General features: G+C 34.7%; 4 protein-coding genes and 1 pseudogene across 4 annotated transcripts; all 5 read right to left on the minus strand.

The window, feature by feature from the left end:
• Positions 1-2,422: 2,422 nt before the first annotated feature.
• On the minus strand, positions 2,423-3,377 carry LOC132311988 (uncharacterized). Its single transcript, XM_059810186.1, has one exon. The coding sequence runs from the start codon at positions 3,276-3,278 to the stop codon at positions 2,694-2,696; it is 585 nt and encodes a 194-aa protein (XP_059666169.1). The 5' UTR covers positions 3,279-3,377; the 3' UTR covers positions 2,423-2,693.
• A 5,956-nt stretch (positions 3,378-9,333) lies between these two features.
• Positions 9,334-12,708, minus strand: LOC132311990 (ABC transporter G family member 6-like). Its single transcript, XM_059810188.1, has one exon. It carries the CDS (start codon positions 12,701-12,703, stop codon positions 10,457-10,459), a length of 2,247 nt encoding a protein of 748 aa, XP_059666171.1. The 5' UTR covers positions 12,704-12,708; the 3' UTR covers positions 9,334-10,456.
• An 8,195-nt stretch (positions 12,709-20,903) lies between these two features.
• LOC132311989 (probable receptor-like protein kinase At5g59700) lies at positions 20,904-24,030 on the minus strand. Its single transcript, XM_059810187.1, has one exon. It carries the CDS (start codon positions 23,623-23,625, stop codon positions 21,148-21,150), a length of 2,478 nt encoding a protein of 825 aa, XP_059666170.1. The 5' UTR covers positions 23,626-24,030; the 3' UTR covers positions 20,904-21,147.
• Positions 24,031-28,121: 4,091 nt separating this feature from the next.
• Positions 28,122-32,386, minus strand: LOC132314315 (chalcone--flavanone isomerase-like; annotated as a pseudogene).
• Positions 32,387-56,927: 24,541 nt separating this feature from the next.
• Positions 56,928-60,302, minus strand: LOC132311991 (chalcone--flavanone isomerase-like). The gene is made up of 4 exons (XM_059810189.1): positions 60,138-60,302; positions 59,898-60,056; positions 57,867-58,090; positions 56,928-57,433 (listed from the first exon to the last, which is right to left on the minus strand). Exons 1-4 carry the CDS (start codon positions 60,244-60,246, stop codon positions 57,185-57,187), a joined length of 741 nt encoding a protein of 246 aa, XP_059666172.1. The 5' UTR covers positions 60,247-60,302; the 3' UTR covers positions 56,928-57,184.
• Between the last annotated feature and the right edge of the window lie 11,787 nt (positions 60,303-72,089).

The raw sequence follows: 72,089 nt of genomic DNA on the forward strand, positions 1-72,089 counted from the left end.
GCCATTGCAACAGAGGTTGTCAATTTAATTATTAGAGATATTGGAGATGGGATTTTTTCTATTTTAATTAATGAGTCTTGTGATGTATCGATAAAGGAGCAAACGGCTATTGTGTTACGTTACATGAAGGATGGAAGTGCCACTGAACGTTTTATTAGTATGGTACATGTTACCGATACAACTGCTCTCACTCAAGATGGTGATTGATAATGTATTTTCTACACATGGATTGAGCATTTCTAGATTGCGTGGGCAAGGTTATGATGGGGTTAGCAATATGCAAGGTGAGTTCAACGGTCTCAAAACGCTTATTCTGAAAGAGAATGAATTTGCTTTTTATGTTCATTGTTTTGCTCACCAACTTCAGTTGGCTCTTGTTGCTGGGGCAAAGAATCATGGCCAGATTTTCACTTTTTTCGTATTTGTTGCTAATATGGTGAATGTAATTGGAGTTTCATGTAAACGTCGTGATATGCTTCGTGAGAAACAAATTGCTGAAGTTATTGATGGACTTAACAAAGGCGAGCTCACAAGTGGGCAAGGCTTAAATTAGAGTACTTTTCTTGTACGTGCAGGAGACACTCGTTGGGGCTCACATTATGGTACTTTAATTAGCTTGATTACATTGTTCTCAACTGTAATTGTTGTTTTTGAGTTTATCGAAAAGGATGGATTGAAATATGATCAAAGAGGTGAAACATCTATTCCACTTGGTTTAATACAATCCTTTAATTTTGTATTCAATCTCTATTTGATGAAGACATTGTTGGGCATGACAAATGAATTATCCAAAGTACTACAAAGAAAAGATCAAGATATCGTGAATGCCATGTACCTTGTCAAAGTATGTAAGCAATGACTACAAATGATGAGGGATGATGGATGGGATTCTTTGCTTGATGATGTTTCTTCTTTTTGTGAGAGACATGAGAGTGATGTTCCCAACATGGATGATATGTTCATTACTCAAGGACGACAACGACGAAATGTGCAAGAAATGACAAACTTGCATTACTAATGTGTTGAGTTGTTTTATTCTATCATAGATATGCAACTTTAAGAGCTAAATAATCGTTTCAATGAGGCCAATACTGAGTTACTTCTTTGTGTGGCATGTCTTTGTCCAGATGATGCATTCTTTGCTTTTGACAAACAAAAGACCACTCACTTTGCTGAATACTATCCAAAAGAATTTTCTGCAGCTAAGCTCATAGAACTTGGTAGTCAACTTGAAACTTATATTCTTGATGTGTGCTTTAATATCAGGTTTAAAGGATTGAAAGGGATTTCCGCTCTTGCAAAAAAAAAAAAAAAAATGGTTGAAACAAAAAAAGACAAGGTGTATCCATTGGTGTATTTACTTGTGACATTGGCATTAATTTTACCAGGCGCGATTGCCACGGTGGAGAGGGCATTTTCTACTATAAATATTGTAAAGAATGAATTGCATAATCGGATGGGAGATCAATTTATGAATGATAGCTTGGTTGTGTATATTGAAAAATAAATATTTAGTGGCATAGATAATGAGGTTATCATTTAACGCTTTCAAAAGATGAAAAGTCGTCGAGGGCAGTTGTAATTGTATTCAATGAAATATTATCAACTAATATTTTGGATCTTATATGTGTCAAGTATTATACTTTAGTTCTTTTTAATTATTTAACTATCATATCAACTTGTTACATGTTTAGTTCTTTAGATAAACAAATAAATTCTTTTATGGGTATTTTCAATTCACATTATCGAAGAACATTTAGTTTCCATCTTAGTTTAAGATAAAAATAATAAAATACAATTTTGTTTGCTTTGGTTGTCAAGATTCACTATGCGCTTGAAGACTCAGAGAGTGGGTATAATTGCTTTGGAATGGCTCCTGGACTCTTAGTTCATCCAGTATCTCACCTTGCCAGGTAATTCCTTTTTTGTCTTTTGAAAATAGTGACTTTGCTCTGTTTTTTTTAGATACTAAATTAGATACTAATTTTATATTTCCCTTTGAAAATAGTGTGACTTTGCTCTGTTTTCTATTTTTTTTTGGGGTCTTGTATGTCTTTTGATGTGAAAATTCGTTGATTTTTTTTTTTCCTCTTATCAAATGCACTATGCCCCCCTCCGAGAATGAAATCCTGGCTCGGCCCTGATTTTTATTGTAACGCCCCATATCCAAAGGACCTGGTGCATGAATGAATGAAAGAGAACCTGACCTAAACCCGAGTCCCAGATATAAAAGTCAAGCGTGAAATGACACATTAACTAAATAATACGAACTTTTATTTATCATAAACTTCTCTCTACTTCTACTTTTAAGAGGTGATAATATCACTAGCAAAAAACGGCAAAACATTTCATGTTCAAATGAAGGAACAATGACATGCAACTATAATTTAGAAAAAATAAATGGATAAAATGAATTCGAAAATTTGACAAACACAAGTACTTATTTTATAAGATGAAGTAACAAAACAAATGGAATGGAATACGTTCCATAGCATGACATTTTACCAATTTAAAAATAGCAATGATTTCTGACAGAAAAAATTTAATGTGCGATGATTATGGTTCATATGATATCACCTACTAATTTATACACTTAACACACAATAATATAATTGATAACACCAATGTAGCAGTCCCCCTGTAAGAAAATATTTTCATTTAACAACAAAATTCTAAATAAATATTATATATAATTACTTTTCCGGTTGTGGTGATTGTGGCCATAAACTAACCCTTTCTTTCAGAAACTTGAGATATATAGCAGAAACAGCCGCCACGAAATACACCTGAATAATCACTATCGACGGCGAGTGATAGTTTATCACGCTCTTACCCGTTGCCAGCTCCACCAACAGCAATGCCGATAGTCCCAGCATCGCGATCCGTCCGTTGACCCGCTCCGAATACGGGCTGAATCCGAACTCTACCTTCAGCCCTCCGGAGACCGGCTCCTTCAGTGGCACCGGCGGAAGGTATAATCCGGCGCCGGAGGAGGATGATCCTTTCTTAGACTTCCGGGCCTTACGGACCTCCGCCTTCTTTCCGGTGCCGCTCCGGTAACGTAACCGGACCTGGGAGAGCCGGTTCTCGAAGCTGTCCGGGTCGGACGGTGTTGTCGGGTCGGAGGGCTCGGTGGCGTCGGACTCTTCTTCTGTGGTGGCTCGGATAGTGGCGGAGCGGCGGTGGCGATTGGGGAGATAGAGGGGCGCGTAGGGTTTCTGTGGAGATGAGAACAATGGATTTGTGAGGTGCAAAGTTGAGGACGGTACGGTCGCCATCTCTCTCTCAAGATTGTTTGTGGATGGCAGGTTTGGATAAAGAACAGAACACACACACTATCTGTATTTTTTTGTGGCCTTCAAAATTTTCTGTATTGATTTATTTGTTTCAATTATTTATATGCTAGGCCCAACATCGACATCAGACATGATTTGGGTCAATTCAATATATATTTATATGCTAGGCCCAACATCGACATCAGACATGATTTGAGTCTTGACTTTACTCAAGACTACAAGTGGGCTTGAGCTAAACCTCATCCTTTTCAATTTCATGACCTTGTCCAATTCAAGTTCTATATATTATATCTATGGACCTTGTCCGATTCAAAAGTTCTTCTAGTAACATATATTATATCTATGGATTTTTTTTTTTTTTTTTCATGTTAGAGTAGAAATTAAAGATGTGAATACTTGAAGTCGGGCTCATAAGAATAATGGGGAGGGGCCATTGACTTGGCTACGAAGGCATTTGCATATCTATGGACTTCATAAGTCAAGAATTAATACAAGGCGTATGATTTGGGCCATGGCGTCATGAGATTTTTTATTTGCTGGTTTTTTTTTTTTCTTTTTTTGAATGATGAATTAAAGAATCTAAACAAATAATTTCTCTTTTATAGTGTTGACAAGTTATTATCATGTATTCCGTTTTAGTTCTACTTATTTTTAGACCTTACATCTCCAATGACTGTAATGCGCGCTTTTTTCCGAAAAAAAAAATAATTTTGTTGCTAAAGTTTTATTTGAATTTTTGAATGAAATGTACCATGGGATGTCTCTTTATATCATTAGTCTCCCCACTGAAGACGTAATTGTACCAATTAATTTACTGAAATTACAACAAATTCCCCATTCAACCAGATGGTAATCCTCTCTAGGAAATGGAAATCAGTTTATCCATTTAGAGATTTCGATGAAATTAATTGCTAATCCAACAAATAGTGGACTCGATCTAATATATTTCTCTGAGATATTTGGATCTACTGCAATTTCTTATATTTTGTGAACCTTAGAAGTCAAATTGGATGGCGAAGTTACTATGGGAGGGGATTCAATTAGAAGTACTGAATCAATACTTTAAATTTGAAATTTGAGAAAAATTTAGTTCAAAATTGTTTGCATGAAAAAATAACACCTAATTCATACTTTACTCTTTTAGACTAATAAAATTTTTCAATTAATTATTTTTTAAAAAATTTAAATCTAAGTCACCAATTTGGTGCTTCAAACACAACACAATTATTATCAGAGAGACAGGTAGATATAGTTTGAATCACAAATGGTTCATCTGTGTATTGAGTGACTTGTACTTTTGGAAGGGATGCTTGATATCAATGATGACACTTTTAATCTATTATCTTCCTAGAATTAGGGATTCAATTAGAAGTACTGCATCAATACTTTAAATTTGAAATTTGAGAAAAATTTAGTTCAAAATTGTTTGCATGAAAAAATAACACCTAATTCATACTTTACTCTTTTAGACTAATAAAATTTTTTAATTAATTATTTTTAAAAAAATTTAAATCTAAGTCACCAATTTGGTGCTTCAAACACAACACAATTATTATCAGAGACAGGTAGATATAGTTTGAATCACAAATGGTTCATCTGTGTATTGAGTGACTTGTACTTTTGGAAGGGATGCTTGATATCAATGATGACACTTTTAATCTATTATCTTCCTAGAATTAGGGATTCAATTAGAAGTACTGAATCAATACTTTAAATTTGAAATTTGAGAAAAATTTAGTTCAAAATTGTTTGCATGAAAAAATAACACCTAATTCATACTTTACTCTTTTAGACTAATAAAAATTTTTAATTAATTATTTTTTAAAAAATTTAAATCTAAGTCACCAATTTGGTGCTTCAAACACAACACAATTATTATCAGAGACAGGTAGATATAGTTTGAATCACAAATGGTTTATCTGTGTATTGAGTGACTTGTACTTTTGGAAGGGATGCTTGTTATGTATGCAGAATTCGAATTAGTAATTCTAGGAAGATAATAGATTAAAAGTGTCATCATTGATATCACACCTAAATCTTATTTCAATTAATTCTTGTTCTCTTTAAAAATAGTAAAAAAATTAAAGTAATTGTGGTGTAACGTATTTACTATTTTATTCCTCAGAGACTGGCTTGCTTGGTCTTTATCACACCTATGGGTATGGGTATGGGTATGGGTATGGGTATGGCGTGGGAGCTAGGGGGGTTTGCATGAATGTGTGCGATTGTGTGTGAGATAGTGTGTGAGTTTGTTAGGGAATGACAGATAAAAGGTATATTAGTAATGTAGTGTGAGGGAATGCATGTGAGATGTGGCCAGTATGGTATGTAAATGTCTGACAAACAAAATATGATAGATGAGGTATCATTTACATGCGAAAGAATCGTTCTTGGTATTGGTGGTAAAGATGACAATAAAATTTGCAGAGCAGTGGAAACTTCGTTTTTAGAATTTTTGAATCATTGTCAAATTCAAGCATTTATAATCACTCTCTTGTGATGAGACAGGTGAATTCCGTTACATTTTAAAAAATTGTCTTTACACTCGAAAATTGACCGTTATACATGTGAATTCAAAACTTATGGCGAAGGGAAATTTTTCACTAATAAAAGCACCGTATAAAATGTGACCAATTATAACCTGACACTTAAGCAAGAGGAATCAATCTCCCATCGATCCAACCAACTGAATAATGACGTAGAATTCCATACAATGACCCGTTAACCAAATTGATTCCCCAAATGAGGGATGAGCCTCAATCTCTAAAAATTGAGTAGATATTGGGTGCGTTGGGCATATGAGTTCATTGGTATGCACGTTAGTTAGTTGAGAGTAATTTTCAAAAATATGTGGGACCAATGTATTTTCATTAGCATTGCATGCTAACTCCTAAAAATTAAAGATTGTCAAGCGTGAGAAATCAGTAACTAATTCTTCTATAAAAACTGTGAAAGAGAAAAGAAAAGACGCTAGACAAAAACAGTAAAAAAAGAACTGCTACATCAATTCTTGTACTAAGCGCAGTGACGACTCAGAGGTTTGTATGAGAGGGGAGGCTTTGAACCACAATGTATGTTGGAGTATTATTAAAAATTAAGTAGAGACATATTTAAAAATTTTACAAAAAAAATAAAGACATTTTAAAGATTTGCACAAAAACTATAGCTAATTTTATGAATAAATAAAATTTCAGTGTGACCCCTTCATGGGTGCACCAGGCCAAGTCTTATTAATAACAAAAAATTTGATACAATTATTGAGTATTTTGGTGTGAACTTATTTACTTACAAATTTTTGCACCTAAACTCATCGTGAACTCGACGTGTGTTCGTGGAACTATGTGTGACACTAAAATTAATTATTAGCATATGTCTTAACTAAATTTTTTTTTACCTTGAGTAACGAGAAGAAGTTGTACACACTTATTGTGATTGGCTTTACTTCTTGTAGGAACATCCTTTATTAATTGTTTTGTCATTGGAGTGTTGAATTTAGGTACAACCGTCACATTACTGATTACACGGTTCACACCCCATATTAATTCATTAGTTGTTCACCAATTCATTCCCCTTTTTGCCGAAAGTTGGGTAAACTGTGAACCCAACTCACCAAGTGAGACTCTTTATTATTTTATATCCTTAAATTGAGGTGCACATTTTCTACAGTATGGGTGGTCTTAATAGTGGTAACATCGTACAGGTTTGAACTATTGGGACCCTTTATATACACACATTGGGAGGACCATGTGTGGTACCATGTTTCCTTGACCATATAGGGCTTGTATTTGACATCGATAGATATATATTTATATGAAACTAAAGCAAAGCATGTGCATGCATGGCAAACAAAGTCAAAAGTCAAAAGAAAACAAATCGATCACTGTAATAGTACCCCTGCATGGTCACTTTACTTGTATGATTATATCCTATATGCAACACGCATTTTTCAAATGTGAATAATGAAACCGCATCCCGGCTCCCCAGTCCACTGCCGTGCTATGCATTAAAACGGTATTAATTTAATGCACAATACGATTTTTAATTTAGGGTGCACGAAACTCTAACATGAAGATAACATTGAACGTCCGTGTCTATGCGCGCACCAAAACTGCAATGTGCATTGGCTAGTCGCGTGCCGCAAGTCCCCTCAAGGGGATACTGTTTATATTTATAATTAATCATTATAGAATAATAATATGGAGTCCGACAATCAAATAATTCCGACTATATTTATGTGAATGGGAGGTGATTTCAACCTCACCATTGATGTTATTGTGACGTTAGTCTCCACTTGTATCAAACAGGTATCAGTCAACATATCATTTTCAGTAAGAGTACACTAAGTAAGAATATTGTTGATAAAAGAGAGACAATACAGAGGTGGCGTGCATTTTGCAGATGAGCCACACACACACACACACACACACATATATATATATAGCTAGCAATTAAGGTTGGTTACTTCATGAAGGAATTAAGGTGATGCTTAGCCAAGGGTATGTGTCTGAAAACTACATAAAGCAGGAGCTGATGAGATTAAACTCTTTACGTGTGAAGGATATATACAGATAAATAATGAGGAGATTCAATAATGACGTGTGAATAAGCTAGCAAATATGGATTGATATATACATGTTCAAGAATGCACTTGAAAAATATACGAAAATGTTCACTTGCTTTTTAATGTGTAGAAAAATGTGCGCACACTTCAAGTATTGATCTTCAAACCTGATCAAGTAATTAAAAAGTAGTTTATTTTTCTATATCCAATGGTGAGATTTTAATTCATAGATATATTCTTCCCACACTGTCGGTCCTCCTATATATGTAGGAATGTTCACTGCTTTTCTGATGTGCAGGAAAATGTATATACACCACAACTATTAAGAATCTCATTGGATAGTTAAGAAAGTAATTTATGTTTTTATATCAAACTATGAAGATTTAATTCGTGGATAAATACTGTCACATCAATGAACAATGAACCCGCCATCTATATATATATATATATATATATATATATATATATATTTATTTATTTATTTATGTGGTTCCAAGTAATATTTTTAAGTACCATAGGTCCATAATCCTTGACTTGGCTTCTTAAGCTAACTTGCGAACAATTCTTAGAAATTTGTTAATAATTCTAGGTTTGGCTTGAACCACACATTGTTGGATTTGAGTGAGTTGAGCATGAACAATTAATCAGAGACACAGGCTCGTCCAGTTACAACCCCACATCGAAAAATCTTCTTGTATACAAACACGAAATCCCTATATAATTGTATCTCCTTATTAGTGTGATTGATAAGACTCTTATATTTAAGCTGAACGTTCATTCTCACCTAAATTGGCCATGCTTGTTCACAAGTTAGGGTTTCGTATGAAAATGACAGTAAGAAGAAGCCAAATACGACTGATTATTGCAGCACACAGACAACATAACAGACACAATTAGTAAATTCCATATAGTATATACATGTTCATATATAGCGTGAATTAGTGACATTTAGATATTTTGGAGACAAGGATCAGTGATATATAGTTCTTACAAATGCATTAAGTACTATTTACTCATTGATCATTTGTGTGTGTCTGTGCGTGAGCACCAAATCTGAAATCCCAAGTTTTATAAAAATAAGTTACTAAAGTAGAGAATTATAATTTCAAATTCTAAATTTGTCATGAAATAACATAAAAAAATATTAGAGAGAATTGATTGATTGTGATTGCTTCAGTGATGGATTTAATTAGATTCTGCTGAGTGGCTGATCTGTTTCAAATATTCTGCTTTTTCTTTCAAGCCAGATAGCATGGATGCAGCGCTGCTAAGCACCGGCAATGTTAATAAGAAATTATTAGATGACCCCGGATCATGTGATCCCGATCAATCAAATTTATTATTTATTTAACTTATAGATTTCTTGATTTTTATTTATTTATTATTATTTCGCTGCTTTTGTAAATAATTTCAAATCCAGATTTTAAATGTTTTATGCTTCCACAGTGTCGGTAAAAGAAGCTAGATACATGAAAATAGAGTGCCAATTATTCAACTCACTTTGTCTAGTAACACTTATTCATTTTTTAAATTGAAAGGGCCTTTAAGGGTTCAAATCCCAGTATGAACAAAAAGTGAAAATCTCAGTTTGGTGTTATGAAAAAATAATAATAATAATAAAAATTTTAAAAAAATAAAAATAAAAATAAAATAAAGAGAGGAGAGGAGAGGAGAGCAAAATGAGACACTATCCTTTGATAACCATTTATTTGAGTTTGTCAAGCAGAAGAAAGATTAAAGAAACGTACGATAAAAAGTAAACCTATTTGCATCATACTTTTGTGATCATCAGAATTTTGCATCACACCCTTTCATCCAATTTTTTTTTTTTTCTTTTTTTCTCCGCAAAAAACCCCAACACATTCTTTTGCCTTTATCACACAGATTGACAAAAAAAAAAAAAAAGAAAAAAAAAAAAAAAAAAAAAACAAACAAACACACCCTTTTTTTCCTTAGCAAGTGAGACCTCGATTCTCATCCTCAACGTTAAAAATTAGAAATATCACTTCTAAGTTAATAAATTAGAAATATCACTAAATTACAGTCTTGAATTATTATAATCTAAATTAAAAGTTAGGGACCCTTTTTACCATCAAGTGTTACCAATTTGAAAGTTTAGTCAATTATTTTTTAAAAATAATTGTAAATTTTATCCTCTAAATCAAATCAAAATCATACTCATATCTAGGATTCTTTTCAACAGTGCCTTAAATACTCTTCTACCCACCAAACTACCTTTTAATATATCTATTGTTAATTTATTACACATAATTAAAAAGCAAAATTTTGTATAACCTCATACATTTGTACCTTTTTTACCCACTGCTATTTCCCAACCAACTCAATGCTGCTTAGCCAGATATTGATTGGTGGGTGAAAAAATAGTTGACCTAAATGAACAATAATCATATTATTGGAATACATGTATATCATCATATATATGGAACAGTTTTACACCTAAATCCAACTTGGTAAAACTTAACAACAGTAACATTCCCATTAAATTCAAAAAATAAGAAAGAAAAACAAAAACAAAAACAAAAACAAAAACATACCCCTTCCCGCCAAATACAAACTCCACCCCCACCCATCAGTACACTTACCTCCTCTTGTTCTTGCTTCCCAGCAACAAAGAGAAGTAAAACAGGATCCTAAAGAAGAAACCCCAAGCCACAGTGATCCACAAGCAGTTCCACTTGCTCAAATCCGTGATCCCCTGCTGCTGCAAGATGTCAGAGCCGGTGGTCACGCACGTCGTGCTCGTGATGTTCATGCCCAAAGAACTGCTTATACTCTTCAACAGGTCCACTTTCATGGCATCTGGGACTAGCCCGAGCGGCGTGTTGTCGAAGATCTGGATACCCCTCACGAAGCACTTGATTGGGTCATCGAATTCATTTTGTAAAACAGCTTCGTATGGATACTTGACTAGAGAAATGTAGTGGAACCAAATCCAGTAAGCTGGAATTCGATCCCTGTTGATGAAGAATCCGCTGAAGAGAAGGAAATAAGCTAAAATGGCGACGACAATGGTGTAACCGAGCATGACATGAGGAACCACACCGGAGAGAAACGTGACGAATGAGCTTCCGGCCCAGAACGAAGCCAGGATGATGAAGAAGTAGAAGAAGAAACCGGATAGTCCACCGGCGAGTCCCACTGCCCAAAAGGTCGTGGCGGCGAAAGACAATGAGAGGAATACCAACGCGGGAACAGCCACCAATGAGTGAGAGAGAACATAGGACCATCTCCGATACGCATTGTAAGCAGTTTCTCTCATGAAAATGTACCGTTCTTGAAGAAAAACAGGTAATGCGTCTGCACAGGTGTAGAAAGTGGTGGACATTGCGAATGCAAAAAACCCTAATCTCTCTTGCACCCCTTTTGGGGAATTATCAAGTTGCCAGAACATTGTGGCTAAGATGAAGCCCGTGACAAGGACTGCACCTAATCGGATGCCAAAAAGCTCCGGCATTCTTCGAGAATTGGTGATTGATCGCTTTGATAGCACTGCCATTTCGACCCAGAACGGGTTTGCATATGTCGGCACCATTGATGCCGGACTGGCGTCGCTGGTGGCACCGGAGACTAACTTTCCTCTGGAAATGCTTGCGCTGATGGCTTCTTTTAGTGACAGACCTTGCCGGTCCGCCTCCGGAGTTCGGGGCTCACGAGACCGCTTCATGCTCTGCCATGACCTGTTGAATTCAACCAAGCTCTTTGTTCCACCGGCCGATCCTTCGAGCTCGCGGATCAAATCGAGCGCGAACTCTGTCCGGTTCTCGTTCTCCGGTATTGGATGGCCGAAATCGGAGAAGAAGACCGGTAAATTGATCGGAGAGCCACTGTAAACAGTTTGTCCACGCGATAAGAATATCAGTCGATCAAGCAATCCGAGAATTCGATAGCTCGGCTGGTGTACAGACATTATGACTATGCTTCCGCTCTGAGCGATTCGCTGTAAGACCTTCACCACCATGAAAGCGCTGGTCGAGTCGAGCCCCGAGGTGGGCTCGTCGAGGAACAAGATGATCGGATCATGAATTATGTCGGTTCCGATTGAGACACGGCGTCGTTCGCCGCCGGAGACTCCTCGGTGGCCTTCGTCGCCGATGATTGTTTTGGCGGCGTTTCGGAGCCCTAATTGATCGATCAGAGCTTGAACTCTCATCTTCTTCTTTGATTTTGAGAGAGTTCGAGGGAGTCTGAACTCGGCGGCGAACATGAGAGTCTCTTCCACCGTCAACATCGGAAATAGGAGATCATCTTGCATTACGTAAGCCGATATGACTTTCAGAAGCCGAGACTCGAGCGCTTCGCCGTTCAATGTCACCGTCCCTTTCAGGCTTCCTTTCGCAATCCGATTGGCCAACGCGTCAATCAGCGTCGACTTTCCCGATCCACTTGCGCCGAGCACGGCCATGACTTCGCCGTCCCGCGCTTCGCCGGAGATATCGTTGAGCAGGACCTTCGTCTTCGTGAAAAGATTTTCCCCGGCCACCGGCTCCGACGCGGTGGCGGGAGCTCCGAGGCGCTTCCCGCGGTTGAATACCGCCGGGAACGTCATTTTCCGGCGGATCTTGATGCTGTATGTCAAGTTGCTGAAGGAGAGAACGAACGGCAGAGATCGAGGCTCAAGACTCCTCTCACTCACATCAAGAATCTGGTGAACTGGCGTCTCGTCTCCGGTTTCCTCCTTCCGTACGTCGCCGACGTACTTGAACAGCTGTCCGAGCGTCGGCGAAGGCCCGGCGGCGACACTTGAGAGCTCCATCGACTGTCTCCGATTGAAAAACGGTCTGGTATCTCTCGCCGGCGATATATTCTCCGCCACAACACGAGACATTCGTGTTTGTTTGTTTCTCCGTATATATATATAACCCACTGACCGAGTTCTAGAGAGAGAAAGTTCGCTTTTAAGAGAGAGATAATGACTGTATACGTGTTTGTTCAGTACTGGCTTACAAGCGTTACGCTGATTCTTTGGGAAGTCGCTACAGTGCGCCGGACGTGTATAAACGCACCGAAGACGCCGTCAGGTCTAACGCCGTTAGAACCGCTTCAACTTTATAGTGTGGGTTTTTTGAGAAGCCCAATCGTTGCTTTAGGTGTATTCTCCATTTGTTTCTATATATATATATATATCTAGAAAATAGTTGTGTGTGTGTATGATGATGATATTGAACACTGTGTGTTAGGGTTTAAAGGTTGGTTGTGTTTCTCTCTCTATATATATGCATGGAGTGAGGTGAGAGAGAGGTGACCTACATCTCCTAATTTCTGATCTACACGTCTTGTTTTACTTGGAGGAGAGGCATGAGGACACGTGGGCGGTTAGGATTTGAGGGTATGGTGACATATGGAGCTAAGGATGGACTGTTCATAGTATGTTCATTTGGGGGGTTTCATGGAATTAGGTATGGATGGTAATCTACTGTTTGCGTAAGATATATTATGTATGGTTAATTTGGTCCAAGTAAAAAGAGTACCATTGAGGTCAAATGAAAATATATTTCAGAAAAATCCAACCCTAATGGGGAAGGGGTTATGTCCCTAAATGGTTAGGGTGGGGCCTTATTATGTGGGCAAGGTCAAGTGGTTCTGCAAAACCTGGGGTTGTAGTTTTGATTTTTTTTTTTTTTTTTTTGAAAGTTATTGTAGATTTGAAATTTGCATAACAAAATTAATTTGCAAAAAGTAGAAAAATTATTGTGTACTTTGGGAGTGCCAATTAGTATGATGCAGCCGTCCAATAAATACTCACCAATTCTTCTTATTTATATAAGTAATAATCACTTATCATTACTATTGGATGGGACTAGATACTATATTATCGGTGCTTGTAGCGTTCAAAAATTTCTTGAAAATCTTTAAGAGAGATTTCATTTCAAGTTTAAGTTTTCGTCATAAGTTAATTGTTATAAACTGTTCTTAATTATTCTTAAATTGCCTTTAGGAGTGCTTTGAATATAAAATTGAAGCAAATTTAATTAAAAGTTTTAACTAATTTCTTTCTAATTTAATATAAATATAAACGGTCTATTTTTATGTTTCCAAACATAACATTATTATTATTTTCTTGAAATAAACAAACGAAATAAATAAATTATTATTTTATTTCCTTCCTTCCTTCCACTTCATTTTTATTCATTCGGCAAAGAGGCATTTAAATTTTCTTGTGAAAAGGAAATCCGTTATTCACTAAAAGATATAAAATATTAAACTTCACTCACCTTTAAAGTTTTAAATTTGAGAATTAATAGATGGTTATTAAATTAGTAACGTTGTTGATAAATATTTATAAAGAATTCTTAAGAGGATATGAATAATAAAGTACACTATAACAGCTTAAACTTTCATTATTTATTTATTTATTTATTTTTGTTGGCACACTAATATGGTAAACTTTTTAGATTAAGATTAATTAAATTTAAACCTAAGGGACTCCCACTTAATGGGGAAGAGTCGTTGAACGTAGGTTTATAACAATGACACAATTGGAGAAGTTGATGTTAAGTAAATCATCTTGACTTGGAAATTGCATTCAAATTTTAAATACACAAAATGGGAAGATATATATATTGAGAAGATTCAACCGATTAATATATATATGTGCAAACCATATGGTTAAACCTATTTTATAAAACCAATCTACAATACCATTCATCTACTAAATCAGACTTCTCCTGTGGGGGTTGTGGTTATTTTTTTTACTTGGCAATATTGAATTAGGTACTACCTAGTAAAGGTGTGGGGGTTGTGGTTATTTTTTTTACTTGGCAATATTGAATTAGGTACTACCTAGTAAAGGTGTGGGGGTTGTGGTTATTTTTTTTACTTGGCAATATTGAATTAGGTACTACCTAGTAAAGGTGGCAATTCATGTTCGCGGATCGTAATCGTGTCATGTCAACTTAAGGATATTATACTAAACAGCTCAATCCGAACACAATTCGTTTAATAATCATGTCAGGAACTCTCAACACTAACACGACTTGTTTATTAAACCGGTTATACATGTAACCCGTTTAATGACCTATTACAAAAGATATATATATTATTTAAATTATTAATAATATTTAATAAAATATTAAATATTAAAAAAAATATAAGTTTTAATCAATCAAATTACTAAATAGTTTATAGTTTACAAAAGATTAAATTATAAGATACAAGTTTATATAATAATTTTAGAACTTAAATAGAAATTTATTTACGATCTATATAGTTAAACATGTATAAATGGGTTAAACTTCTCAATTCAAACACGACACGATTAACTAAACGGGTTAATCGTGTTAACTCGCTTATAACTCGAACTCGTTTAAGGTCAACCCAAATCCATTTAACTCGTGTCGTGTTCGAGTCATATTGGCGGGTCGAGTCAACTTTTGTCACCGCTACTACCTAGCTAACTACCTAAGTTATAATATAGGTTAATCAGAAACAGTGACGAACCCATGAATTTTTTTGTGAGGGGGCATCGTCGAAGAATAAAAAATAAAAAATAAATGTATACAAATTTGAAAAAAAAAATTTGTGAAGTGGGCCATTTTAAAAATTGAGTGGGGGCATTTTTGAAATTCTAACTAAAACTTTAGGTAATAATATAAATTAGAAAAAATCCAATGGAGAAATTAGTTTGGTAAAAAAGTGAAGGGGGCCATTTTTGAAATTTTAATTAAAATTATAGGTAATAATATTAATTAGAAAGAATCCATTGGGGAATCCGCCCCCATTATTCTTGAACTGGGTCTGTGTCTAATCAGAGAGCAAAAAACAAATCCTGAACTTTCTTTTGAGAGAGCCAGCAAAAGTATTGACGGAGCCAGAAAATTATTTGAGTGGGGCAGCCTTGAACAATAATAAGATAAAGAAATTTTTAATTATACCATGATAAAAAATAAAATAAAAATAAAAAGAGAACTGTAACTTCAATTACGTTCTTTACAATAGAAAGAGAAGGGGAGGTAGAGAGAGAGAGTTGGTAGGCTATTATCTCTAGGAAGTATAGTTGCAAAGCGTGTGAAAATGAGAGAGTAAGGGTCATGAGTGTGAAGACTAAAACTTCAATGGGGCGGGTTTATAAATGGGAGGTTTTAGTAATTTTTTTTGTGAGGGTATCATTAAGATTTTAATACAATTATATTTAAGTATAAAGTGTAAATAAAAAAATTTCGGTACACTCCGCAAATGGTGGCTCTATCATTGATACCACTAGACCATAACAATCAAAATTAAATAGATATTGTCCGCTTTATATATAATTCTCGTTTATGATTTTTAAAACGTGTCTATAAGAACTATCTACGCATATGAGTACCAACAACCTTTACCTAGACATTGTAGTAAAACTAAAAGTATATTCATTTTTTTTTTATTAAAAAATCAGAACCCAAAGCTAAAATTTTAAGGATCCTTTAGTGGCATGTTCAATTAAGAGCTTAATATTTGATGATCAGCCCATTGAAAAACTAATTTCATAAAATCAGCTTATTCCTTGACTAGTAATTAAGAGTATTGTTTGGCTAAAATAAATCTATTCCTTTGGAACTGCAGGCGGACCAAGAACTTCGAAAGTTCCTAAGTGAGAATTATCCAAATTATATCCGAAAGGAAGATTGAATAGATAGTGATTGTGAGGAGACTTGAAATGACCACCTCCAATTTTGTTTTTTGCTTTTATTACGGGACTTGGATTTTTTTAATGATTGGAAAGGAAAGCAACGAAAGTGCAGGTCTGAATTGAAAGTATTGGTTGAAAGCAAGACCTGCAGTGAAAGAATACATTTGAAAAGAAAATTGCATTAATTTAAAATAGTGGCATTTCAGGAAAGTATAGGGTAATGAAAACAATTGCTGAAATTGAAAGATTTTTGAAGTGCTGTTTGAGTTGTGCGTTGAACAGAGTATGCAAGTTGTATCAAGGGGTTTGTAGCCTGTACTGGAACTGCCAGCGGAATCTTCCACAGTCTAAATTTTAGCCGGTTCTCTAGGAAGATCTTGTACTTTTTGGTAATTTTATTTTGGATTAATTTTACTAACATTTCTTCATATTTAACCAAATATTACCCTCAAATATCCTCAAATATCTTTCGAAATTAATTATTACTCAGATCCCAATTTCCTTTTCCGTTACTTTTTCTGTTAAAAATGTATAAAATGACAATTTTATCCCTATTTTTTAAAATCTATTTTAATCCAAAATATCAAAAGCTTTAAATAACCAAATTGCTCTCATTTATTACTCAGTCACCCCCCAAAACCCTTTTATCTCACTCTTTTCTCCATAAATATATATTTTTTGGTGTATATATATATATATATATATATAAAGAATAATTTTAAATTTATATAATAAAAGTCAAAAGATATTCAAGTCATTTTAACCATTTTTTTTAAGTCAACACATAATTAGAAGGGTTGCAATGTCATTTTACATGCAAAAAGGTATCTAGCAGACTTAAAAAGTAACTTTTAGGGTGTAAGTGAAAAACCGACCAAAAGTTTGTAATGTAAGTGACAGTTATTTTCGAAAGATGATTCAATTTGATATTTGGTCAAATTCGGGATGTCAATGAAATTAATGCTTTTATTTCTTATTTATTTTTAATCTTAATAAATTAGGGGGAGAAAATTCGAGCATGGTACACCCGCTTCACGCTATGCCAACTACCCATTGGGTAATTTTGTTTAGTTCCTAGCTTGTTTGGAGTAACTCGCCTTAGCGGATTCCTTGAATCTCTCCCCATTTCCTTCTCTAACAAGCTTTTTTCCTATGAGATGGTGACAAGCCAATAAATTTGCTGTTGCAAGTTCCATTGAAACTTACCACGTGTCATTTTTTAATTGGAAGGCGGCAACTGAAAATTAGGGTGTAAAGTATGATTTGAAATTAGAGAGGTATAAGTTATCTTTTGGCTTAAAAGGCCGATCAGAGGCGTGTTTCTATATTTTCCACCTTTGGTTTTTGTTTTTCTTATCTGTAATTAGACTTCACTTCTATTATATATAATTAATGTGACACACTAAAATGAAGTTGACAAACTATCATAAACATTTTTTTTTCTTCCAGAACAAAAAAATTCAAAGTTCTTAGCTGTTTAATGCTGCCAAGAAGAAGAGATCGAAAACACATGCATGCACACTTTTTAAGGGTACGTAGAATTTAGGTGGTAGTTAATGTTGATCGGCCAACCCTTACCGACTTGTGATCTAGTTCACCTATAAATGAAGCTGTGGATAGAAGGAATTCTCCAAGTCAAAACGTACAAAATGATGGGCATCAGCATGTGCATGTCAGCATGTGCAATCGGAAATGGGATATATATATATATATATATATATATATATATATATATATATATATATGCCTATTTTCTCAACTGTACGAAATTTAGTCAAATTCTTCTGCTTCTTCTTCTTAATTTCTGTCTCACTCTTCAATTTCCGAAGATGGAGGCTTTGTTGTTGGTTAACTGTCCTCATCCTACACTCTCTTGCTTTGGACTCTTTGTTTAAGTTGGGTAAAGATCTAGCTAGGCTGTGGATCTTCAATTAATTCATTGCCAAAACTTATCAAAACACTGCCACACAGTTTTTAATGAATTGAGTTCTGAGAGCTGAATATAGACTTACTGCAGGGATGTGCAATCTTGATTTGGTTGCCCAAATTTGAATCTGACTTTGTGTTTATTAGACGGTTCTGGACCACGTTGGTCCAGTCTAACGTTCGAGTTTTTTTTATAGTATTTTATTACACTTTTGTGGATCCATTTTTCTTAATCGGAGAGCTTGATTGGACTGAACCACCAAGTGTCGATTGTTTAGAACAATCTAATAATTTCTTGAGCAGAAGAACCAATTTGAAAAGGATGTGTCAGTTTTGGTTTATTCATAACCTGAACTTATAATAACTAATAAGAGACTACTGATGAATTATTAGATGGTGGGGACTAAAAAATTGAATAAAACTGAAACATTTAATTGTGTGACAGGCTTTATCTAGTTGCCTATTTGATATAGAGTATAACTCTTCAAACGGGTGCACCCGTGTTCTTATGATCGACCGGGACCATATAATAATTTCTCGATTCATTTATAAGGTAAAAAAACTCTTTTTAAGTTTTGATCTATTGAAAAAATTATTATGGTTGACAATTCATTTCTCCTGCTGCTTGAGAATTATGAGATGAAAAATTATACTGTTCCTGAAAATATTTTAATATCCATAGCATGAAATTTTAAGTTTAATTTTTCATTTGACCTCGATCGTTAAATTACATGGATCACTGAACTGAGAGAGAGCCTAATGAAATAGTTTCCACCATTTCTCACTTTACTTTAAGTATTTAACCAATGAGATAAATTGAATGGTTAATTTGAATTGAACTCTAAATCATTGAAGGTTTTGTACTATTCAAACCTTTCAATTTACTGAATCCATATGGTGAGGGTAATGCATTTTTTTTTAAAGAAGGCAAGAAGTGTTAAAAGTTATATTAATAGATGCAGAGAATCGAAGCCTGACACTCCAAAATTTATAAGAAACACTAAACCACTAGACCATCGAGGCATTTACAGCGAGGGTAATGTTAGATAACCCATTATAAGATCATAAAAATATTTTTCATTCATATGTTTGCTCTTCTAAAACTAACTTCCAATACATCATCTGGTTCTCACGAACATGAACTTAGCTTAAAGATGGATTAAATTTTGGATGACATTAGGTTCACCATGTTTAGTGGATATGTGTATTAATCAGAGTAGATTAAAAAAAGAAAAGAAAAAAAAAAAAAAGAGAGAGAGAGTATTTATCTAAGTGCTTGAGTGATCATGATTGTAGTTTGGCTTGGAACTTTTTTTTTTTTTTTTTTTAATATGGATTATTATGACTACAACAATAGGATTTTGAAGAGGTTTGGTTCCATTAGCTTTGAGATTAGGGGTTTAGGTTTGGTTTCACTAGCTTTGAGGTTAGGAGTTTTAGGTTTGGTTTCATAAGCTTTGAGGTTAGGAGTTTTACGTTAGGTTTCACTAGCTTTGAGGCTAGGAGTTTTTTGGTTATTTCGTGTAACATAATGTATAAGGGTTCTTTCGGCTTAAAGATATATTTTGGTCCAAAGAAATATCTTTTGTCTATAGGTTTGGGCTTTGGGCCGTCAAGAATTTTGGCGGCCCAAGCCCTTTAAACCTTCCCCTGTATATATTACTTTATACTCTCCAACACAGTCATCTTGAAATTCAGAAAAATGTGTGGAAGTTTGTTAGTGAAGTGTATTTTAGAGAGACTCTGGTCTATATAATGATAGGATATAAGTTCTTGAGACATAAGAGAAATCATAAAATGTAACCCGAAAGTTCAAGCAAATGCATACACTCACAATAGTGTCTCTAAAGGAGCTCGAACACTCAATCTCACACACCCACAATATTGTACCCAACGGAGCCTAAACACTCGACTTTGAGAAAGAGATGTCACACCATCTAGACTAATGCCCATTTGTAAATCCTATGTCTTAAGAAATCATAAAATGTAACCCGAAAGTTCTTGCAGCTTTGCACACCATCCTACAAGAACTCTACACTTATAATTCTTAGCAAGATTTAGAAGAGAAAAAAACTCATCTGAAGTAGATCAAACAAGGTCATATTCTGCTAGTGTAACTTCCAAACTAGTACAGAGATTTTAGGATGTATTTCCCTTGTGCAGCCAGAAAAAACCCTTGCTCATGTTAGGGGTTAGTGGGGAGGGGAGGGTGCAAGGCTCGAACATGGGCTCCCAGACATGGGGAGCAACCCAACCACTCGAGCAACATGGCACTTGTGCTTTAGTCATGCTATCAACACAGTTTAAATTTAGCTATTTCCACCATTTCCTAATAATTAAATATAATCTGCCCATATATTGCAAGTTGTAGCAATCTGTGAATCTATGCACCTAGAAAGGAAGGAATGTAAAGTGGAAATTACAGAAGATGATGAACTGATAGATAGACTATGACATCTGTGTATAGAATACATAATAGTAAAGTCTGTTGGTATGAGAAATATTGCATCATAAAAAGGAGTAAAACATAACCCATGCGCCAAAATTTCATGATCAGTCACAAACTCAAGCAAAACAATTGGAGAAAATCATATTAAAGGACTGATAAAACTTATTCTGAAATCCTAACCCTCTTGTTCAAAAGAATTCAGCCTGCTATATGCAGTTTCAGCAAACAAACAAATGAAGAAGTAACTCTGCAAAATGGATAGTATAAAGCATACCATTTCTCGCTCAGTCTACCTCATTTCGGCTTTTACCATTTGCGAGAAGACTCTATTCATTGAAACACCAGCAAGATCACCCATACTTCCCACACTGAATTGTGTAGTAGATACACTGGTCTCCAAGTGATTGTTTGAGAGCTCACCATTCAGAGGAGGTCTTCCATCATCTCCTTGAAGCTGAAGAGCACTTTCCAAACTCCATAATACGTCTCCCATTGTGGGTCGATCAGCACCACGTTCTGCTAGGCATTTCTCAACTGTCTCTCCGAACTTTCTCAAAGACTCTAGTTTTACTTTACCAACAAGATGAGGGTCTACAATTTTTTCTAACTCTCCTCTTTTCTGCCACTTCATTGCCCATTCCACTAAATTTACCATTTCCCTGGTAAGTGATGGATCAATAACAGGCCTTCCGCAAATGATTTCAAGCAAAACAACTCCAAAGGAGTACACATCTGATTTCTCAGTCAGCTGTTGCCTAATCAAATACTCGGGATCAAGATACCCAAAACTTCCTTTTACTGCAGTACTGACATGCGTCTCATCAATCTCAGGGCCGGTCTTTGAAAGCCCAAAATCAGCAACTTTAGCCATCAGATTCTCATCAAGTAAAATATTTGCTGACTTAACATCACGATGAATAATTGCCTTTGCAGAACCAGTGTGAAGATAATGAAGTCCTCTGGCTGAGCCAATGGAGATCTCTAGCCTTTGCCTCCAACTCAAGCTAGGAAGATTTGAGCCATAGAGATGGTTCTTGAGGGTCCCATTTTCCATGTATTCATAAACTATGATCATCTCATTTTGTTCATCACAGTACCCTACTAAAGATAACAAATGGCGGTGACGGAACTGAGATAACATTTCAATTTCAGTCCGGAACTCGGCAAGACCCTGTCGGGATTGAGAAACTCCCCTTTTCACTGCCACCTTTGTTTCATCCCTCAAAACCCCCTTGTAAACCTTCCCAAAACCACCAACACCAACTACATAACTTTCACTGAAATTATTAGTAGCCTCTTGAATTACCGCAAGAGAGAAGCGGTAACCAATTTTTGAGCTGGAAATCATGGAAGTTCCATTAGAATATTTACTTTCCGTGGTTTGAGCATTCCCTCCTCCATTCATGGCAAAATTGTCTTGCGTTGAATGACCTACATGTACCAGTCTTCTTCTTCTTCTACACAATAGGAAGACGATCAAAGTCAAAATTAAGGCAATGAACAACACCCCAATGGCCAATCCTAAAATCACCCAAACTTTCATCTTGGAGCTTGAAGTTGAGAGCTGGATATGAGGATCCACTGCATCAAGACTGTCCCTTGAATTGCTTATTTTCATGATCTCCAGCCCGTTAAGAATGCCATCTGGGAGAGAAGATTCCAACTCAGAAGGACCCACACTTATATTAATCAGCTGACTGGTGCTTAACCCTGTGACAACATCCTTATAATAGGGAACGCCAAAGATGTTTGATGTTAGATTACTAAGATCAAGATCACTAGCAACAAGCTGGGAGTTCATATAAACATTGAAGGGTTCCAGCTTTGTATCAGAAGAATTCACTATATCACAGAAGTGAAACCGAACCAGATACTCAAAACCAGGATCAACATCAAAAAACCAGGTCACATTGGCAATATTGTCTGCACGTTTATCCAAGTTCAATCTAGTGGCCGTGCCATAGACTTCTGGTGGAGCAATATTCTGAGTAGGCACTCCTGTGTAATTAACAGCTCCAACATTTGATACAAACGCGACAAGAATACTGGGAATTAGATGTGTCTCGTCTGAAACCCAATGTCGCCACAATGTATCATTTTGAGGGGATACTGTACTATTACCCATATTCACCCTTGCAACCGTCTCTAATGCTCGAGTCAAAAGATTCTGGTTTCCACCCGGAGGATCAATGATTTTACCACCACTAGGGATGAGCTCATCGGGGAGATTAAAAACTTCTAAAGCATTTAGGAAGGCAAAAGAATTGGCAGAAGCAACAAAAGTGAGCACTAGACTATTTGAAGTTATGTTCAATGAGTACTCCTTAACAACCGATCCATTCTCCGGTTGGAAATCTCTAAGGAGGGTGAAATTTTGGGCTGAAACAGAGAATTTGGCATTGCTCAAATTGTACTTTTCATCAGCAAAGGGGAAGAAATATAGACGAACCCAATGCCAACCATGTTTCTTGATTGAAAATGTATATTGGGAAGTTCCAGTAAGAATTCGAGCAGTTTGGAACAGAGACGAATCAAAGGTGGATAAGTTGGATTTCGAAATTGTATTGACAGAAACATCATGTAAAGTTGAAAGGATATTGGAGGTAAAGTTATCGGCCACAAAGACACGATCACCCACCCGTGTGTTTTTCGGTGATCCACAGTCTATCAGATAGTTATCTACAGGATCAAATTCTAAGGAAACACATATCGAACACAAGACGGACAATACCCAAATAAGCAATCCATATAACCCAATACCCATCATGACATATATTCAATACAAGAGAATGAAACTAAGATGTGATTGAAACAAAGAACAATTCAAGAGAATAGCTCAAAGCATTCATCATAAACCCAATAAATCAATAACCAATATCAACAACATACACAAGAATGCAAAAGGGTCACCTGTGAGATCACTTGATCATTAAAAGAGAGACACCCAAATTCTACTTCAGACGCCCAAATTGGAAGGAAAGAGAATTTTGTATCATGGAGAGTTCTTCAACACAATTATTGGTCTTGCAAGACCAGCATTTATGGTATTGACAAAGACAATACATGTTTTTTTTTTTTTTAGTTTGGTCGCTGTGTTTTATTTGACAAATTCAAAGACTTTGAGGGACAAAAAGGGTTGGAAAATAGTACAGTAATATTGTAGTCAAATGTTCATATATATATATATATATATATATATATATATTAACGGAAATGTTCATATATATGACAAGATAGATAATTGTGAGGATTGAGGAAGACAGCTGTAATGGAGGGCTCACCATTTGAATGACATAGTCATGTTCGTCATGGTAATAATAACTACGGACAAAGATTTACTCTCTCTCTCTCTCTGTACGTAACGTGCTTTTAGAGAGAGAAGGTTTGTTGCTGCTTCTCTAAGAATATGTGTGACATAAATTAATGAGAGAAATCTACTACTGTCGTTGTCTGATATGGACTCGGGACGCGTTTTCTATAACATGCGCGAATGGTGGGGAGGAGTTATTGTATGCAGGTATGATTGCTGTGGTTTATTTATAGCAGCCAATGGTAAAGGAACACGTGGATTGTCTGATTTATTATTATTTTTTTTTGGCTGAGCGGGGTGGCAATTCGTGTTGACGTGTCGTGTTCGTATCGATACGATTACGACAAGGACACGATTAGGGTTGACACGAATACGACATGATTATTAATCGTATTTAAGACCGTTGACACGAACACAACACGATTATTATACGTGTACACGACATGTATAACCTGTTTAATAAATGGGTTAAGACTTGACAAAATACGAAAAGACACGTTTAAGTTCTTTTTGACACGAATACGATACATTTATTCTACACGTTTTGCTAAATGAGTTATTTTTTACACGAACACGACACATTTATCTGACACGTTTAGTTAATCGGATTAATTGTGTCATAATCGTGTTTATAGGGTCAAACACGAACACGATACGTTTAGTTAGTGGATCAATTCGTGTCGACACGATTAGTTCAAACTCAAATCCGCTTGTCTCATGTCGTGTTAGCGTATCGTGTCAAATATTCCCACCTCCTAGCCTGGGCTAATTTTGGTTTGTGGTGTCCAATTTACCAAGGACAATGCTTAACTACTCACCGGTGAGTAGAGTGAAGTTATTCACCCCTATATGGTCCAATAACAAAATAACACATTATTTTTAATAATTAAATAATACATATCTTTCTATGTTTTCTCAGATCAATTATTGAATAAATCGTATATAGTATTTTTAAGTATGAATTATTTAATTATTAAAGATGATGTGTTATTTTATTATTTGATTATATAAGGATGAGTAGCTTTACCTTACCCATTAATAAGTAGTTAAAGATTATCCATTTACCAAGTATGCTAAAAAGCATGGTCACTAGACGGAGAAATATGACTGGAACGAGTATTCTGAAATTTAAATAGAGAGAGAGGTTCGTTGCTGCTTCTCTAAGAATACGTGTGACATAAATTAATGAGAGAAATCTACTACTGTCATTGTCTGATATGGACTCGGACGCGTTTTCTATAACATGCGCGAATGGTGGGAGGAGTTATTGTATGCAGGTATGATTGCTGTGGTTTATTTATAGCAGCCAATTGTAAAGGAACACGTGGATTGTCTTTTTTTTTTTTTTGGGGGATGGCGGGTGGGGTGGGTGAGCTGATTTTGGTTTGTGGTGTCCAATTTACCAATTACAATTACAATTTGATGCAAGGAAGCTAGAAAGCATGGTCACTAGCGGGAGAAATATGACTGAAACAAGTATTCTGAAATTTAAATATTTTTTTATTTTTATTTTTTGACACGGTTGAGATAGTATAGAGCCGGCAAGAACACATTTTGAATATTTGTAGGATGTGATTTTGTAATTATAATTATAAAAAAATTATAAATTATAAATTATTATAATTTATAATATATTATGAGTTAATTAAAAATAGAAATACAACCAAACCGTACATTAATGTAAAGCTACCACGTATACAAGTCAAAGATCTTCATTGTAGCATTAAGGGACTTTTATGGATTTAAGGAAGCTTCACTATGTAGTCATTTAGCCTAATACAGCCTTTTGTAGTAAGTAGATAGATAAATAAAAAGGCTTGAATATTTCATAGGTGACTTAGGTTTGTATATTATTTTTGCTTTGTGCTTTTGTTTTGATTCGGAATAGAAGTAATGTTTTTGTTTTAGAGTGTGTTTAATATCATTTTAAAGTTTTTTTGGTAACGTATATTTGTTGCAAGATTTTTGGAAGCAGAACCATTAAATCATATTTAATAAAAAGTGTTACAAGTTTAAAAAATTGAATGATTAGTTAAAAATGTTATTTTTTATTTTTATTTTTTTAGCAGTATTTTATTACAGTGTAGAAACAAACAAAAGTATCATTTTTATTATTTCGATTTTGCTCTCAATTTCGAAAGCCCTTTGATATTATTCAAATAGTAGTTAACATTACTAAACATACTTTGTATTTTTGTTTCGTTACAATATATTAGGAAAACTAAAAAATACAAAGCAAAAACATTAGTCAAACAGGTTCTGTATAAACTTCAAATTTTATAACCGATGACATTGTTGATGATTTGGTCCAACTGATATTTTCTCCTTCTAGGAAATTTTATAACCGATGACATGGTTGATGATTTGGTTCAACTAATATTTTCTCCTTCTAGAAAATTGAAAGTTCAAATAGAATAATGCTGTATTTCAAACACTTCATTATGGTATAACTTGACTATTTTTCAAGTGATATCTTTTCATCTTTTACCACGGTTGAAAGTTTATGTTCGAATATAGAATGATAATGTGTGTATACTAGGGGTGGTAAACAGACAGGTAGAATCGAGTTTGGGTATAATCAAATATGGGTTGTGATTTATATTCAATCCGTTTGGGCAGAATCAAAAATGGGTTGGGTCAAAATGGACCGGGTCAACCCATCATGACCCATCAACTCGTTTTAGGAAAAAAAAATGTTATTATTTTGGATAATCTCATTATTATAGTTTTTTATTTTATATGGATAAAAGTTTGTAAAAATATGTATCGAAAATTATAAATCCTCCAATTTATTTTCAAAATTCTTTAAATTTATATTATTTTATTTTATGACTAGACATGCATAAAAATAAGATATATATATATATATATATATATATATATATATATATATATATGAAATTATCTATTAAGCTTTTTATAGGATATATAATTAAATGAATAAATCGGGTATTCCTATATATATAATACACACTGAATATATTGTATATGTGTTGTGGATATAACATGGCACAAAAAAATTTAGAGAGAGAAAGAGGATGATGAGAGAGAATGTCAGAGAGAGAGTGGGGGAGAGAGAGATAGAGAGAGAAATTTGGGATCAAGAATTTTAGAGCGAGTAAAGAAGTGAATTTGAGTCAAATATATGATGTAAAACTATCTCTCTTACATAATTGGTGAAATATGAGTCAAAATGGGTGACTCATATTCAACTCATTTAACCCTTTATAAAAATAGGTTGAATAGAGTCACCCACTTTAAATCATATTTAAAAATAATTCATCAATATCTATTTTTAAAAGGGTGAATATGAACTAATTGATGGGTCATGACCATTTTGCCACCCTAGGTGTACACACACGAACACGTCATTGCGCTACCATGGCTTTGAATATTGAGCTATATCCATAATCTCATTTTACACGAGAAATATGCCATATTTTTTATTTTTTTTCGAAAGCAAAGCAAATATATTTTATTTATAGATACGGTATAAAAGAAGTACAAGGAGATGGCCCACAAGATCGAGCTGGCCATCGAAACTAGCCATGCATACAAACAAGGCCCAAGCCTTGGCCCAAACAAAAGATCCCAAAACAAACTACCATTCAAAAAACCATACATACAAACAAGGCCCATTTTACACGAGCAATGCCCTGTACAAGAAGCACATACCGGCCAGTGTTCATCTGCAAGAAGAATGGTTAATCGCGGATGAAAGAGGACAAGAGGTTCCATTCCTCCATCGGACACGACGCGCAGAAGACACCATCTCCGTCACAGAATGTAGCATTCATGGTGAATAAAACCATCTTTATTTATATGACCAACATATATATATATATATATATATATATATATATATATATATATAAAGGTTTGTTTTTTCAGGAAATGAAGAACCAGATGAAGAAAGTCGAAACTTGAACTTCCCTGCTGCTTAAGCTTTTCCATTAATAATCTGCGGGTGTCACTTTCCCGACCACCTGATCATCATCACATGCTATCAATTTCGATATTCTTGCAGCCAAACTCTGCTTTGCTGCAGGGGAAACACCATGCTTGCCTATGATTGTCTCCAACACTGTTTCCGACAATTGTTTGTTCTCTATCACCGCATTCCCTTCTTCAGGTAAGGAACCATCTTTGGAGAAGGCAATCTGTATATAATATTTACGCAAAGAGAAGCCATAAAAGAAATATATATCAAAGTTATATTCTAGATTTTAAGCAAAAGAGAGAAGCTTAAGCTATTTATAAAGTTGAGTACTAGAACAAAAACTACTGAAATTACATGTAACTCCTTTCTGCTACCAATCACACAGTGTTGCTTCATTTCATGACGATTTGATTTTTTTTTTTTTTAGCATTTAATTCTAACAACAAGCATAGACGAAATGTCATGTACTAAAAGCAAAAACAAAGAAATACGCAGCCTACTTAATTTGTATCTCTCAAAAACAGTTTTCTAGAAATTTATCTGGAAACAATTTTCTGTTTACAAACCAAGCATACCCATGTTATCTATTTTCTTGGTAGATGCTACTCCTCAAAAAAGAGGACGGAATACACATTCATCATTACTAGATCTTATCAATTGCATTTTTGTAAAAATTATTTAATAAAATCTATCATTTAACAAAAGAGAAATAATCAAAGGGTGAAGTCAAATAAGTGAGGGAATTTTTTTCTACTTATAGTCAATGAGCCAAGCGGGGATTGAGTGGAAAGAACAGAGGCACCAGGTGGGAAGTTTTCATCCTTAAAAACCTCGAGCAACTTTTCAGTGGCTTCGCTCTCTGCATCAGTGTAGGTTCCAACTGATTTCCAATACGCGACACAATTTTCAGCCACCTTCTCCGAGTACTGCTTTCCCGTTAATGGCGAGATCATTGACACCTTTGTGAATTTCTCAAAGGGACCTACGGAGAGGTGGCAACAATTATGCTTACGTGTCAACTTAAAGGGTTGGCTTAAGTGGATAAAAAACTTATTCTATCATTAAAAATAATAATAATAAAAATGATATGACCAACAGTCATACTTCTATACACTGCATGCTGTCATATCATTTGAAAACAATAATTCTGACTTCTATTTCCTTTCAATTGTCAAATTAGGACTAGAAGTTAGAAACTATTATGGTTAAATGTTAGTATGATTTTTTGGACTGCTAAAATAAAATTTGTAATTTTTTTTTTTTTTTTTTGGGAAAATTATATTTTGGTGACCAAAATTAAATATAATTGCTATATAGTGATTTTAAAGTCAAGAAAAGGTGAATAGTGACCATTTTGAAACTTAATTGATATTAAGTGACCATTTGATGGTTTATTACCTAAATAGCCTTCTTATAATATATTATTATGTACGTAAACAAATTTACCCTCTACATTAACCTAAATAAATACTTACTTAAATTGACTAACAAAAAGATAACAGATTATTAGGGTGAGTCTCTGAAGAGAAGATTAAGATGGGAGAGAACTGATGATGGATATTATACATCATTTTCTTCAAGATTCTAAGAGACATGACGAGAAAATTGTAAATTTTCTTCTTATTCATTATTTTCAAGGTATAGTTATTATACTTTAGGAGTTGATTTGTCTGAGAGATCTTCCTTAAGATATAAGATTGTAATTTTTAAGAATTTTTAATACTACTTAATTATAGTTCAAGAAATAATGACTATTATTGATTAATTTCATAATTTTACTAACTGTTAAAAGGTGTTTCAAAAGTATGATTTGCCACTGTAAATGTTATGAGCGTTCATATTGGAGAGCCTTGAAAAATAAATAAAGGATGGAAAAGAGATAATGTTGATAAAGAAATTTTAATTTTTTAAATTGGTAAATTATAAACTAAAAAGGAAAATATTAGATGGTTGAGAGCCTTAAAAAATAGATAAAGGGTGAAAAAAAAGATAATATTGGTAAAGAAATCTTAATTTTTTAAATTGGTAAATTATAAACTAAAAAGGAAAAAAAGAAAACGTTGGATTAGAAAGAGAGAATAGGAGGAGGATGAATTTAATAACTTATTATTTATATTGGATGGTAATTTTGTCATCTAAAATTTATTTTTAAAATGTTTATTAAACTTTTAAATGTTTTTGACCAAATTATCCTTAAATGGTCACTTAATATCAATTAAGTTTCAAGATTGGTCAATATTCACCTTTTCTTGACTTTAAGGTCACTATATAATAATTATGTTTAATTTTGGTCACCAAAATATAATTTTTCCTTTTTTTTTAAGCAAGATAATTAAATTGTAACCTTTTTGTCAACAGAAATCCGAATATGTTAATTCTAAACCTAGAAGATTTCAATTGGGATTCTTATTGTTCAATGTCAATAGAGGTGGCAAACGAACGGGTTAAGTCGTAGGATTAAATATGGATGGGTTAAATATGGATTGAGTTTGTGACCTATATTCACTCCTTTATAAGAAGTTAAGTATGGATTGGGTAAAAATGTGCCGAATCAACCCGTCAACCTGTTTTAAGGAGAAATATATATATATATATATATATATATATATATATATATATATATATATATTATTATTATTTTGGACAATCTCATTATTGTTATATAAATGTTAAGTAACATAAATAAAAGAGTAATGATACTTGTACCGATTTATTGCACTGAATATTTTTGATTGATTATTTATACCTAATACATGTAAGTGAAGTGCCCTACTTCTTTATTTATGCGATTTGTTGTAAAATTGACAGATCTATTTCTTTTAATCGGTTATTTTATACATAAATAAAGAAATGGGACCTCCATTTACATGTACTATGTATAAATAACCAATCAGAAACAATCGGTGCAACAAATCGGTGCAAGTATCATTATTCTAAACAAAAATATCAAAAACAAAGAACTTTGAGAGAGATGACAGAATGTAGAGAGAGTTTTCTTTATATCCTTTTGCTTTTTATATAAATCTCGGATACACACTAATATATAAAGAAGTGGTGCAACAAATCAATGCAAGTATCATTACTCTAAAAAAAAAAAAATGTAGTGCAATTAAAGAAAAGTGGAATGCGAATACAACTTAATTATATATATTAATGTGTTCACACCTACAACATTATATATACAATAAACCTATACGCGTAATTCAAACCAGCGTATCAAATTCTCTCAATAGTGGATCTAATTCTATTTCTTCCAAATTTTCATAAATAGCGGACCCCACACCACACACACACACACACATATATATAATAATAATAATTATTATTATTATAGTTTTTTTATTTAGATGGATAAAAGCTTGTAAAAATATGTATGGATAATTGTAAATCTTCTACCTTATTTTGGAAATTCTTTAAATTTATATTATTTTATTTTGTGACTAAACAGGCATAAAGGTAGGATATTATATATATGAAATCATCAATTAAGTTTTTTATAGAATGAAATATAGATGTAAATATAAGTTTTTTCAAACTAGAAGGAGTCCATGATGTAGAGAGAATTTTAGAGAGAAATAGTGGGAGAGAGAAAATTTGGAACCGTGTAATATAATTTTAGAAAGAAAGAGGTGAATTTGAGTTAAATAGAAGTTGTGAAATATATGTCAAAATGAGTTACTCATTTTTATCCATATTATTGTGGAATATGAATATAAACGAGTTGGTTGTTGATGATCTATTTTGATCACCCCTAAAGCTCGGAGATCGAAAGTGCAGCAAAAGCAAGACACGCTGCCAAAAAAATGAATAAGTTACATTTTACTTGTAATTGGGTCAAACGTGAGTTACGTGAGGAAAGGTCATTATAGTAAAGACGACCTGGTTACATACATGTAACGATGTCCCTGAAGAATTCGACGGAATCCGTCAGCACTCTTGCCCTTCCACTTAACAGCGAGGAACGGAATGGCGTTATCTTCCAAGTAAACACCAATGGCAGTGAACTTTACGAACTTGCCTTGGAACTCCAAACCTCTCACCCCTGCGCACATTAGCCAAATTCACCATCAGATCAGTTGAGATTAATCGAATAGAATAGAACAGAACATTGGTTGAAGAAGAAGACTAGAAGAGTATACAGGAGGAGGATGCGTAGTTTAAGAATTAACCTGCGCCACCGAGGAACAAGGTCTTGGCAGTGCCCGGAGGTCTGACCTCCGGCGGGAATTCGTGGATTTCAACCTTCATTCCGGTAACCAACGAGGACGAGGGAGACATGGTTAAGATAAGCTGAGTATGTGTTGGTTTGATAGGGGACCAATTTAATGCTGAAAGTTGGTTGCATTTTTCCAGTTACCAAGAGTTGTCTGCTATTTATAGAGGAGAGAGTGAGCAACTGTCTTTACCACCATCATTTGATCGGTTGAAAACTCAATCAAAAAATATTTACTGTAACAATACTTCTTTCTTATTTTTGTGAAACTATATGATCAAATCGCCCTTTTAATATTACATATTTCTTTTCTTCCTTATTGTCGGTGTATATATATATATATATATATATATATATATTCAGGGAAAAGAAAGTCATAAAAGAGATTATTCGATCCCGGGCCACCCTCTTGAGATGGTAGTTGGCTCCCAACAGGTGAAGTAAGGGTAGGCAATGACAAAGAAAAGATCACAGTAGGGTCACTTGTCAACGGGTGGCCGAGGAAGAGGACTCTAGAGAGTAGATGTGGAATCTAACATGACGTACTTTGTTGGAATCGTGGAGTATTATGGTCACACCAGTTGAAATCCCGGTAACGTAACATCGTGGCGAATAAGCGCATGATAGCGCCCAAGATCTCAAGAAAGAATCTAAAAACATTGGCTGAAAGGAGCTAGTTATCTAAAAACTAAAATACTGTGAATGGATTACAAACCATTCTCATCTCTTTCTTAGTGTTTACACAATAACTAAAATTTAAATTCTTTAATTTTACTCCGACTAAAATTCAATTCTAAAATATTATTTTAATTAAAACTTAAAATGATAAAAACCCAATAAAAAATCAATCAACGTATATATTGAACAAAAATGAAAAATAATGAAGGTTAGCTATATATATAGATGTATATATATATATGTATGTATGTATGGGTTAAGTGCAAAAAAAACCCATCTATCATCGACATAGTGTAAAAAGGTTTATGTGTGGTATAAAACTCTTCTATATTATTAATTTGGTGCAAATAGATCCCGGTATAAAATGACAATAATATTCTCACTTCAGTTGAATAAATTAATACCTATAAATATAAATCATTTAAAATGACCTTTTTGTCCAATTTGTGTACACTATAATTATTAAAAAAGGAAAAAAAAAAATAATAATGCTTCATGGAGTTTGATCCACGCCCATTGACTTGGTGTCCCTTCCTTTCTGTAATAATTTCTTTGGAATTGCGAATTGGTTAGTCCCAATTTAACAACGGTTTTTTAAGATTAAAATCTTTAATTTACCATGTTGTGTCTTCATTCACCAGATCCACGCTGGGCTCACAACAAATTCTAGATCTCCATAATTCGTGATACCATAAATTCAAAATTACCTGTTTAAACAAAGAAGATGAAATCAAAGTGGTAGTTATATATATATATATATATATTTTTTTCGATAATTAAAGTGGTAGTTATATTTACCGAGGTGAAAAATCAAAGTTGCCTCTATAATTATTATTTTTTTAAATAGAAAAAAAATACTCCTTCCGTCTCATACTAGTAGTCTATTTTTTGTTGTCCCATAATAATTGTTCCATTTTAAGAGTCAATGTACTATTTTTATTAACATTTCTAATTAACCTTTAAAAAATAAGACACATTAAAGTGTCAAAATGACGGACCCTATCAAAAAATAACATTTAAAAGTGATTAATTTGAAAACTAATGTAATAAAAGTTAGTACCTTAAAATGTGAATTTTGAATATGGACATCTATAAAAGTTATTAGGGAAAGAGAGAAACTTTAGTTCATATATCACTATACCTGATTATCAAGGACTGTAGTAATATTATACACACATATAGAAGGGTAAAATAGAGAAGAGAAGAAAAACAGAGAGATAGAGAGATTGAAACACAGCACATACATACACGCAGCAAGCGTGTATAAATCACATAATACTGTAACAAACGAAATCACAACCGTCCAATCTTCAAGGATTCCCAACGGGTTTCCCACGAGCCTGATCGAGGCGACTAACGAACTAGAGGGCGTTACTGGCGACTCTGGCTACATTGGTGACCTTATGCTTCACATCAGACCTCACCTTCCCATCAATGTCCCTGAACCAATCAGGGCAAGTGTCATCTTCTCAGCTCCAATTCTCTCTGCAGTTTAATAGTAAGTTTCTAACCATTTTCTAACCCTAGAGAGACGGGCAAAATGGAAAAGGGCAAAATAGAATTTTTATATTTAGTTTTTGTTAAAAAGTGGTTAGAGGGACTTATTTGCACTTTTTTTGAATTTCATGGACTAACATGCACATTTTCAAAAAATAGGGACTAGTTCTGCACAAACCCTATATATCAAGGGGGTTAGTATAGATGTATATAGAAAAACTTAACAATTTAAAAGGGTAATTTGGTCCTAAAAAGTTAAATTATAAAGTCCAACAAAAAGGAGGTATTAATTGAACATTTCATCTCCAATGCCCTTTCAAACTCAAAATATAAGTGGATAAAAATAAGGCACTCCAATGGGCTTTTATAAGACCTCTCATATTTTGAAATTGTCAAAAGTATTACCAAATATATCAACTCTCAAATGGCCTCTCTCGTGTGTTAAAAAAAATAATAATAAATAAGCCTTTCAAATTCAAAATATAGTAAGTCGATAAAAATAAGGCATTACAATGAACTCTAAAAAAACTCTCATATCTTGAGATTGTCAAAAGTTGGGTGACCTTGAAACGTTGCATTAAGTGAGAAGATTAGGCATTGGAACAAAATTGCTAAAATATAACATTTTGACACTGTACCTTCTCCCAAAATATAAGTTCGACATGAAAATATAGAGTATTTTGCATTAGAAATGCTTTATGATTGGTTTTTCAACCAATGAAAAGTGTGACTGTGAGAGGACAGTCGCTTTGATTGCCACTGGTACTCTTCTATAGAGGAATAGCGAAGCATTGACCAATTTGAGTGATTAGTGAGGGTTTTGTAAATGGTTTGCCGGGTTAGAGTGACCGACAACTATGAGGCAAGACCCGAGTCATATCGTATTTTTGTAACCGGTAACGCTCTCACTCATTTCCGGACATGCTCTTAACACCTTTTCACATTCATATTCTCAGACTTGCTCTTGCTTCTGCTCCTTTAGATGAATTAGTGCAAGACTTGGGTCAGATAGAGAAATGCGTTAAATTGGTTGAGTAGTGGAAGTGGTAGACGTGGGCGTGACATTTTTTTTACCAGTCAATCTGTTGCAAAGAAGGTTAGCTAACAAAATTTCTGTGTTACCAAAAAAACAATAGAGAGTGGATCCCACTATTTAAATGATCCTGCCTTACATCAAAAATAATTTTTATTTCACAAGAGGAAAAAAAATAAAATAAAATAAAATAAAATTCAAGTACGACCCATACATCTGACTTTTCCTCCCACCCCACAAAAATAAAAGACTAAATTAGCTACTAATTTAAAATGAAATAATACTTACCTACTGGTCGGTCGTACGTGGAGTTGTGTTTCGATCTTATATTGACCCATCATATTTAAGGGGGTGGCAATTTGTATTAATGAGCTATTTCATGTCAACACGATTACGACACAACATGATACGATTATTAATTATCTCAAGACCCCTTGATACAAGTACAATACGATTATTATACGTGTAACACGACACGCGTAATTCATTTAATAAATTGGTTAAGACTTGATACGACATGAAATGACACAAAAAAATATGTTTAAGCCATTTTTGATACAAACACGACATTTTATTCTACACGTTTAGCTAAATAAGTTACTTTTTACACGAATACAACACATTTATCTGACACATTTAGTTAATCGTGTTAGTAGGGTCAAACACGAACACGACACGTTTAGTTAACGGATCAATCCGTGTCGACACGATTATGACACGAATACGATCAGTCCAAACCCAAACCCTCTTATCTCGTGCCATGTTCGTGTCGTGTCAAATATTGCCACCCTCCGTCTTTTTTTGAGAGACTTATTGGCATATTTAAATTAATTTTTGGTGAACAAAATTTATAAAAAAAATAAAATAAAATGGTTTAAAGTGATCTTAAAACTCACAAAAAAAAATAAATAAATAAATAGCAACCAAACTTAAAAATTAATTGCCAACAAGGAGCCATTTAAATCCAAACGTACAAACCAGAAAATGTGTAACAATGATCCTGCAATGAATAGAGAGCCTCCTCATATCCATGTCTAGCAAGTGATCGACACCCACTAGCACACAACAAACTTTTCGTCTGATTTGGTACATAATGGAATATTACTCTTATACTTGAAGTTTATTGTTACATCCAGTATCCTTTAGCATTAGTTGTTGAAAATTGAAGGGTATTTAGGATATTAAAATTTAAATTGTCACGTGGTGAAAATAAATATTATTTATATTATAAATCTAAGTTTTTCCTTGTTTATCTCCTATATATATATATATATATATATATTGAGAATTATATTGTGCATTTGTTTTTTTAATTTTATTGATTTTCATTTAATATAGATTTATTAAAGAGACATTACGATAAATAATGCCTAATTTTTTTTTTTCTTTTTTATATTATTTATGCCTATATTTTTTCTTCTTCTTCTTCTTTATATATATATATTTCAAAATAGTTTTTTCTATAAAAAAAAAAAAATCTATTCATTCCATGTGACTAATGTGAACATATTTAAAAATAAATAAATAACAGAAGTGTTAATTTCTTTGAATGATGTGATTTAGGTTATTTAATAAAAAAATAAAAATAAATAAAAAATCAAGACGACCCACAAAGTATATTTTCAAATAGGTCTAATGGGTATTTAAGTCAATTTCTATATTGGTTCCTTTCAGCTAACGTCCATTTGCTAAGTCACCCCTTGAATAGTTGAGGGAGTTTTTTGATATTAAAAAAATTAAAATTTGAAAAAACGGTTTAATTCAAAACATAAATAGAAAATGGGAGTTTATTGTAATTCACGCTAATATAATATACTTCTCGTCTCACTTTTACCATCTTTTGTGAAGAAAATAATAATAATTTTTTTCCCACTGGGAAATAATAATGATAATAATAAACATGTACTTAATAGTTTTTCTTTAGATTTTAAATTAAAGAGTAAATTACAATAATTTTTTTCTAAAGATTTGTCAAATTAGATAAGGATAGAGTGTTTAAAATTTATTTTTTAACTTCTCTTGAAATTTGGCACGTGTGCTCACCGACACACCTTCTCTTAATTTTTTTATAAGATGACCATATTGCCCTTCCTTTGAGTGGTTTCTTTTTCTTTATAATTTTGGACAAATAAGTAATTTTTATAATAAAATTAAAATATAAAAAGTACTATTGACTTTTCACACTCAAAAGGGAGGTCAAAGTAATAACGGTTAAACGATTTATTCGTGTGTAATTTGTCTAAATTTTAAAAAATGTCCGTATAAGTTACTCTAAATTAAAGTCTGAGTGCCCCTTTTTAAAATTATAAAACTACTCATTCAAAAACAAGTAGTAATATTTTAAAAATTGAAAATATTTGGAAAGTAATGGAATGAAATAATAAATTAATAAAGGCTCGGTTTGTTAGATAAAAATAGCTATATAAAAAAAATAAAAAATAAATGAAAAGGAAAATGAAAAGAAAAGTGAAGTGAATGAAAAGAAAAGAAAAGTAATTGGGTTAGTAAGAAATTTTTGCAAGAAAGTTGGAGGAAAATATCATTTTCTAGTTTGGATAGAAAAAAAATTACTAGAAAATACTTGTACTTACCTAAATTACCCTTATTATATAAAATAGCATAGTAGTAAAATAAATTTGTGTTTCACCGTCCATCTATACCCCATTGTTTAGCCAATTGTTGATTCCTTATTTTTAATATCTAATTGACCAGTAATAATGTCCATGAACAAAAATGTATACAAGTTGAGAATTTTTATATTTCAATAATTTTGTAAATGAATAAACTTGAGTATAATACTATCAATAACAAAAAAATTAATTAGTAATGATAATATATAAAAAAGACAATATTACATTACTCCAATTGCACTCCATTTGCTTTTTTCTTTTAAAGGAGATGACAAGAAGGTCCTTAAATTCATTAATGCATGTTTCCTTATTTTACAATGTCATAACTACCCTTTATACAATTTTAACTACTATATATATATATACATATATATATATATATATATATATATATATTTTTCCGAAGGTCCTCCCAAAGAAGATAATTTATTCTAAATTGATAATTATATTTTTGGCAATCAAAAGAGAGAATTTATTCCATAGTGATTTTTTTTTTTTTTTTTTTTTTTACAATGGAAACATATAATTTATTCAATAAAGAGGTGAAAAAACAATTAATTCAACAAAAGTTAACATTTTTTCATTCATGTAAAAATAGGTAAACATTTTTTTTTTTTTTTTTTTTTTTTTTTTTTTTTTTTTTGTAATTTTTTTATGGGTCTGTCAAAAGAAATAATTGTTTTATAATATCATAATTACCCTTTATATAACTCTAACCTTTTTTTTTTTTTTTACCTTCTTTACTTCTTTTACTATTTTTTTTTCCAGAGGTCCACTCAAAGAAGATAATTTATTCCATACTGATAATTGTATTTTTGGCACTCAAAAGAGAGAATTTATTCTACTTTTTTTTTATTATAATTTATTCAATAAAAAGGTGAAAAAACAATTAATTCAGTAAAAGTTAACATTTTTTCACTCCTATCAAAATAGGTAATTTTTTTTTTTTTTTTTTTTTTTTTTTTTTTTTTTTTTTTTGGGTCCTGTCAAAAGAAATAATTTAATAATAAAAAAAAACTTTATCAAAAGAGATAATTTATTCAATAGAGATATATTTTTTTTAATCCTCTTTTTTTCATACTTTTTGTTTTTTTTTGTTATCTTGGCAAAAGGGATATTTTCATCAATAAATATATTTTTGGGGTTTTTTTTCCCATCAAAAGAGGTAATTTATTCAAACATAATTTTTTTTTTTTTTCTTGTCAAAAAAGGACTTAAAATATTAAAGATTAGTAATAAGGAGATGAAATCTGATAGGGCAATTATATCATTTAAAAAATAATAATCATTTACTTGTAAAGATAGGTTTAGAATTGCCATTTCATTTAAAATTGTAATACAATTGAAGAAAAGTGGAGTGCAAATATAACATCTCTATAAAAAATAAAATAAAAAAGAACTTTTAAAGTTAATACAAGACTCAACAAACAACTTTTTATTTTATTTTTACATCTAATGGAAAAAAATCATGGGAAAAAGGAATTCGTTTTTTAATTAGGACGGTCATGACCTAATGAATAAGAAAACCATTTTTTTTTTGGCAAGTCATTATATTACATAGAACAAAGGCAGAGCAGGTGCCAGACCCTAAAGCAGAATTTGCATAATTGATTTCCCAAATTTTTGTTGAGTCTACTGAGACAAAGAGATTGGTGACAGATTATTCTATGAGTTTGGATTAAGAAGAAGAGAATAGATCAAAAAAGTTGTTCCAAGTTGACAATGTTTACAATTTATCAACTAAAACAGCCAGCAATTGCATGTGTAAGGATACATGTGTTTGACCTCCAAGACTGTTCTTGTGTACGATTTAAGATTTGCATGGGATGGAGTTGCAATTTATTATTCTGGTGTTATTCTTAAACTTCTAGGAGGTAATTCATGTAACAAATGTACGAAGACTTTGTTAAATTGTACAAGGACAACTTTTAACATACTTCCAAAAGCTGCATTTCAAATTATCTACAAAATGCAAGCTTACGTTTGCTTAAAACTTCTCAGCCACCTCCTCAGTGTATTTTTCCTTCCTCCGCTAGGGTAGGTTTTGGCACCATTCGCTCGTGTATGTGTGCGGGCTTATTGAAGTATCTTTATTTTTATTTTTTTATTAATTGTTTTTAGTCTTTTTCTTAAATGTTTTATGTAAGATCCCTGTAATATGAGATCACGTAGATAAGATCTCCTCAAAAATGGTCTTACGTATATAAGATCCCATAATAATAGGATTATGTATATAAGATGTTAGAAATTGTGAATGAAAATTGTTTGATTAGTCATCAATAGATGTTTTTAATTGAAAAGTGTGATTACTGGTTGGTTATGGGATGAAAAGATGCAACTTAAAACGAACAAACATAACCTATTGGAGTAGATGTGTCTAGTGATGAACAGACACCATATGTAACATTGCAACCTATTGGAGTGGATGTGTCTAGTGGTGAACAAACACCATGTGAACCATTGCAACCAATTGGAGTGGTTGTGTCTGGTAATGAAAAGACACATATAAATGGTTGTGTTCAGTGATGAAGAGACACGTATAAATGGTTGTGTCCAGTAATGTAAGAACACGTATAAATAGTTGTGTCTAATGATGAAAAGACACACTCAATCTAAAAAGACACTTTTATTTCTTTAAATACCCTATTGGGCTGCCATTTGCAATTCGTTCAATTCAATTTCTTCTCTTTCCCTCTCTAGATTTGAACCCAACCCAAGTGGGTTTAAACCATAGGTCAAGTGGTCCGAGCCACTTAAACCCTAATCCAATTTCATCAAACCATATTAAGATTGGTTGGTTCGGATTGCATCAAATTTAGCATTTATATAGTATAGATGCATTTTTCAGTCAAAGAGAGTATTCAACGGAGGAGGCTCACCGTATCCACGAGTTTGTAGTGCTACTACTGGTGGATGTAGACTGTTGTATCTTGGGAGACAAATGCAATTGAGTCTGTCAGCACCATGCGGGACGTAAATTGTCTTAAGGACATAGTATTCAATACTAGCCTCGGTCCAAGTTCTTTATTTATTAGTTATTAATTTATTACTTTATTTTGCATATTTAATTAAATATAGAGTTGTATATTTAATTAATCATTTCTTAACATATTATTAATTATCTTATGACATATTAGTATAAGGGTTGTTATATTTTAAATGTCACATGAAGTATATATTTACCTACATAAGATCCCCATAATCTGATCACATAGATTTTGACATTTTTTCTTTTTTTTTCTTTTATTTGGTTTCGTTTCTTTATACCCTATACATATAACACTTGGCTCTCGGTTTGAGTAAATCAAAACCCAAAACAACCTATTTTTGGTATTAGAGCAAAAACAAAAGCCTCTTTATCTTCCTTCCCTAGGGCTACCATCTTCTCTCTCCCTCTTTCTTCTTTTCCTCACCTCCGGCTCACCTCCATCATCTCCCAGCCCTTGCGTCGGACCCTTCTCTCTCTCTTTTGGTGCAGTAACCTTAACTAGAGCTTACGCACACAACATAGGGGTAACCCTCTATTTTTGACTCCATTTTTAAGAGAATTCCCTTAGGTTGTTTATGACCTAAGGGCCCTTCTGGTTTTTTTTTTTCTTTTTTTTTTTCTTTTTTTTTCCTTTGGAGGAAAGCGCCGATTTTTCAGGCCTTGTTTTTCTCTTTCCTCCCTCATTGACATGTGAACCAACCTTTTTTTGGTACTATGCAATATATTATACTCCGGCGCAGCGGGTTACTAGTGTGCTCTTAAATGGACGCAACTTAGTATTTCGTCCCATTCTTTTCAACTCTATATTGGAGGGAAAGGGAAAACTGGTTGACTTTTGGGTCTAGTCAAGGAACTGAAAAAGATGGATATTAAATATATTGCATGGGACATGGACAGATGCACTGTAACGACCCACTCCACCACATGGTATGATATTGTCCACTTTGAACCTGAGCCCGCACGGTTTTACTCTTGGGCTTTACCTCAAAAGGCCTCATACCAATTGGAGTGACACACTTACATATAAGTACTTCACATTTCCCTTTTCCAGGCGATATGGGATTATGCACTCGTAGCTCGCTAATGTGGTAACTTGACAATGTCTCGCACCCGCCTACGGCACATCTGCTCATAGGGTCATCACAATCCACCCCCCTTGAGGCCCGACGTCCCCGTCGGCACACTTCCGGCTGGGTCAGGCTTTGATACTATTTGTAACGACTCACTCCACCACATGGTATGATATTGTCTACTTTGGGCCTGGGCCCGCACGGTTTTGCTCTTAGGCTTCACTCCAAAATGCCTCATACCAATTGGAGTGACACACCTACACATAAGCACTTCACATTTCCCTTTCCCAGGTAATGTGGGATTATGCACCCATAGCTCACCCAATGTGGTAACCTGTCAGTGTCTCGCACCTGCCCACGGCACACCCGCCCACAGGGTCATCACAATCCACCCCCCTTGGAGGCCCGACGTCCCTTTCGACACACTTCCGGCTGGGTCATTTTAAATGGTATCAGAGCCTGACCCAGTCGGAAGTGTGTCGAAAGGGACGTCGGGCCTCCAAGGGGGGTGGATTGTGATGACACTGTAAGCAGGTATGCCGTGGGCGGGTACGAGACACTAATAGGCTATCACACTGGGCAAGCTACGGGTGCACAATCCCATATCTCCTGGGAAAAGGAAAGGTGAAGTGCTTATGTGTAGGTGTGTCACTCCAATTGGTATGAGGCCTTCTGGGGTGAAGCCCAAGAGCAAAACCGTGCTGGCTCAGGCCCAAAGTAGACAATATCATACCATGTGGTGGAGTGGGTCATTATAAATGGTATCGAATAATACTTAATTACTCACTGGTAAGTAGGGTGAAGCTACTCACTCCTATGTGGTCCAATAATAAAATAACACATCATATTTAATAATAAAATAAATCACACCTAAAAATACTATATACGTTTATTCAATGGTTGATCCGAGAAAGCAGAGAAATGTGTGGATTATTTTATTATTAAAGGTAAGGTGTTATTTTGTTATTGGACCACATAAGGGTGGGTCGTTACACATAGTATCAGAGCTTGACTCAGCCGGAAGTGTGCCGATAGGGATGTCGGGACTCCAAGGGGGTAGATTGTGGTGACCCTGTGGGCGGGTGTGCCATGGGTGGGTGCGAGACACTGACAGGCTACCACACTGGCGAGTTACGGGTGCACAATTCCACATCGCCTAGGGAAAGGAAATGTGAAGTGCTTATATGTAGGTGTGTCACTCTAATTGGTATGAGGCCTTTTGGGGTAAAGCCCAAGAGCAAAACCATGCGGGCTCAGGCCTAATGTAATACCCCTAATTTTAAAAGGATAGTCCTGGCATTTATTTAATTGTTTAATCTTTTATTTAAATTATTTTAATTGTGTGTTTCTTCCATGGTTATTTAAATTTGTTTTTTTGTTTTAATTAATTGATTAAATTGTTTGGTTTTCTTTTATTACATTGTTTTAAATTAAATTGTCTTATGATGTTTTATTTGACTTAATTGTTAATGGGGTTTATTTAATTAAATTGGTTTAAAGTAGGATTGTGTTTTTTGTATATTCACGTATTAGCCGACACAGGTTTTAATTAACTTCTATGGGCCGGTTAGGATTTAGTTAGGGCTTTAATTAATTTAGGGTTTTGGTATAACTCTATAAATATATGGGTATACGTTTGCCGAGGGTTTTTGAAAACCCTATTCACCATATTCAGGTATACAGTGATATAGAGAGTTGTGAGGGCAGAGTAACAGAGAGGGAGTTTGCGTACGTTATAGAGAGAAAGATTTAAGGGAAACACAGAGTGAACTTGGGTGATTAGCAAAGCAACTCAAGGAGAAAGGAGCGTGGTAGTAGGGAACTACAGTGTAGGACACAAACATATCACACAGAGACGGTGAATTAGAATTTCAAATCTGAAATTCAAAAGCAAGTCTCTGTTCCACTCTATCCCTTTAATCTGTGTTCTGTGCAGACTTAATTAAGACTCCAGGGATTAAAACAAGGATAAAATGGACTTAAATAAACTTTATAACAAGTTTTATATGCATATATGAATTTCATTTACTCTTGTGAATTAACTGCTTTGCAAGAATTGTTGATTTTCTGCTACTTGATTTTGCTGCTGATTGTTTTTGAATCTTGTGTTAAATTCTTGTTGTAAATATATATTTATGCTTGAGAATTAGTCTGAGACATTAAATGAACCCTTGTATAAGTAAGTAACATAGTATTGAATGTCACCAAATTAATCTGTTGTGAGTTGCTTAAAATTTCAGACTAAGGTTCTGTGATCGTTGCTCTTAAACCTATGTTCCATGCATGCTATCATTGAATATCAGTGGTTCAAATATGTACCTAGGACTGAGATTGAACCTAGAATAAAAATTAAAACATGTTACAGAGGCTCTGGTAATCACCGGAATCAGAGAAAACGAAGCTGGAACGGACAACGGCTGCTAAGGGAGGGAAAGCAGGCTCCTAAAACCCTTAGAGCCGGCTCCCAAAGAGTTGGAGCCGGCTCTAAGTGATTTAGAGCAGGCTCTAAAATTTTTAGAGTAGGCTCCAAATGGTTTTGAGCAGGCTCAAAGTTTTTAAAGAGCCTGCTCTATCTTAAAACGCACAGAACTGAGTTTTAGGGACTTTTTGGCTGAAATTGGATTTTCTAAAATTATTTAAAGGCTACTGGATGTTGTAATTTAATGTTTAAGACTTGTAAAAATGTTAGGAAGTATGATTACAAATAGGAACTAAGAACGGAATTAAGGTAAGATTAAACAGTGAACCCGTGGGTGGATGATTTGAAAATTAATCTCTATTGTCTACTATTTTTGGAATTTTATTTCTCTGCATGACTTGGGTTTATAAATCATGTTTTGCAGCTGTGTTATAAGTATACTGTTGTATAGTTATATGTATGCTTAGTTGGGATCAACTGGTGTTAAAATCTATTTTACATTGCATCAGTTATGGTACTGTTTGGAGAGGTAGATTGTGTAATTCTACTCTATTAATTTAACGGACTGTAATTGGGATTCTAAATCTTATATTGAATGCATAAGTTGGTTATATACATGTTAAACTATATTTATGCTAATTCTGGAGTATGGTTGATAAATACTTATTTTTGTTTTTGTCAACTTCGTTAATTGGAGGATTGTATTTACCGGTATGGGACGGTGACATACTAGGTATGGATTAGTCAAACACTAAATCCTACCTACTTTGGATTAAGGTATGGATTAACCCTATGAGTTAAGTCCATCACCTACTTGTGTCATGTCAACAAAATAGTTGAATGACTTAATATGGTTTCAGGACGGATGGATATACATATACCAGACCACCACACAGATGGATGGTATTATGTATTAGGAGGAGTATGGACTTTATATATTTATTATATATGCCATGGTATGAGCTTGAGTCTCAGGACCATGGTTAGGGCGCGTATATCGCTTATGATGGATAACTGGACATAGGTGTTGTTCCCTGGTAGGTCTAGGTACTCATGCCCACCCTAGGGTGCGTATTCGCATGTTGCCTTCTATTCAGGCTGAGACAAACCTACTGGACTAGCGAGCGTCCTATAGTGTGTACTATATACATATATTGACTACTCTAGATATTGTTGAGTCTTCCTAGGATGTATCTGCGTATCGGATTACTGTTTGGATTGTAGTAGATCAGGACTTGCATGTGGGCCTGACCCACTTCTTTATTTTTCAGGTGCTCGTCAATTCCGGGGTTAGAGTTTGGACGTGCAGAGCAAATACAGCTATTCACTCCTCCGATTATGTAGGAATTTTCTCTATGTTAGCTTTGGATTTTGTTTTCATTATTTCAGTATCGTTTGGAGAATTTAAATAAGGGGTCCAATGGATGGATTCCTGAGTTGTAAACTGATGGAGTCTTGGAGTTTGGGTTTGATGAATTTTAATAATTATAATATTTTGCGGATTCTGTTTTTAGTTCTTTTCAGCTTTAATTTCATTTCTTAATTCTTTTGGTATTCCGTGTTCATTATAAATACTTTAATTGTTTGATATTCCCTTGGGCTCGGGCCTGGGCCTGATCAACCCGTGTCTCGGATCCGAGGGGTATCATACCTAAAGCGGACAATATCATACCATATGGTGGAGTGGGTCGTTACATACACCATTCTAGGTTGGATCTTCAACTCAATGGAGGGGCGTATCTATAATATGTTTATGTTTCACATTTCTGTTTTTCGTCTATGGCATAGCAAGATGTATACTCATTCCTGCAATAACGATCGTATTTTTGAACTTTATCAAGAGATTGCTCATGCATCTCAGTAGACACTCAATCTGTTGATATCAGAGTATTTTGGGTACCTCCAGTCTAGGTGGGAATAATTAGCACAAAATGAACCTCTTTCCAATTTCTATAAAAAAGCTACAATTCTTTTGGTCAAGAGACTAGACTGCCAGCATACCTACCAGTTTTTGATGGGTTTACGATATGAGTATGATGGTCTTAGAACTCAGATCATATACAACTCTCCTATGCCTGATTTATATGATGTTTTTACTACTGTTGACCATGAAGAGCATAAACGTCAAATCTCTTAGCCAGTAGTTTTACCACAAACTCCAGTTAATCAGATGGCTCTTGCTACTACTTCTATACTTTCAGAAGGAAATGTAATTTGTCAATATTATGGAGCCACGGGTTATATAAAGGATCGTTGCTTTAAGCTTCGTCTTGAGCTAAAACATAAATTTTCTCACAATCGTCCTTCTGGTCGTGGCAGCATAGCCGCAGTAGCCGATACTATTGGTGGGTATACTACTCCACAGATTGTTGTCCCTTATTCTTCAACTCCTCCCAGACCTTCTTTTCTGGACTTCAATCAGTTACAGTTCTAGGTTTATCAACTTCAGGAGTAGTTCGGAGCTTTAACTACCAGGGCTGGCTCTTCTACTCCCACGGCTACTATAGCTACATGTACTTCTCCTACTTTTTATGTTAAAACGGAAAAACCTACTTGGGTTCCAAATTCCAAAGCTAATGATCACATAACTGGTAAGTTGTCATTATTTTCTACTCCCATTACCCTTGTTAATCAAGCTGTTAGTCTAGCTGATGGGTCAACCACCATTATTCGTAGTAAAGGAGATGTTCATTTATCCCTTGATATTATTTTGTCATCTGTTCCTCATGTTCCTAACTTTGTATTTAATCTTCTATTTGTTAGCAAACTTGCCAAATCACTAAACTGTGTAGTGATTTTCTTTCCTCATTACTGTGTTTTACAAGACCCGTGTTCGAAAAGGATTTTTGGCAGGGGATATGAGCACAATGGCCTTTACTATTTTAGTGATCCTCCACCCACACCTCCTCTACTTGCATCAAGCCTTCAAGCATCTATTCTTCCAGTTTCTAGGTCTTATGATTTTTCTTTTCAAATTTTTAAGTTTATGGCATGTTCGCCTTGAGCATGTAAACTTTCAGTATTTATGTCTGTTTTTCCTTTCATTAATGACGGCTTGTAAGGATAATAAGTTTCAATGTAAGAATTGTGATCTTTCTAAACATACTAAAAACAGTTATATTTCTCACATGCGTTATGCACCTAGTATGCTTGATCTCATACATTCTGATGTGTAGGGTCCTTCTCCTATTACTGCTTTTTCGGGGCATCATTATTATGTCACATTCATTGATGATTATTCCTGTTACATATGGGTATATTTATTTAAAAGAAATCTGAAGTTTTTCCCTTGTTCACTCAATTCCTCCAAATGATCAAAATTCAATATAAAACTGTTGTTAGGAATGTTAGGTCTGATAATGGTCGTGAATATATTTTCAATGAGTTTCAGTCTAAACTTAACCAACAAGGTCTTCTTCATTAGCTTAGTTGTCCATATAATCCTGAACAGAATGGTGTGGCAAAGCATAAAAACCTCCAATTAATGTCAGTTTTTCGATGTCTTTTAAGTTGTATGAATGTGCCAAAGTTATACTGGCACATGGCGGTTCTTATAGCTACTTTTCTCATTAATCGTACACCTAGTAGAGTCTTAAAAGGTAAGGCCCCCTTACAAGTGCTTTAGCCTGATATTACTCTTTTTTCCATCATGCCTCAGGTATTTGGATGTACATGTTTTGTTCAAAAGTGTAGCCCTTCTCGTATTAAACTTGATGACAAGGCCATTAAATGAATCTTTTTAGGATACTCTTCCATATCAAAGGTTACCGGTATTATGATCCTATACACAAACATATGTATCACTCTCTTGATGTCATTTTTCATGAGCATACCCTTTTTTATGGTTCTAACACTATCTTACAGGAAACTTCTATTCTCGATCAAGAGGATTTTCCTATTGCTTGATCTCTTCCTATTTTTTAAGAAGAGTCTTCTCTTGTGGTTTTCTCACCCCATTTGCAGGTCTATTTTCGACGCCCTCGTACTCTGCCTCCACTGCTTTCATCCTCCTTAGATTCAGGTTCAGGTACATCTCATCTTTCTCCTTTACATTTCCCTGACCTTGTTCTCGAGTCTTGGTATCCCACCCGGGACTATAAACCTCCTACTCGCTTTTGATTTGCTTGTAGTACTGATCATCCTATTTCACAGTATATCTCTTATGATGTTCTTTCAGGGTCTTTGTAATACCCCTAGTTTTCAAAAGGGATAAAATGGGAATTTGAATTTAATTTATGTGTATTTTGTTTTATTAATGGGAATTGGACTTATGTGTGTAGTTGTTAATTGTTTAATTGTGGTTTTATGTAAATTAATTATTTATTTGTTTTGCATGATTTGTTGATTTATAATTATGTATTTGTTTGATATTATTTATTTGTATTTGTTTTAAATGTAATTATTATTTACGTGACTTTATGTGTTTGTTTTAATGGTATTGTTTTTTAAAATTCTATTTACAGTTGTGCTCATTGGTTTAATATAATTAAGTTTAGGGTTTATTTTATAATTAGGGTAGCCGACTATTACTGAGTCGTGGAATTAGGATTAGGGCTTAGAAGGAACCTATATATATATATATATATATATATAAAGACAGTATGGTCTCCTAGGGTTCAAAACAAACCCTATTCACGTAATATTAACCTGTAAGGAAAACAGAGGCTCTGGGATATAAAGAGAGATACAGAAGTGAGGGTCTTGAGAGATTTATTAAAGAGTTGCTTCTGGATGAAACCATGAAGCAGTAGAGGAAGGGAATGGTGATTAGAGGAGGAAATATAGTCTTGGAAATTCTGCAATTTAGAGACGGAGAAAGGTTTCAAACTACCTAGAGGCAAGTTTCATTATCTCCTTCCTATAAACTTGTGTTCTGTGCATTCGTTATAGTCTCCAGGGACTAATTAAACTTTTAAAAATTAATGGTTGACGCATAATGTATCAGACTATAATCTATTTATGGTTTAGATCACTGAAATTTGGTTCTTGCATAAAACTGTGTTGAGTATGGTTTTAAACTTCTGTAAATTAATTCGTAAGGGAATTCAAGGAGTTTATAGGATGGTTTGGACTATAATTTAACACTAAAAACTTTAAAATGAATTGTTGATACATGTTTCAGACTTTAAACTGTTCGTATGCTTAGTTAAATTGAATTTGGTTTTTCTTGCATCAACTGTTGTGTGTAGTTTAAGCTTTTTGTCAATCAGTTCACACTGGAATAGGAGGAGTCTCTAGGGGTTTAAGAACTTTAATTGAACCCTAATAATCTTAAAAAGGTCTGGAATAGGACACTGGATTTCGCCGGAAACACAGAAGGTAATCGGACGAAGCAGAGAAGAAGTTAGAGCAGAGGAGAAGGCTCAAAGGAGGAGAGAGCCGGCTCCAGAAGGTGGGAGCCGGCTCCCCCCTTCATAGAGCCAGCTCCAAGGGGTTAGGGAGCCGGCTCTAAGGTAAAAAGAGCATGCTCTTGATTTTTAGAGCAGGCTCCTTTGGTTGGGTCTTGTTTGGGTGCGTTCTGGAATTTGTCTGGGCACTTTTGGGCCATGTTTGGAATTTTAAATGGTTTCAGGGACTGGAATGAAAATTCTAAAAGTAATTTCAAGGGATGTTAAACCATCTAAGTGTATAATTTGGTCCATACGGCAAATGGAATAAACAGTGTAAAATAAGCAACTTTGTACGCTGCTAACGGATCGGAAGGACTAAGTTGCTAAGTCTTGTTTTAAAAAATTTTAACGGATGGTAGCATGGACTTTAAACATGATATTAGGCTATATTAGAGCCACACTTGATAAATTAATGTCTTTATATTCATGGATTTAATCGTAGGAAAGTTCAACGGTGCAGGCTATTGACTGAAGGAGTGGGTTTAATTGCCTAGTTTAATTTCAGCAGTTTAACGGAGTATATATATATCTTTATAAATTTTATTATGGTAGCATGCTAGGATCATTTATATATCATGGTTGATCTATACATACCTTGGATATTAATGGATGAAATACAAATGCTGTTCTACGATATATGGATTTAAGCTTGGATAGTAATTGTTGTGATATTAAGCACTATTCTACAATTACTTGGGTTATAGTTTGGACTTAAATTTCTGAACTAATATTTAGGTTCTGTTAATTTAATTGGATGTTGGCCTGGAATTAATTGAAGAAATAACTATATATGTTTTCTGTCAATTACATAAATGGATGCTGGATTTTAACTTGGTGAACTATTAAACCTTGTCTCGTTAGTTACGTGGATGGATTCTGGATTGCTAGTTGATGAACTGTTTAAATTCTATATATCAACTATTTGGATTACGTGGATATGATTTGATGAACTACTTACAATGTTGCATCATTCAAGGATCATTTGCATTATATGTACCGGTATGGGACGGTGACATATCAGGGATGGATTAGATCAAAAAGCTAAGTCCTAGCCCTTCATACATAAGGAATGGATTAACTAAAACAGTTAAATCTGACATGGATGCATATCCTGTGATACCCCTCGGATCCGAGACACGGGTTGATCAGGCCCAGGCCCGAGCCCGAGGGAAGATCAAACAATTAAAGTATTTATAATGAACACGAAATACAAAATGAATTAAGAAATGAAATTAAAGCTTAAAAGAACTAAAAACAGAATCCGCAAAATATTATAATTATTAAAATCCATCAAACCCAAACTCCAAAATTCCATCAGTTTACAACTCGGGAATCCATCCATTGGACTCCTTATTTAAATTCTCCAAACGATACTGAAATAATAAAAACAAAATCCAAAGCTAACATAGAGAAAATTCCTACATAATCGGAGGAGTGAATAGCTGTATCTGCTCCGCACGTCCAAACTCTAACCTTGGAACTGACGAGCACCTGAAAAATAAAGAAGTGGGTCAGGCCCACATGCAAATCCTGATCTACTACAATCCAAACAGTAATCCGATACGCAGATACATCCTAGGAAGACTCAACAATATCTAAAGTAGTCCATATATGTATATAGTACACACTATAGGACGCTCGCTAGTCCAGTAGGTCTGTCTCAGCCTGAATAGAAGGCAACATGCGAATACGCACCCGAAGGTGGGCATGAGTACCTAGACCTACCAGGGAACAACACCTATGTCCAGTTATCCATCCTAGGCAATATACGTGCCCTAACCATGGTCATGAGACTCAAGCTCATACCACAGCACCATATAATATATATATATAAAGTCCGTACTCCTCCTAATACAAAATACCATCCATCTATGCAGTGGTCTGATATATGTATAACAAATTCATCCTGAAACCATAGTAGGTCATTCAATTCTCAATTGATATGGCGCAAGTAGGCGATGGACTTAACCTATATGATTAATCCATACCTTAATCCAAGTTAGGTAGAACTCAGTGTTTGAACAAGTCCATACCTAGTATGTCACCGTCCCATACCGGTACATACAATCCTCCAGTTAACGAAGTTGACAAAAACAGGAATAAGTATTTATCAACCATACTCCAGAATTAGCATAAATATAGTTTAACATGTATATAACCAACTTATGCATTCAATATAAGATTTAGAATCCCAATTACAGTCCGTTAAATTGATAAAGTAGAGTTACACAGTCTACCTCTCCAAACAGTACCATAACTTATGCAATGTAAAACAGATTTTAACACCAGTTGATCCCAACTAAGCATACATATAACAATACCACAGTATGCTTATAACACAGCTGCAAAATATGATTTATAAATCCACGTCATGCAGAGAAATAAAGTTCCAAAAATAGTAGATAACAGAAATTAATTTTCAAATCATCCACCCACGGGTTCACTGTTTAATCTTAGATTAATCCCGTCCTCAATTCCTACTTGTAATCATGCTTCCCAACATTTTTACAAGTCTTAAACATTAAATTACCACATCCAGTAGCCTTTAAATAATTTTAGAAAAACCAATTTCAGCCAAAAGTCCCTAAAACTTCAATTCTGTGCGTTTTAAGATTGAGCAGGCTCTAAAATTTGGAGCCTGCTCTATTTTTCTTTTGGAGCCGGCTCTAAACCACTTAAAGCCGGCTCAAAGACACTTGGAGCCGCCTCCAAATAAGTTTGGAGCCGGCTCTAAGATATTTGAGAGCCTCCTCACTTTTCCCCTAGCCGCCGTTGCCCATTCCAGCTTCGTCTTCTCCAATTCCGGTGATTACCAGAGCCTCTGTAACATGTTTTAATTCTCATTCTAGGTTCAATCTCAGTCCTAGGTACATATTAAACCACTGATATTCAATGATAGCATGCATAAAACATAGGTTTAGAAGCAACGATTACAAAACCTTAGTCTGAAACTTTAAGCAACCCACAACAGATTTATTTGGTGATCTTCATTACTGTTTTAAGAACTTATTCTAGGGTTCATTTAAATATCTCAAACTAATACTAAAACATAGATATCCAATCACAACAGGAATTTAACACAAGTGCTAAAACAATCAGCAACAAGATTTCTGTTAAAACTTTTAAGCAACATCAAACAGATTAACTCAATAGAAACAAAATACTGATTCAACATGCATACAAGATGAATTATAACATTCGTTGAATCTGTTTTAATGTTTGATTAATTCCTGGAGTCTAACTAGGCATGCACAGAACACGAATTAACGGGAGAGAGAAGAACAGAGACTTGCCTGCAGTTTCAGATTTGAAACTATAATTCACCGTCTCTATAAATTCTGGCAATGTCAACTTGTTGTTATCAACCTCTGCCACTCTTAGTTAGGACCAGAACTCCTCCTTGAATCCCTCCCTTAATCTCCTAAAGTTTCTCTCAGTAAACCATACAAGCTCCCTCTCTGTTTCTCTGCCCTCACAACTCTCTGAATGACTCTATTACGTGACTCTGTTATTGAAGGTGGTGAGTAGGGTTTATCAAAAACCATAGGCAGACGTATACCCATATATTTATAGAGTTATACCAAACCCTAAATTAATTAAAGCCCTAACTAAATCCTAACCGGCCCATAGAAGTTAAATAATACCTGTGTCGGCTAATACGTGAATATACAGAAAACACAATCCTACTTTAAACCAATTTAATTAAATAAACCCCATTATCAATTAAGTCAAATAAAATATCATAAAATAATTTAATTTAAAACAATGTAATAAAAGAAAACCAAACAATTTAATCAATTAATTAAAACAAAAAAAAAAAAACAAATTTAAATAACCATGGAAGAAACACACAATTAAAATAATTTAAATAAAAGATTAAACAATTAAATAAATGCCAGGACTATCCTTTTAAAATTAGGGGTATTACAAGCGCCATGGCCGAATATTTCAATGAGATTTTCCAAACTTTAAATTAGACAAATTATTAGCAAAGATGATATGCGGTATGTTTGATTTTTTTTTTTTTTTTTGTCATTATCTTTTTTTTCTCAGTTTTTTTCTTTCATTCTTCCTCTTCTTCTCTCTCTAAGAAGTCCTAATTTCTTCTATTTATTTCTTTTTTCAGTTTCAGTTTCTCTCTCTAAGAAATCCCTTTGTCAGAAATTCTTTTTTGGTTGCCTATTCTTCCACTCTGCGAAAAATTTCCCCCAATAAACTGAACTTGCTATTCACCAAAAAATCAAACAATCATCAACGACTGGTCCATCCTCACTCTGGCCACGAACCAAACTACGAGTCCACCAAGGATAGCCACCGCCGGAAAAACAATGCCGAAGAAGTGTTGCGTGGGCGCGAGTGAGATTTACTCACAGGAACGCGTGTCACTCCCTGCGAATCTCTAAAATTGCCGTTCTTCGTTGTTGCCATCAACTTGCCTTGGGTCACCGGTCGTTGGTTACCCTGTTTTTCCATCTGTCAGATCAGTCCGGTTTGTTTGCAATTTGGTGCTTTTACTTGTATATTTTGATTGTCCAATAAGAGAGCATATTGTAATACCAACTTGCTAGAAAGTTCCTCTTTGGGTAGAGGTCTCCTCTCTGTGTAAAGGTTCTCAACATCGTTCGAGTTTTTCTCGATCTTCCTCGTTCCTCTTTCCTTTTATTTCTTCTTCACCTTCTTCTGTTGATCTCCTTTTCATCGGGCTTGATCTCTGTTTCTTAAACAATTTCTCTAGGTTTTCTTTTGTTAGTGTTTCTGTCCTCACCTTTTGGTAATCAGTCTATCTTTTCCATAGTCTTTTTACTTTGTAGATATGTCTTTCTTTGGTCGGTATTCTCAATATCGGATCGTTATGGACAATATGATTATTATTTGGATGTTGTGGTGGTGTATGATTCCTTTGTCCCTTCTATATTTTCCTATCATGTTGTGGCGAAGGTTTTGGTTTTGGGTGATCTTGTGGTTTTGGCCGAATTTTGGTTTTCCCACTTTCTTGCGAGGCTGGATCTCTCTTGGGTTTGGAGTTTGGGGGTGGATGACCCTGTGGAATTAGTGGCCCTCTTGGAGTCTGTTGTGCTCTACTGTGCTTGATCATTGGTGTTTCTCTCGGTTCACCCGCGCTTTGGTTAGTGCGTTGGTGGGTTGGCAATTTGTGTTTTCTCCTGGATTGTTTGTTGGTTATTGGGATCGCTGGGTTTGGTCATCTTTTTTTTGGCTTCTTTCTGGTTGGGGTGTTCACTGACGGGAAATGGATATGCTGCTATGGCTCCTTTTGCTATCTTCCGGTGACTACTGTCCCTGTGCTTTCATGATTGCGGGTTTCTTCATTAGTCGGTCTTTGGCTATTGGCTTTTGGAAGTCGACTTTTTGGGATTCGCTTGATTTTTCTGTGACGTCATGGCTAACGTCAGTTCATAGTCTTTTTAACGTTGAATTTTGGGGTGAGGTGGGGCCGTTTATGCTGCGTTTAATTAAGTATGTTGGGCGTTGTGTTTGTAAAGTGCAAATATTTTTCTCTTTTGAGTGTGTAATCTATGGTTGATATTTACTGGTGGTCCTGGATGAAGTCAGTGTTTGGTCTCTTCAGTGTTGAATTTTGGGTTATGGCGGGCCCACTATTACACTATATCTTTTCTAATGCTGCAGGTTACTGTTTGAGGGGTTACAGTTTTGGGTTGTTGATTTACCCTTTCTCTTCTTGCCGGAAGGGCATCCATGCGTAACGGGATATAAAGCTGGGGAATTTACGCTTTGCTGGCCACTCAATGCAAAATTTCTTGGGTTGCCTTCCTCCTCTTCTTGAGTCTGGTTTCCCATGGTGAATAGCTTTGTTATTAGTGATGCGACTTTTCTCGGTGCCAATACCTCTGGTCCGTGGTTGGGTGATGCTGGCTATATTGGCCTGGGACGCACGCTTATGTTTTTGGAAGGTTCTCTTCATCGCTGTACTTGGCGATATTTTCTTTGTGTTGTTGGTGCTTCCGGTGCTGGAGAATCGCTGATCACGTATTCCGGGGTCCTTTTCAATTTTCATGATAAAAGTTGGATTTCTTCTGACCATCATACTCGTTATATGGTTCCTTGCCGGAAGTTGTTTGTTCCCTCCATGTCTTGATTGTCGGAGTTGGAAGGTCTAGGGCTGCTGTACGCTCAGATGACATCATTATTGTGTTTTCTTGTTGGCGTGTTGACCATGGTGATGTGGTTTTTTTTTAACTTCTGGTGGGCCAGGCATTTGAGTACTTTGGTTGTTGTGTATGGCGGTGCCTTTTTCTATCTGGGAGGTTATTCTATCTGACACCTTTGCCTAATTTGTCGAGACTGTGATCTTGACTATAAGGGGTCTTAGTTTGGTTTGGACAGTTATGTGACTGTTGATGTTACATGTATTTTTTGGTTTTATGTGTATGGTCGATGTTCTTGTTTGTAAATGCCGTATGACGTTTGGCTTGTTTTCTTGTCAGGGTAAAAAAAAATTGTATATTTTGACTTAATTGGTCAATCATTTGAACACGTGGCAAATTACGTAAATATGTCGGTGTTTTATCGGTGTTATCAAGTTGGGTAAAATAACTTTACTCAAAAATTAAATATGAAGTTCTCTAACTTATAATGACTCAAGTATGGTTAAAGTACACCCGACCGGCATCATGCTGACCAGGCAACAGTGTCCCTCGACTTGTTGCTTCTTGAATCAGTCAGAAAACGAAAACATCATGAATTGCATCACTTAGAATTCTGAGAGAGACATATAAATGTGAATTTGAGATAATAATATGTAGACGTGTTTTCTTGTATGTTGATGTCAATACATCACAGCCTACAGCTCTAACGAACTGTGTTTGGACACCTATGGTAAAAAGGGGGTGCCCACCTAAACTTTCCCCTCAAGAAAATAGCTTATGATGAACAGAACCCATCTTTATTTACATGATCAGTATATATAAGGAGCAATACAGATATTCGGCCAGTGAGCTAGTGCTACCAGGTCCAACTTTTTAAAGGGAGGTCTGAGTTTCAAGCTTCAGTAGAGGGGGTGTGTGTTTACCAACCAAGAAAGAAAAAAAGGAGCAATACAGAAGTAGAAGGCAGGTTTATTTTTTTCAGGAAATGAAGAACCAGCTCAAGAAAGTCGAAACTTGGAACTTCCTTGCTGTTTAAGCTTTTCCATTCTCTGCTTCAACTGTCTTAATACTCTCTCCCTCCAACTCTGCCGCTGTCACTTTCCCGACCACCTGATCATCACACGCTATCAATTTCGATATTCTTGCAGCCAAACTCTGTTTTGCTTCAGGGGACACACCATGCTTGCCAATGATCGACTCCAACAATGCTTCCGACAACTGTTTGTTCTCTATTACCACATTCCCTGCTTCAGGTAAGGAACCATCTTTGGAGAAGGCAATCTGTAACAAAGATTCGACATAAAAGAAATTTCAAATTATATTCTAGTTTTTTAAGCAAAAGAGAGGCTTAAGCTGCTGAAAATATTTCTCGAGTAGTAAGACCAAAATTACTGAAATTACAAATAGCTAACTCCTTTCTGCTACCAATCACAATGTTGGTTGCTTCATTTAATGTCAAGAAAAAAATTGCCTTCCTAATTTAGGCGTTTTAATTTTCTCAATGAAGTGATAAACACAAAAGAAGTGTCTTGTACCAACAGCAAAAACAAAGAAATCTGGGGGCTATTTTCTTGGTTGAGGCTTCACAATGCTAGATCCTATCAAATGCATTTGAAAAAAATATTTAATAAAATCTTCCATTTAGCATAAGAGAAATAATCATAGGATCAAGTCAAATATAATACCAGCAAGTTGGGGAATTTTTTATACTTACTGTCAATGAGCCAAGCGGTGATTGAGTGAAAAGAATAGAGGCACCAGGTGGGAAGGTTTCATCCTTAAAAACCTCGATGAACTTTTCAACGGCTTTGCTCTCTGCATCAGTGTAGGTTCCAACTGCTTTCCAATAGGCGACACAATTTTCTGTCACCTTCTCTGAGTACTGCTTTCCTGTTAGTGGCAGGATCATCGTCACCCTTGTGAATTTCTCAAAGGGACCTACAGAGTGTAGCAACAATTATGTTAAGCGATTCAATCAGACACAGAGCACGAATTCTATGTCATCTTTTATCCTCCATATGCAGTCTTATCATTTGAAAACAACAATTTTGACTTTTATTTCCTTTCAATTGTTGAATTAGGACTAGAAGTTACTTCCTGCCCTTTCAATGTCGAGAGCTTGAATGAAACGGATGCCTTCCAATTCTCACGGGAGCATAATATTAGCACACATAAGTAGGATTTAAGATGACCCAGAAATCAACTAAGAGAACTAGTGTGACATCAACATGATCAAGTGATCTTAAACTGTCATGTACGGACTTGTAAGAGATTTCAGAATTGCTGAATCTAGAAGGAAGTGGTAAAATCAAATGGTTCAAAATCATTCTAATGTTGCTGCATAAGCTTCTTAAATTGAGTTATATTCATGAAAACATGATAATTGGGCTTGCTATTTACGATGCCATTTGGAAACTTAAATAAGAGAACTCATCCAATCAAACTAATTATTTGGAAACTTAATCACTTGCATAATATCTCAAAGCACGCGTAAGAGATCCAATTCTATATTGGTAATTCTACTAATTCATTGATATTGATGCTATTTCATGAATATTACTTCTAATGATCCAAGAATAACATTCATCCTCAATTCCAGCTCGATCCTCTTTAGAAGTCGACGGAAAAATATACTGTAAAAGGTTTGCGGTAATCAATTTATTTTGAACATCCTACACAAACCAAATCTTATGCTGTGGCAACCATTTTTAGTAAAAATATCACAAATTGACGGTAAAAAGTAAACACTGAATACCACTTCAACACTTACCTAAAAGTCACACCATAGCCAGCCATTGTCGTGCCACATGACTTGCTTATTCAAAGGATTAAGGCACACAATCTCTTGGTTGACATTCAAGTAATCAACTATACAATAGGTTAGCATAATTGGACGATTCTTAGCCATTCGACACCTAACTTGAATGGAAATTACATTTTTTTTTTCCTTTTCGGGTAAAAAATGGTCATTCAATGCAAATAGTTAAGGTTCAGGTTAATCCTATCATCTTTATAACTTTTTTTTTTTTTTTTTTTTGGGCAAAGCTTCACAATGGTGGTCTTTGATACTTCAAGTGAGCAAGCCACATGAAGTACCAAAATGGCATAATTCATACAAAGTAAGATATTATTGCTCAAACTGTGGGCTTTAATGAAATAATTCATAAAATTAAACCTAACATAGAACATATCTCGAGTTAATAACATTAAATATCTAACATTTTTGCATGATTTATTCTTTTTCTATAATTCACATTATAAGTTAGATTTAAGTACCATAACCCCGAAAATCATCATATTCAAGGGCACATTCAAACATTAACACAATTGAACGGTCAATAATATATAATGCATGTCATCAAAGATATATGCCATATAAAAGTAGGATGATCAAATGATTTTGAACCATCTAATTTTATCATTTAAAAATAAATAAATAAAATTGACCCGATAGGGCCCACAATTCCAAAAAATCAGCTTGTAAATTAATAAATTCAAGAAATTATTTTAAGATGAATTTGTGTGATGGTAGGTATGGTACCTGACTTTTTTCGTTACAAACAATGAACACATCTGACTTTTTTCGTAAGGACAAAAGCCAGATATTTTAAAATTTAAAAATATGTGTTAGAGAAACGGGCAAAAAGTAAATTAACCAAAAGGACATTAACGGACTCCGACACGGAGAGAACAATCTGTTAGAATGCAGAGAAGCGTTTAAGACTTAAAAAGACGAGTCCGTTACCAGTAACGATGTCCCTGAAGAATTCAACGGAATCCGTCAACTCCTCTGCAGTCTTGCCCTTCCACTTAACGGTGAGGAACGGTATGGCGTTATCTTCCAAGTAAACACCAATGGCCGTGAACTTTACGAACTTGCCTTGGATCTCCAAACCTCTCGCCCCTGCGCACATTAGCCAAATTCACCATCAGATCAAATATATTTATAAATAAAGTATTTTACTGGGATGCGTAGTTTAAGGACCTGCGCCACCGAGTAACAAGGTCTTGGTGGTGCCCGGAGGTGAGACCTCCGGCGGGAATTCGTGGACGTCGACCTGGATTCCGGTGACCGGGGACGAGGTGGGAGACATGGCTAAGTTATGCTGGGGTGCGTTGGTTTCGTAGCCGACAAAGGATGATGAAAGGGCGCTTTGTGTTGTCTGATATATATAGAACATTGACCAACTAGACCGAGTGTGGACAGTTTTGTAATTATTGATTGGTTTGGTGGGTAAATCAGACCAAAAATTAAAAGTCAGGATCGGAGGTAGATAGATACACGTGGTAGATTTGGGTGGGTAGGTACACGTGGTACGGTGGTAGACGTGGAGTCACATTCACCAGCCACACTGTCGCCAAAGAATGTTAGCTAACGAAATTGAAAATCTGGTGTGTGTGTATATATATATATATATATGTACCAAAAATAATAGTGGACCGATATATAATAAACAGTTGAAATATTTATAAACCGTTGATAATATAAACAGTTGATAATAATAGTTAATTATATTTGAAACACTTAGAGAAAATTTTCTTTATTTCACTTTCAAATTTAATACAGAGAAACATTACAAGAGGAAGAAAGGAAAATTGAAAGATACATTGAAGGAAAACTTTGCCCTCTATTTATACATAAAACGGACTTGAAATTAACATTTTGAAGTCCGCATAGTGCATGGGAAAGTGTGTTTGAATAATGCAGTCGGTCGGCCCACCACTAAGTTCTGTCTCCTTATCTGATGGAAAGTAGACATCTGATGAAGAAAATACTGTAGAATCAAAGACTTTTGAGAAAAGTCCTTTGTCTTCTTCTGTCGGCAGGATAAGAAGAATCTTTACTTTTTGGGTGGATTCATCTTTTCCTTCAAGTGGCTGGTGAGAGAGTCCCAATAATCAGCGACTGTGGGTTCATCTTCAGAAATAAGATCTTCATTGGGATCTTGTGCATAACCAGCTAGACAGGAAAACTGATTACCATCTTGACTGGTCTGGCTAGAGACTGGTATCATGGAGGCATCATCTCTTACTGTCGATGTGGAGAAATCAAAAGTGGTAACAAATTTATTCCTCATAAAATCCATGCATTTAACCATTAAATCTGCTTCGGTAATTAATGGTTATTGCTTTCTGATCATATCTTTAACAAGTTCAAATGGGTTAAAGATTTCTGGTTCTGGACTAGTTAACTTTGGAACCTTATCCATGTATTCCATTATTTTCTTTCTGATATGATGGAGGAGGGCTTGGATAGGGTCTTGAGTCATGCCTGACCACTATCGGTAATAAAAGATCCTCTGAAGGACTGGTAACTTATCAGTGGTATAACCACATTGGAAATCCCATTTCCAAATCCAAGGGATTCCAAATTCAGTAAAGAACAATAGGGTGGATTTCCCTACAGGAATATTATCTTGTCCCCTTAATTGAGGATGAAATTGTTGCCATGGCAAGTATAACTGCCTAATAGATTCGGGCAAAATATCCAGATCAGGGCCAAATATAGCCCACCAGGGTATAACCCAGTTTGGGAAATCAGCCTTAACTGATTGAGGGCATATCTTGAAAAACCAAGAATGCTTATGCTTCGGATTTTGATAAAAGAACGAATATGTCCAAGCTGAGATATAATCCCAATAATTGTAACTGTGGCCATATGATATTTTCCTTGGCAAATTAGGATTTAATCCCCAGTCACTAGGCCGTATAAGCCTCTTAAAGATAGCTTTACTATAAGTAAGAGGACTATCTTTGGAATTCGGAAATTGCTTCGTGTGGTTGATTTCCACAAAGGAAGTTTCAGTAAGAATGACTTCATAGATATATCTATGGCGACCATCCGGTGCAGCATATTGTTGAGTTTGGAAATATTTGGATTTTACTTCCCAAGGGTCTGGCATCCATTGCTCATCTTGAGAATCCAGTACCAATACTGTCTGAATATACCTTTGATTAGGTATCCATGGAGTTTCTTGTTCAAGAACCTCTTTCATGGTTGGTTTCTGTTGTTTCTGTTGTGAACTGCTGCTGCCTTTAGGAGGTGTGCTGAGCAGATCTGCAACATGATCCAGATATGGAAATTGATCATCATTTAGTGGTATAACCACTTTGGCCTTAGCTTTGTTTTTGTCACGAGCCTTTAGAGTATTACCCCGGCCCTACCCATGAGGAGGCGGATTCATGAACCCTGCAAAAATTCACGAGTTAGAAAATCAGGTAAAGAATTAGAACTGCCTTTAATATATTCAATAGAAAAATCAAAAGCAGATAAATCAGCTTGCCAACCAGTAAATATCTGTTTGGAAACTAAATTCTTTACATCTTTTTCCAGTACTTGTTTAGCAGCACTACAATCAATGCGTAACAAGAATTTCTGATTAATTAAATCATCTTGGAATTTATAAATGCATTTAACCAAAGAAAGAATTTCTTTTTTGATGGTTGAGTAATTCAGTTGTGCATTTTTCCAAGTTCCTGAAGTGAAGCGAACAAGTTCCTCTGTTCCTGTATTTGGATTCTTCTGTTTAAGAATACCACCATATCCAATATGGGATGCATCTGTTTCCACAATTTTGAACCATGAAGAATTGGCTAGAGCTAAGCAAGGAATTTGTTTTGCTCTGAGTTTAATCTTCTGGACGGCCTTGGTGTGTTCCAAAGTCCATGGGGAAGGAGATTTCCTTAACCTGGTGTACAAAATTGCTGTATCCTGTGCAAGATCTCTGTAGTGATTTCAAATATAATTCAAACTACCAAGAAATCTCTGGAGTTGAGTTTTATCCTTGATTTCATCTGGAAATTTAGAAGCAAACTCAATACTGTGATCAATAGGTCTAATCTTTCCATCACAAATTTCATGACCAAGAAATCTGACCTTAGTTAAACACAGTTTTAGTTTAGGAGCAGAAACTATTAAACCACTTCGGTAAATAACATTTTTGAAAATTTTCAAGTGTTTATAATGCTGATCGATTGATTTTGAAAATATGAGAATATCATCAATATAAACAATAGAAAATTCAGTATAAGGATTAAATATGTCATTCAAAATATGTTGAAATTCTGAAGGGACATTTTTTAATCCAAATGGCATTACTGTCCATTCATACTGTCCAAAAGGTACGCAAAAAGTTGTTTTGTACCTGTCCTCTTCTGCAATCTGTACCTGGTAATATCCAGATTTAAGATCAAATTTAAAAAAGATTACAGCAGATTGTAACCTATCTAAAAGATCTTTGATGTTGGGAATTGGGTATCGGATCCAACTCAAAGCTAGATTGAGTGGTCGATAATCAATAACCAATCGAGGAATTCCTCGTTCTTTTTCAGCATTTTTATTGACATAAAAAGCTTTGCAACTCCATGGGGAGTGGCTGTCAGTGACAAGCTTCTTTGCCATTAAAGAGCTAATTTCAGTTTTGCATAATTCCAAGTAGTCAGCCTTCATGTGGCTGGGACTAGCTTTAGAAGGAATCATGAGATCGGTAAATCCCTTTTCATAGGGTAAAGAAACAATATGCTTCTTTCTGTCCCAAAAAGTATTAGGAATCTCACTACAGATTTCCTTTAGAAAGTTTTGTCGTATTGACTCAATTTTCTGTTGCTCAGTGAGTTGTATTAATCTTTGATTAATTGCTAAGGAGGATACCTCCTTTTGCAAATAATTCAGTTATTTTTCCTTAAAGATAATGTTATCTTTAAGAGCATTGATATGCTTATTTATTGGTGGGGTCAAGAACTGGAAAGTTATTGACTGGCCATGTAAATTAGAGCATATTCCATGAGAATCAATTTTCTCAATTGGCATAATCAAAGCTAAAAAGGGAGTGCCCAAAATAACTTGTTGTGCCATATTTCTGATGAGTAAGAAAGTAGATGGTAAACAAATACCTTCTTTACAGATGAAAACATGATTAAGTTTATACTTAATCTGCATCTTACCACCACTAGCACTGGTAAGACCTTGAGTGGTTTTCTCAAAATATTAAGTAGGAACCAATCCTTCCTGTATACAGTTCATATCTGCACCACTATCAACTAAGGCAATAGTATTAGTGATGGTGTACTCTTGATTAATTACCAAATTGATAGATATATACCATTTTTGGTAAGTAACTTGATTCAAGAGTTGAAGATAATTCGTGCTTTCGGATTGAGGAACTTCAATCTGGGATGATGAAGTTTCAGTTACAGATTTTGTTTTTAAAAGAATAATTTCCAGTTCCATCTTAGTTTGACGAGACTTTAACTGGCGTATTTCTTCTTTTAAAAGATTAATCTCCATTTTGAGATCAGGGAGATTAACAGGACGAGAATTTTGTCCTTGGTGTTCTAATCTGCTGAGAACTTCTTTCATGCTGTAATGATTTTCTGCTCTCAGAAAAGCTGGATTATCAGTATCCTCATTAGATCGTGCCAGAGCAGAACCTATTTCAAAGACTTTCATCTTGATTTGAGGATCCTGGATATGATCTATAAGATCCAATAAGGATTGTTGAGTCGAAGTCAAAACATTTAAGCTTAATCCATTTATTTCAACAATTGCCTTATAATAATCATCATGAGAGGGATTACAGGAACATTTCGGATTTCCAACTTCTGCTTCAGAGGAAGAAGAAGACTGTAATTCCATAACAACATCCCCATAATTAGCTGATGATTCTGATTCAGAAGAACTAGTATTAAGTAACAATTTACTTAATTGAAGCCTTAGTTCATCTTCGATATGAAGACTACTAAGTTTCTCCTTAGTTCTGCACTTGTTTGCATAGTGGCCTATGCGTCCACATTTGAAACATTTAGCTTCAGCTTTGGGCTTTCCTTTACCCTTTGCTTTAGGAATATATTTCCTTTTAGGCTTAGTATACTGTCGAGAATTATCCTTTTCCTTTGAATAATTCTTTCTTTTGGAATACTTCCTTTTATAAGGTTTTTCAACCTTATTTCTTTTCCTAGGTTTAGGATAAGATAAGGGAGTCTGGTAAGCAAATTGATCACAAATGTCACCTACTTCCTTTCTACCAGTTAATCTTTGTGCTTTTAAATGGGACTGTAACTTCAGATCATTACAGAGAGCTAAACCTTCTTGGATTACAATATTAACTAATCCACCATAGGTATAGTTTCTGTAAGGAATAGAGATACCATTATACATATCTCTAAGTTTTTTCCTGATTCTTTCAGCAAAAAAGGTTGGTAAACCATCCACAAATTTTGCTTTCCAATGTTCATGATTTGCATCATTGAATTGGAGAACCTTTGCTAAGAATACATCTTTATACCACCGGAAATGAGTTAAAGATGGACATCTTAGATTCTGTAGAAGTTCACGACTCCTTTCACTATTAGCACCTTTTGGGCCAACAAAATGTTGGATAATAGTGGTGATGAGGGTGTAAACCGCATCGGGAGTAGGACCTGGTTGTTGAGTAGCTTCATCTTTCACTATCTTGGTAGCAGAAAAGATTTCAGCTTTCTGAATGTCAGTGAGAACATTATCCCACCATCCTTTAAGGATTCCTGTAAAACCAGCAACGACAAATTTAGCAATGGTTGGGTCAGTATTGTTATTGATTTTACAGACTTGGCTATACATCAACATTTGATGAATAACTTCGTAAATCTGATAATCAGATTTGCCATCGATGTTCCATTCATAAATGGTCTTGCCATGAAAAGATTTCTGTGTATGAAAATAATCTTCTTCATACAAGATATCTTGAGGTGTGGGTCTGGGATAATAATATCTACTCGGAGCAGGGGCTGTATTGGAATGGATATTCTTATCATAGACAATTCTGTTTAACTCAGGCATCTGAGTAAAATCAGTTTGGAAAACCTCAATATGAGGTAACACATCATCAGAATCAGAACCTATTTCAGATTCATCATGGGATAAAGTCTGAATTTTAAGTCCTTGAATTTTCTGAGTAAGAAGAGTAAGAAATTCTTCATTCTTCTTAGGATGTGTAAGATTGAAGCCTTTAACTTCAATTGCAGGTTTGACCAATGCTTTAGATAAGGAAGCTTCTGGAGGAGAAGTCTTATCAGTAATACACTTAGTATTAATTATATTTAATACTGTGTCTATTCCTGTTTCAATTCTCCCAAGCTGGGACCCTACCGTTTGCAGACAGACATTAGTATAATTGTTTTGCCTGTAAATATGAGAAATGTCTTTTTTAGTAGCATTACAGGACGGATCAATTATTTTAGGTTGGCTATAAGCCTTGGTTTCCACTTTTGCACCACTGTCAGGGTCAATTCTTTTCAGAATTAAATGTTCAGTGGGAGGATGGCCATGCGCTACGTACGCATGGGGTCGTCGCTCTTGTACTCATCCGTTGAAAGGTGGAATGTGGATGAGATGCTTATCTATAGTTGCTCAATATGACTTTAAAGAGCCTTCTTTACAATGTTCAGACATTTTCAGACGGTTAAAGCAACCATTCTTATCTTCAACTAGTCGTGTTTCTCTTTCCTTCTGATCAATAAAGACTTCGAACACCAAAAGCTAAGCAAGTGCGGGTCATGTGAACAAAAAAAACCTCTCCACCACCAAATAAAGAGTCTGTTTCCTCATATAATGCTACTTCATTATTTGATGTAAATTGGAGCTCTGTGATTCAATTATATAATTGGATGTAAATTCTTCAATTTTATTTGTTTACTTGATAATGATTTCTTTTATGCATTCAGTATCTTATGATCCTCATTTGTTTATCATGAAAAAATTCTTATAAATAACAAAACAAGTAATTCATCAACATGATCATCAAAGTTTCCTAGTTACCCTCAAAATAGTGTAAAATTTCACTATGCTAAGAAATTTCACTCAAAATTTTAAATAATTTTTTTTTTTAAAAAAGAAAAAGCAGATTCGATATTTCCAAACTTAGAATCATTAAATTTTGTTTCTATTTGTAAGGTGAATTTCACACTGCTATCCTATGGGACAAAATCCTAAAATAAAAATAGGATTGTGCACAAATAGTCCTGTCCTTTTTTAAAATGTACATTTCAAGTTCATAAAATTTAAAAAGATGCAAATAAATCCCTCTAATTACTTTTTAATCAAAATTGACATAAAATAAAATTTAAAATCCTAATTTACCCTTCTCTTCCTATTATGCCCTTTTCTATGGGACTCCCAACCGCCACATCACTGCCACAACAATTGGTACCATAATGGCCGCACTCAAAAACCACCACCACCACCACCCCCACACCCAAAGTCGCCACCACCACCCCCATACCCAAAGCCATCGCCACCGCCACTACCACCCCTCACCTAATACAATAAAAAAAAAAATGCAACCACGAGCTTGACGCACGGCGAAAACAAAGCTTGAGAATAGAAGGTGAGGCAAACAAGGCTTATGCTTGGCTGATTGAAATCATTTGTACGACGGGAGTCACCATGGACGAAGATGCCAACAAAAATGTTGGCAATGAGGGAGATGTTGACGTTGATGGTGGAGATGTAGGAGACGACGACGTTAAGGCAGCGATGATGGATTGGTTGTATTGGATTTTGGAAGCGAAGAGGGACCAAAACAAGTACATGGTCCCAGCAATGAGAGCGCCACAACCGACGCTAAGGACGTTAGTAGAATCCGAATAGCAATGGGCTTTTCTCAATGTTAGCGACTCAGCGTCGGTGTCGGCGGAGGCGCAATCGACGATGATGGTGTCGTAAGATGGGAAGTGGGGGAGGTAGAGCTTGGGGTTGAGTTCTCTGACCTCGGTGAAGAAGAAGGTGGAGGAATTGACCATGATTCTGTTGGATTGGGAAATTAGGGTTTTGATGGAAGGGGGTGGACGAGGATGTGGTGGTGGTGAAGAAAATTAGGGTTTTGCAGGGCCATTGTAAAGAGAGAAAGTTTGAGATTGTCTAAAATAGTAATTTTACTTTGCATTATTTTTTTTTTATTTTACTGATAAGAGGGTATTATAGTATTTTTATGCCATTAGGAGGGGATATTTGCACAAATTAATAATATATGTGAGTTTATTTCACTTTTTTACACAATATCTATAATATAGAGATTTTTATTACACTTAACTCATATAATAATATTAATGTGACTTAAGCTCTGTTTGTTTGAACGTGTCGTAAAATGTTTACGAAGAAAAAAAATATTAAAATTTAACAAAAAAAACGTATCCATCAATTTTCGGCAAGTTATTTTACATGTTCCGTCCGGTGAACTCGACCTCAATCTCGACGTAAACCTTTGTCACACATTGACAAAGTAAAAATAAAAGAATATTTTACCTAAAAATATATATATTTTTTAAAAAGAATATTTTACAATAAAACAAACGGAGTATTAGAGAGGATTTTAATTCCCTATTTTTGTCTCAATTTTATTATGTTGACGATGACATAATAGTAGTTGTTATAGGGGTGCTTTTGCCATAAAGTTGTATCTAACAATCATTAAACATTGATCAATAACAGGTTAATGAGCGTGGAGGGACTTGGAAATCTTCATAGAAGAGAGTTCCTATAATCATAGAAGACAGCGCCTATAATTGTTGCAAATATGGTTCGTAAAGATTGAAGATTATGGGCAGGCATAGAAATTCCCCTGCTTAGAGTTAGGGACCAAGAGAGATCATGAGAAATTGGCCTCCGTTTATTTAAAAAAATAATGCAAGGTAAAATTACTATTTTAGATAATTCCAAAACTTTCTCTCTTTACAATGGCCCTGGAAAACCTTAATTTTGGGAATACTGATAAGAGGGGTGGGCGTGCTAAATTAAAAAAAAAAAAGACTAATTAGCTTCAAAACATTGATTTAGCATGGCCACCCCCTTTGGGTCCTTTATAGCGATGGTGTAATTTTTTAATAATTTTAATGAGGGTGATAGTGCAATTTTGTAAGTATATTGATATATATCAAATATATAAATTAATAGAGTATACTATATATATATATATATATATATTTCAGTGGGAGAAATTGCCCCCACTGAGTTGTGAATGGCTCCATCCCTGCGTTCTAGGTTAACTTTGCTTATACTTTGGAGAGAAATGTTTTAAAAAATTGACCATAATGTGTATCTCATTTCTTCTCATTTATGAGACTAAAAATGATTTATATGTAATTTTAAACTACGTTGAGCACATAATTCGTACTTTGGAAACAAAAATATGAGAGAAATTTAGTCTTTTATCAATAGTGTGACTCTCCACATTCGTTCGAAGAAAAAGTTCATGGCATTTATATGTGTGGACACCTTAACTGTGTAGACGTATTTTGACAAAAAACTACGAACACAATGTGCAAAACAGATAACATCTATATAGGTTAGGGGCACATCCCATCCAATATTTTCAAGTTGAAGAAATTAAAATATTTAAACTAAATTTCCTCAAATTTCAATTCCAAGGCACCACTAATTCAATACTCCCATACATAACATTATTGAATTTTCATCTTCACGCAACCTTTTGTGTCAGCCCCTGTTAGGGAGGTTCTAGCCTGTGATTTTGCTTGATAATCATCAACTGAAAATGGTGGTATAAGAGCTTTGTAATGGTACATGAGGTCATTGTGTTTGATAAACCTTACTAACATTGAACTAGTTGATCAGGCATATGATTAACTCTATTTTCTGGGTAATTTTTGACAATCACTTCTAAGTTTCCAACCATTAAGTGATGACTCTTAACAAGCCATTGCAAGAATTTATTTATTGCACTAGCAAAACTCCAAGAAAGACAAGTACACATTCATCACACAATTCCCTCTTCTACTCTATTCACTGATTTTGTGTTGCTCTCTGCTTTTGTAATTCAAAGGACCTATTTTCTACATACACACATACATTAAAAAAATATATATATATATATACACATACTAGCTCCCTCTTCAGCCAGAAAAAAAAAAAAAAAAACAATAAAAAACAAAAAAAAAAAGATCAAAGAGTTGGAGCTACATGACACCTATCAAAAATTAAGAAAACCATTGAGGCACCAAATATGGAAATGGAGACTCCCATCCAGAGGCATACACTCAATTCTTGATAAACCACAGCAAAGCCTATCAAACCCTCCCCTTTGCAGACGAGAGAAACTCCAAAATCGGAATTTCAGAAAGTCAATGTAGTCAAGGCAAAGCAGGTGCCAGACCCTGAAGCAGAATTTGCATAATCGGAATCCGATTTCCCAAATTTTTGTTGAGTCCACCGAGACAAAAGAGATCTGTGACTGGGTATTTGATGAGCTTGTATCAACAAGAAGAGTGTAGACCCGAACAGTTGTTCCAAATTTGACAATGTTTACAATTTATCTACTAAAACAGCCAGCAATTGCATGTGTATTTTTAAAGATACATGCTAATTCTTAAACTTGTATGAGGTAATTCATGTAACAAATGTCCGAAGACTCGTTAAATTGTAAAAGGATAACGTTGAACATGCTTCCAAAAGCTGCATTGCAAAACATCTGCAAAATGCAGGTTATGTTTGCTTAGAACTACTTAGGCACCTCCTGAGTAAATTTTTCCTTCCTCCGCTAGGGTAGGTTTTGACACCATTCGGTCTAGTGATCATGACAGCTATGGTCGATACAAAATGGAAAACTTGTATTATCATCCTTTGTGTGTGTGTGTGTGTGTGTAAAGATTAGTCAAATACAAACCTGTTCTCAAACATACCTAAGTGGGGGAGGACCATTTGATGATGATGAAAGAGACCCCCATTGCTTCCCCGCAAAGGAAGGGATGGTTTAACCGAAAAATCAAAAAAGCAGGTGGGGCTTGTGATCTTTGTTTATGTTGATGCATTGAAAAAGCTTTCCTGATATAGAGAAGTTGAAATTAGTTTCATCTTTTGTAGGGCATCATTTTTGTGAATGAGACCAAGATGCTTTCAACATAAAGGATACTGAAGCTGGTGGATTGGAAGCCCCTCCTCCACCTCAAAATCCTTCAAAAGTCCGTTTCTTAAAATGACCTCCAAAAGACTTTCCTATACTGTTCCACTGTCATGGCATGTTTCTACTTTAGGTAGTGCTTGTGCAATATCCAGCAACAATGTCCCACATATCGAATCAGAGAGGCTCGACTTGTTGCTTCTTGAATCAGTCAGAAAACAAAAGCTCCCCTAAACCCTATCTAACGGTGTGGTGGGTCATTTGTATAGGGACATTCATGGCGACTCTTGCTCCATAATTTTTTGCTTTCATTTCGAAGGAATTGCATCCCTTTGAATTCTGAGAGAGACATAAATGTCAATTTGAGATTTGTAATTGAGTAACTGGATGAACATTATGTTCCCTATTTTCTAAGTAACTGTATTCAGCATTGTTTTACTAAGCCATGTGTTAGTGTCCTGAACATCCCAATTGAGAGTTCTAGAGTTATGTATCACTACTCAACAAAAAGTTGTCTAACTATTTACCATTGTCCTTGTCCGGTGTCATCAATCTGTCAAATAGAAACAGCTCTGCAAACAAAAATTGCCCTCAATCAGGTACATGTGGAGGCATGGCTATGCAGATTAAGATTTTCGTCAAAAAACTAAAGCGTTCCAAATTTAAAGAATGAATATCCCACTTTGCTACAAAAAAATTTCCAATCAATCAAGGTGCAACAGAATGTCCGCCAATTTTTCTACCAATATTGTTATGTCTTTGTCACAAATTTGTCCAACAGCAGCATCATAATCAAAATCACGATTTTATATTTATGCATATATGAAAATGTTGCATCATTTCTAGTAAGTAGTAACCAAAGCCAAAAATGAGAAAGGAATAACAATCGAACAAGCCTGTGAAGTAAGTCAGCAAATTTCTTGGACTACCTTGGTTTAGTGTTTAAAGTTGAATAATACAAATGATGATGCCCAGAAAATGGGTGAAAAGTCTGCAGCCTTTCAAGGGATAATATGTTGATGTGTTTTAGTGTTTGTTGATATCAATAC

This window comes from Cornus florida, unplaced genomic scaffold (genome assembly GCF_030987335.1).
Source record: "Cornus florida cultivar Cherokee Brave unplaced genomic scaffold, ASM3098733v1 CherokeeBrave_3.0.0_Hap2_Chr06, whole genome shotgun sequence".
Lineage (NCBI taxonomy): Eukaryota > Viridiplantae > Streptophyta > Magnoliopsida > Cornales > Cornaceae > Cornus > Cornus florida.

Bases quoted from the DNA above. Each gene is read 5' to 3' on its own strand.
- LOC132311988 (XM_059810186.1), bottom strand. From the start codon at position 3,278: ATGGCGACCGTACCGTCCTCAACTTTGCACCTCACAAATCCATTGTTC.
- LOC132311990 (XM_059810188.1), bottom strand. From the start codon at position 12,703: ATGTCTCGTGTTGTGGCGGAGAATATATCGCCGGCGAGAGATACCAGA.
- LOC132311989 (XM_059810187.1), bottom strand. From the start codon at position 23,625: ATGATGGGTATTGGGTTATATGGATTGCTTATTTGGGTATTGTCCGTC.
- LOC132311991 (XM_059810189.1), bottom strand. From the start codon at position 60,246: ATGTCTCCCACCTCGTCCCCGGTCACCGGAATCCAGGTCGACGTCCAC. The intron at 60,057-60,137 runs GTCCTTAAACTA...TAATGTGCGCAG, and splicing joins CTTGTTACTCGGTGGCGCAG to GGGCGAGAGGTTTGGAGATC. The intron at 58,091-59,897 runs GTAACGGACTCG...TACACTCTGTAG, and splicing joins CTTCAGGGACATCGTTACTG to GTCCCTTTGAGAAATTCACA.